We start from the raw sequence: 72,089 nt of genomic DNA, 5'->3' as shown, positions 1-72,089 counted from the left end.
GAATCTCCGGAAAAACAAGCCTATTTTAACCGCAAAATGTACGCTTTTAAATATACAAAAACTGCTATCTCAAACATGGAGAGGCTTCTTCGTGATCTCAACTAACAGATTCTGCAATAAAACGAAAATCACAAATTTCGAAAAAAAAACTTTGTTTCTCATTTTCTCGAAACTTGTGCAGCCGACTTGAGTCCCTGGTTTCCGTGACGGGTCACATATTTAATATCACGTGAAGTGTGTACAAGAGTGTCGTGGGTGAGTTTCACTTATTACTTGGTGCTGTGCCATGCTTGCTGTGTGTCTGCTGTGCTTGTAGCGACCAAACCGCCCGGCCTCGGACGAATCATGAGAGGATTACATCTGTTGTGGCCCGAGTCCTACGGAGAGAGTGAAATTCAGCCTTGGCCCCGGGTGTGTTAGAGAGAGCTTCACTCTTCGATAGAGCGGGCAGTGGTGAAACCCAGTGGCGGATAGGAGTGAGTATTTGTGGAAGTGCACTGTGCGGATTGAGGGTCATAGTTGTGTGTGTGTGTTCGACCTATCCAACAGCAGCTCGTGGTGGCGGAGCCTCAACGAAAGTTCGCCCCAACTCGGGACCCCGGTCGTGGAAACCAGAGGGGGAGTTCGGGAAGCGTTCGACTCCCTGCCACTGGACCCATCCGTCCCTACGACGCCCGAGGAGTTTGAGCGGACGGGTGAAGGAACACGGTGCACCGACGCTGTAGCGAAAGCCCACTGTCTGCGACAACCACTTACCTGTGTCTCAAGGAAAGCTCTGTGTGAACGAAGATCCCCAGTGTTGTGAGCAACTTACCTTTGTGAAGTATTATTGACCTGTGCTTACAGCAACCACTTACCTGTGTCTCAAGGAAAGCTCTGTGTGAACGAAGATCCCCAGTGTTGTGAGTAACTTACCTCCGTGAAGTATTATTGACCTGTGCTTACAGCAACCACTTACCTGTGTCTCAAGGAAAGCTCTGTGTGAACGAAGAACCCCAGTGTTGTGAGTAACTTACCTCTGTGAAGTACTATTGACCTGTGCTTACAGCAACCACTTACCTGTGTCTCAAGGAAAGCTCTGTGTGAACGAAGATCCCCAGTGTTGTGAGTAACTTACCTCTGTGAAGTACTATTGACCTGTGCTTACAGCAACCACTTACCTGTGTCTCAAGGAAAGCTCTGTGTGAACGAAGATCCCCAGTGTTGTGAGTAACTTACCTCTGTGAAGTACTATTGACCTGTGCTTACAGCAACCACTTACCTGTGTCTCAAGGGAAGCTCTGTGTGAACGAAGATCCCCAGTGTTGTGAGTAACTTACCTCTGTGAAGTATTATTGACCTGTGCTTACAGCAACTACTTACCTGTGTCTCAAGGAAAGCTCTGTGTGAACAAAGATCCCCAGTGTTGTGAGTAACTTACCTCTGTGAAGTATTATTGACCTGTGCTTGTAGAAACCACTTACCTGTGTCACAAGGAATGCTCTGTGTGAACGACGACCTCCAGTGTTGTGAGTAACCTACCTCTGTGAAGTGTTATTGACCTGTGTCTACAGCAACCACGTACCTGTGTCTCGACGAATGCCCTTGTGAACGAGGAACCCCAGTGTTGTGAGTTGTTTCCCTGCATGGTCCACTAACGATCTCTGCTTCCAGTAGTGTCTGCAGAACAACGAACCTAAGGCAGAGTAGAGAGAGAGAAGACGGGGAATTAGAGCAACAGTAAAATCGCATCAAAGCACATTGTGATAACATTTCTGTTGTTGATTCTGCCTCCAGGAAGAAGCGGAGTGCGCCACGGGTTCTAGTACCAGTGCCTTAAGGAGCCCCGGTCCCCGGTCCTTGTCACGAGTGGCCCTGGAGGGCAGAAGCAGCCACATTAGTTTTTAAACTTGCCCCCTTCCCTCTTTCCCTTTTTCCTTTTTAAATATTTAAATAAAGTTTATTTTAAACGTAGTATACTCGTCTGTCTGGTCATTGGGGTGGTCTTGGGAAACTCCTCGAGGTGGAAGAGTTGAGAGGGGTGTGACCTTTAGTATATTTTAGACCTTTAGTGGCATATACATTACAATCTCAGACAGCAAAATATTTTTAAGTTCGTGTAAACGCAAATGGCCAGCAGACTCAGAGTTAGTGTGTATTTGCAAAGGGAGGCAACTGACATAGTGATGACCCGCTGCTTGTGGGCAGAACAATGAGGCAAGATATTCTCTAAATATTAATCTGCACCACAAGTACACCATCAGAATGCATTTTTAGCACGACTGGAAACATTATAACCCCAAAAAGATTTATCACTTGAACCAAGTGTAGTTTTACGGATTGAAGTGCTACAGCACGCACATACGCGCTGATCCCGTGGGTGCTCCGGGGCCTCGGCCTCGAGCACCCACTGAAATGGCCAAGCACATGTGTTGGCCATTTTTACATCTAAAACCATGCAGACAATGTGACTGTGCTGCTTTCCTCCTTTTCAAAGCGCGTAGGCGCTCCAGAGCGTCTGTCATTGCTAAGTAACCTAAGAATTGCTTGACTTTGTGATGAGCACCCACCGGCAGTGGAAGAAACCAGTGGCTGTGAACATGCACATTTGTTAAGAAACGTATATCTGATCCTCGTTTACATTTATATATGTTAAAATATATGAATAGCCTATACAGTGTATGCATCAATGCGCACATGCCCATTCGTGCATATATGCGTGTGCGCCCACACACACATTCTATAACCACTGCAGCACCGCGTTGAATTGGTGCATTACCACCACTTATAGCCCAGACTATATTAGGTATATAGTCAGCCGTCATTTTACCGTTTACAGTTTTTGCTTGCTGGGTTTTTATAATGCAAGGACAACTTTAAATGTCTTTATATTAAACAATAAAAAATCCCCGGACAAATATAGCCGGACAAATGTATTTTTCTGTTATGGTAGGTCCTTTACAACAAATACCATATTAGTTTATGATATTTCCTGTCTTCACCCCAACCCTTACATAAACTTTACATCATGTTTACATTTTCATTAAATCATTATTTAGCATTTTTAATATGCCATTACCCTCCACTTTTTGTGATCTAATCACAATTTTTATTAAGAGCTTTGGCCACCATGCACCAACTCAATTGTAGCCAGCTGGCCACATAAAAAAGGGACTTTTACAACCAAGCAGAAACCAGTGCCAACTTGAGTCTGGCTAACTCTCACTTACCTGCCTTTCAGCAAGGACCACTGAGTGTTAAACCATCTCATTAATATTCATGAGCCAAACTGATAAGGCGTGTCCTACACGCCCGCTTGTGAGGACTTCACAATATATTCAGACCTCCAAAAACACACACAAACTTTTAGATTTTTCAGAAATTCCTGGCATAAGCTAGTCAAGGTAAAATACATGGCAATTGCTTAGCATTTCATTGACTTAGAGAAAGGATATTTGGACTGAAGTTCACAGGTGTTTTTGAGTGAGCGTGTGCTCTTGTTCTCATCTGTGCGAGAGCACTCGGACTGATGGATCGAAAATTGCAGGTGAATGGAAATGTCAAAGAACGAAGCCGGCTTTCACAGCTGAAGTGCTTGAAACCCCATTGTGCCGTTGAATAGGTGACTCTAAACATCCTTGAGGTCATTTGCGTTTGTGTTATACTAAATCTTTTAAGGCCAGTCTTGAAGCAATGTTTTACCAGCCCTCTCAAATGCTTGTGCTGGTAAAAAACACTGTGTTTTAGCACCACTTGCTAAGTTCTGATCTCTATAAAATCAAACTACCTATGTTTCTTTCTAAAGATGAGGCTTAATTTTTACCACATTCACATCCTTAAATATTCACAACATATTATAATCTGGCTGATTATGTTTGGGGCTTGATATAGTGTCTGTGTAACTGAGGTTCAACCAAACTTTAAATCAATTAAACTACTTTGTTAACAAATTAAATGGTATTTGGCCACCGGGCAGGTTAAATCTATTGAAAAGAAACCATTTGCACAAAATACCTCAATAAATGTTCAAAGTTTGTGCAATAAAGATGTTTAACTGTTTTCATTAAAGGGCACCTATTATGCAAAATCCACTTTTACAAGATGTTTGGACATAAATGTGCGTTGGCAGTGTGTGAAAACAACCACCATAAAAATAAAAAAATCGGTTACACTTTACTTGAAGGGGTTTTTATAAGACTGACATGACACCCTCATAATAATGACATGACACGTGTCAAAATGCAGCAGACACGTGAAAAGATTATACTTTATGTATGTGCACAATACATAAAAAACAGAAAACTAACAGAACTTGCTCGTCCTCACACAGAGGGTTCGGAAATTTTTCTGACATAGAAGAAAAAACTAACAAAACATTTAATTAATTTAATGTTATGTAATTAACTGTTTTCCAGCAATATGGACCCACCGCTGCATAGCTTAACACATTATTGTACTGTTTTCATTCAATTTTAGGTGAATCGTTTTACAAATTCAATAAAATATTATTTTATCAATTATTATTCGTATTATCATTATTATTGTTGAATGATTGATTTTATACACATCGAGAAATTAAAAAAAAAAAATTATAAACTGAAGAATATTCATGATGTTGTCATAAAACAATTTGACAGAGTATAAACACTTAATGACATTTTAATGACACATTAGATTTGTACCACTGTAGTGAGGTCAAGAAAAATATTCATAACTTATAAAACTATATGACAGAGTATTAACACTAAATTACATTTTATGACAAATTCAATTTGTATCACTGGTAAAAAGTGGTCAGTTATGTTTTCTTGGTAATGTCAAGTTGTCATAACAAAGATATCTTAAACAATGTCATATATGCATTAAAATGACATAATTAAACAAATGACTTAATGACAGTTGTTATAAGCGTGCATAAAATCTCCTTCATGTTCATAGCACATGTCATGATTATGAAGGTGTACGGTCAGTATTATGAACACCAAAGCAGTATCATTAGACATGCCATTTTGATTCTCTTGTTAAGTGACATCACACTGATAAAGTCCCGCCCACAGCCACTGACTGACAGTCCTGCATCACTATAGTTTCCACCCTCAGTAAGTGGTACGCAGTCTGCCATATCTCAATAGTGAGATATTATTGTCCCAGACTGTATTCACAGGAATCCGATCTTTTTTTAATTGAAAACGCTTACTATGTCTTTTTGTAAAGGAGTCTGGAGCTGTGTCTAATTTGCTTTTAAAGGAACACATACAAAATAGCATGTTTTGCTCCCACCCAAACATGCATTTTAGACATTAATGATCTGTAGGGTGTTTTGAGGTGGGCACACCTGAGACTTATATTACAACTTTTATATAGGACTTCTGGGCATTTTATATTGTATGCATAGCATGCTAAGATAATCATCTTTTCAATATAGTACATCCAAACGTAACCCTTACACCAATCCGTTGACATTGACTTTAATCAAAATTAATTTGTAAGTATTTTATATTGCAAGGATAAGTTGAAATGTCTTCATATTACATAAAATAACGTATTACAAAAATGTCAGATATTAAGAGAACCACTATAATAATAGACCATTTGAAATTAAGAATGAATAAGTATGTAGGTGTATGTATGTGTGTGCATGTGCAGGATGTTGCAGGAGAAACAGACTTTGAGACTTTGTCTTGCCTTGTCTCATCTCCTCTCCTCAGTTGTGCTGTCAACACAAGGAAATCCAAACACTGCAGTGGCCCGAGCGTGAAACGAGACGCTCCAGACACAAACAAATATGATCTGTCAAGGTCTCTTGGATAGAGGAAATAGGCGCAGGTGGATCGTCCCTGCGTAAAGCCTTTCTCTCCCCAATGAAATATGTATGGGCTCCATAAAGATGCATCTTATCTCAAGAGCCCCCCTTCCCTTTTTTTCCATTCTCGCACTGCGTGTCCAGCATCACGGCTTCTCTTTCCACTATGTGCCTGCTTTATGATTTGTTATTTTCACTTCCAGTTGCGAGTGTGGCCCTCATTCTGTCTGGCCCGCACAGAGATTCGGCTCCTAATTTCTTATTGACGAACATCGACTTGTAATACGTTGCTCCATTGATTCCTATTCATTTCAGATTCCCAGAACTGTTTATGTGCGGTGTGACGGTTGCCAAGTCAATTAATTGTGGTTATATTAAAACAAAGTCATTAAAAGCATACTGTGTGCTGTTTCGTAATTAAAAATGCAAGTAAAAATAACCTCCATTAGCATCGTGGCCGTTCATTTTTTTGTTTTGTTCTGCTTGGTTGCAGTAAAGTGATGCATTATGGAGTGACGAATAGAGGAACACAACTTAGGTCCAAGGCTTATCTTGGGCAGCACCGTGCAGTATAGCTGATGTTTTACAGGCTGTTCATGACCATGTCTGCTGCACATATTGAACAAGAGCTTTTGTAACAGCTGTAATGTCTTCAGGTTGTTTTGTTGGCGTCGTGATGGGACTGTCATAAAACAAGAAATAGGTGCGACTTCTGCATCAAATAAGTGAAAATCAAAACCATTGCGACGTGTCAGGATTGTAAAACTTAATGGTTTTGACACAAACAGTATAAGGCGATGCTTACAGTACAAGATCGTTTTGTATCCGGTTTTATGTGCGCTGGAAATGAGTGATGCATTATGTATCAGAGGCTAAGATCTATACAGCAATAATGAGCTGAGCCCATTGATTAATGTGTTGCAATAGTGAGCGCTTTTGTATTCAGTGGAAAAGACACAACGCAAGGTTGTTTGGACAGACCCGCTGACTGATGGCATTTTGCAGCGCTGTTTACAGTGCCCTCCACGAATGAGACGAGGGTGTTTGCGTCACTGTGTGGCAATAACAGTGTATTCATGCGGCTGACAGACAAAATGCTACACGTGACTTAATGTCAGCCACGTTTGCACTATGACCTGCTGATCTGGCGTTTACAACTTGTACGTGTAAGAATGTCACTGAAATGGTAATAATGAGTTTGTGAAAATGTCTTGAATAAATGTTTAAAGTTGATGTGTGCGTCAGAGAGTGACAGATTGTGCTTGTTTATGTGTGCATGTTTTACTGAAAGGTGACTGCTTTAGGCAACCTTGTAAGGCTGTAATCTCCCGCTGCCGCTAGCGTAGCTCTGAGTCATATTCTTTGCTTGCTTCGGAATTAAAAGGTCACTGAAATATTTAGCTTGGTGTTTCTTGAGGTCAGATTGGAAAGTGTGCACTTTGTGCACTTGGCATCTGATAATTTTTAATGGGAAAAGCAAAAATTGGTTGGTAAATGAAATTACTTCATGGGAATAGGTCAACGTTAACAGGTTCATGTTCGAGCGCTATAAGATCATGTGTGCATGAGAGGGATTTGACGTAGGCAGGCAAGAAATGCATCTAAAGTATACGTGCATGTTTTTCATCTATTCTGCGTTTGAACTGCCGGCATCCCATGTTGGGCATACGTATTCTTATATAGGGAAGTGAATGTAGATGGAGTCCTCTGTAATGCATTTTGATGGGCAGTCTGATGTTATCCAAGCAGACAAGGTGGTCGACTTTAACTCTAGATAGCTTTTAACCAGATTATGCAGCATCCAAAAGGATCTGCCGTGCTCACGGGGACAGAAAGCTGATAACGGTGAAAACGGAGATCTTGTATAAAGGTGTGACCGTTGAGAACGGTATAAATAAAATAAACATCCAGATGGTGACTGCAGCAAATGTGGATGACAAACACAGCTAAAACTACAAAGAAGTGGTTTAGTTTGATAAGACTCCATATGGATGTTGACACTAATGAAAATCTCTGAGGGAAAAAAGTACAATCTGTTCAATTTGACTTAGCTGGGTGTTGATTATTTACGAATTTCAAATGGACAAAAAACACTGGGTTGTGAAAATTAGGTAATGTGAATGTTGCAATATTGGCTTTTAGTATGTTAGCTCCATAGATGGATGACGCATCTACAAAATAAAACCAAAATCTCAAAAAATGGCTGCTGACATCTTGCACCAATGAGTCTACACAGTAGTGATTGTAGAGTGAGTAAATGTCACCACCAGGGGCTGGCTATTTTAGACTAAAGCCACGCCCCTTTGCAACTCCCACCTCGAGGAGGTCCCCAAAGCCAACCCAATGACCAGACAAACACGGGAACAGGTAAGTAAAATTTAAAACAAGCTTTATTTAGTTTAAATATTTAAAAAGAACTGGGGAATTGGGGAAAGGGAAAATTAAAACTATAGGTTTCTTCTCCTCCCTCCAGGGAGACTGCAGCCACGGGCAGACAGGGCAAGGGCAACAGGGGTGTCAACCACCATAAGCCGGGGGGAGAAGGGGAAACGTCAGGCTCCAGCCTGGACCCTGCTAACCGTGGCGCCCTCCTTCTTCCTTCCTGGAGGCAGAATAATTTCAGTGTGACTGGTAAGGAGATTTGTCCACTGTCTGTGTACCTTTCCTCAGGTCGGCAGGGGGTCCTCGCCCCGCGTGCCTTTGCGTTCCCTGTCGTACGTCCACCCTCTTTCTCCTTGTGCCCCACAGGTGGTCACTGCGACACAAAAGCACTGTTAGCTTGGACTTTGAGTATTTCTCACCGGCTCTGCTGCTTACAGCTCTCTGGGTAGGTATCACGTGACACAGTCTGTTCTCCAATTGTCCACTCTCGTTTTCCTTCCTCTCCACAGGCGGCCACTAGGACACAAAGACACTGTTACTTGGACTTCGGGTATTTCTCACCGGCTCTGCTGCTTACAGCTCTCTGGGTAGGTATCACGTTACACAGTCTGTTCTCCAATTGTTCACTCTCGTTTTCCTTTCTCTCCACAGGCGGCCACTAGGACACAAAGACACTGTTACTTGGACTTCGAGTATCTCTCACCGGCTCTGCTGTTTACAGCTCTCTGGGTAGGTATCACGTTCACAGTCTGCTCTCCAATTGTTCACTCTCGTTTTCCTTTCTCTCCACAGGCGGCCACTAAGACACAAAGACACTGTTACTTGGACTTCGAGTATTTCTCACCGGCTCTGCTGCTTACAGCTCTCTGGGTAGGTATCACGTTACACAGTCTGTTCTCCAATTGTTCACTCTCGTTTTCCTTTCTCTCCACAGGCGGCCACTAGGACACAAAGACACTGTTACTTGGACTTCGAGTATCTCTCACCGGCTCTGCTGTTTACAGCTCTCTGGGTAGGTATCACGTTCACAGTCTGCTCTCCAATTGTTCACTCTCGTTTTCCTTTCTCTCCACAGGCGGCCACTAAGACACAAAGACACTGTTACTTGGACTTCGAGTATTTCTCACCGGCTCTGCTGTTTACAGCTTTCTGGGTAGGTATCACGTTCACGGTCTGTTCTTCAATTATTCACTCTCGTTCTTCTCTCTCTCCACAGGTGGCCGCTAGGACACAAAGACACTGTTACTGAGACTTCGAGTATTTCTCACCGGCTCTGCTGTTTACAGCTTTCTGGGTAGGTATCACGTTCACGGTCTGTTCTTCAATTATTCACTCTCGTTCTTCTCTCTCTCCACAGGTGGCCGCTAGGACACAAAGACACTGTTACTGAGACTTCGAGTATTTCTCACCGGCCCTGCTGTTTACAGCTTTCTGGGTAGGTATGGTTTTCCTCCGTAGGTCAGCAGAGGGGCGAAGGTCACACACCACCTCACCGGGTCGAGCGCTGCCCTATCTCCACTGCCCGTAGGCCGATCGAATCCTGGACAAGGGCGCCCCTTTGTAGAGACCGCGGGGGCGGCGGACCCTTTCGCCTCTGACTCTGCGACAAAACAGACACAGGTAAGTTTACACCACGAATATTTCCAATGTTTTACTCACAGTCACTGACAGCTCTTGGTCTGCGTCCCTTCGTACTCCGAAACAGCACACTATGTATGGTAGCAGTAATTTCTGAGGTCGTTAGCCTCTCCGTCCTCTGCCCAGTAGAAGAAATGGATGATGCGGGGCTTCGTCTAACAAGACACACAGCAACCCACAGCAAATACACAGCACCACTCCAACGTGAAAAGCTTATTAATTGCAAAGTCTCACTCACCACACTATAAGTGCAACACAACAAGGGAAAGCGCCCGGTGTCCTCCACTGCGCTTGGGCTGAGATAGGGCGATGGAAAATACGACCAAAATAAGGTCTCGTTGCTGTGGCTGTTTGGATTTACACTTCTAACGGCTCGCCCACCACACTATTGTAGGGGTAGGGCCGCCCTCCTTCTCCTGGAGGGTTCCAACGGTTACACAGGCTAATTTTTGCAAGTTACTCCACACCAACAGGGTATACTCACAGCGAACAGCCTTTGTTTACGTTGTACAATCAGGTCAATTTCTTCCTGCTTTACTCCTTCAAAAGTACTGGTTAGGCCAAGATTCCTTTTTACCCATAGGATTTTCCGTTTACTCCAACAGGTCCACCGTAAACTACAACGAGAGGGGGAGAGAGAGAGAGAATACAGACAGCCACCACGTCTAACAATGAGCACAGCTCCGTTCCTCAGCACACACTACGACTCCTTAACTGTGATCTAACTGTGCTTTTTATACTCCCCCATGTACTCTAGTTGTCCAATTACCCGGCGATCTCTTTAACTATGCACAGCTGTAAACAATCGGCTGATTACAGCCTTCGCGAAGCTGCCGGATGTCCGGTGTTTCTGTTCTCCGGTCTGGACGGAAACATCCGGGCGGAACCAAACTTCCTCAACTTTTGGTTCCGCCCTGAAAGATCGTCACCCCGTGACATCCTCCCCCACCAATGCATTCTAGTCCCTGGAATGCCTTCGAGTAGTCCACTCACCGTAACGGGAAGGGGGTCGGCCTCGATTCTCCCGTTGGGAGCGCCTCACAGGGGAGTCAGGTTCGGCGGGCTCGGGCACAACCTCAGGTTGTCTTTGGGCGGCCGGGGGTTCGGCTGGCTCTGGTACTGGCTCTGGTTGTCTCTGTGCGGCCGGGGGTCCAACTGGCTCAGGTGCTAGCTCTGGCTCTCCTGGGGCGGCCGGGGGTGGTGCCACCACGGGTAGGCCTGGTACCACAGCCCATCTTTCCATCCAGGGGGCCGTCGGTGCCGGTTCCGCAACTACCTCTTTCGCGACCTCGGGATAATTTGGGCAAGGGCGAATCATGTTTCGGTGTACCACACGTTCAGGGCCGGCCTTTCCTTCCGGCCGGATGGTATACACCGGCTGTCCCGGTCTCTGTTGCCTGCAGACTACGTACGGGGTGGTCTCCCAACGGTCACTCAGCTTTCCTTTGCCTTGCCGCCGATTGTCTCGTACCAAGACTCTCTCTCCTGGTAACAAGGGGGCGTCCCGGGCCGTCCGGTCGTACAACCGCTTGTTCTTTTCCCCTGTGGCCCGTATCTTCTGGGATACCTGTTCGTAAGCAAAGTGCAGCCGTTGGTGGTGGCGCCCCACCCATTCCGTCACGCTCCCTTCCTCCTGGCCAGCGGCCACTCCCAAGACCAAGTCCGTGGGCATCCGCACATGTCTGCCGAACATCAGATAAGTGGGGGCATACCCCGTCGTACTATGAACGCTGTTATTATAAGCTTGTAAAAGGTTCGGTAGAGCACTCACCCAATCGCTCTGCTTCCGTTGATCCAGGGTCCCTAGGAGCCCCAACAGGGTCTGATTAAACCTCTCACAACAGCCGTTTCCTTGAGGGTGATACGACGTCGTATGGGTCTTCGTGCACCCATACAGCTGGCATAATTCTCGGATCACCTTTGATTCGAAATTGGCCCCTTGATCTGAGTGCAGGAACTCCGGACATCCGAACGTTTGGAAGACGTGCCGCCATAGAGCCGTTGCGGTGGTGTTTGCCGTCTGATCAAGGGTGGGAACTGCCCATGCGTATTTTGTAAACAGGTCGGTGATTACTAAGATGTTCGGATAGCGGTCCTGTGGCCGGCCCAGTGTCAGGAAATCCATCGCCATGATGTGGAGGGGGGCTTTGGCATGTATGGGCACCATCGGCGCTCGAGCCTCTCGTCGAGATTTGAACAACATACACCTGGGGCAAGCTTGGACCAAGCTGCGTACTGATGCTTCCAGCCCCGGCCAGTAGAAAAACCTGCGCAGCAGCGATACTGTCCGTTCTTGTCCCTGGTGCCCCAGCTGATCATGGTAGGCGGACACCAAGGCTGCTGCTTGATCGGCGGGCACCACGATCTGGCGCACCTCTTCGTCCAGCTTCGGGTCACTAACCTTTCGGCAAAGCACCCCTTCCTGTAGTTCCAGCTTGTCCCACTGTCCCAGCAGTCTTTTTCCCGTCTCTGTCTGGGTCAGCCTCTCAGACGACGTTGGCCGTCGGCCCTGCTCCACCCACATCTTCACCTGACACACATCCTGATCCTGGGCCTGCCTCGCTCTCCACCGACAGGGGTCCCAGCCCCAATTCCCCGGTACCGCCTCCTGCTGGCCTCCTGGTGCCTCCACGGCCCCTATCAGATAGCCTTCCCTCTGGCTTTCTTCTTCCTGGCCCCCCCGGCAACCGGGGTTGTCCACCTCTGGTAATCGGGACAAGACATCCGCGTTCGTGTGCTCTCGCCCAGGCCGATACTGCAGTTGATAATCGAAGTTGGCAAGTTGTGCCACCCAGCGCTGCTCCACAGCTCCCAACTTCGCTGTCTGTAAATGCACCAAAGGATTATTATCCGTAATCACCGTTACCTTAGCACCCCAGAGGTAGTCCTTAAACTTCTCGCTCAGGGCCCACTTCAGGGCCAGCAGTTCCAGTTTGAATGAGCTGTAGTTTGCATCGTTCCTCTCAGCTGGGTGGAGGCTTCGGCTTGCGTAGGCGATCACCCGTTCTGTCCCCGCTTGTCGTTGGGCCAAGACCGCTCCCAACCCCAGGTTGCTAGCGTCTGTATACAAGAGAAATGGTTGAGTAAAGTCTGCATAGGCCAAGATTGGAGCCTGTAACAATTCCTGTTTCAATCTCTGAAATGCCCCCTCACAGGACTCATCCCAGTCAATAGGGGGTGACCCCCGTCCCCGGTTCCGCCCTGTACCGACCAGCAGCTGGTTAAGCGGCTTAGCAATCTTTGAAAAATCTTTTATGAACCGTCTGTAGTATCCCACAAACCCTAGAAATGACCGTACTTGCCTCACAGTCTTGGGTGCACTCCAATCTCTTACCGCAGAGACCTTCCCAGGGTCTACAGCCACCCCAGCAGCGCTGACCACGTGACCCAGGAACTGGACTTCTCGCCTCAACAGATGGCATTTATCGGGTTGCAACTTCAGCCCATATTTCTCCATCGCCTGGAAAACCTCTTCGAGGTGTCGGAGGTGGGAATCGAAATCTGGGGAGTACACAATTACATCATCTAAATATACCAAGACTGACTCCATTAACTGACCTCCAAGACAGCGCTGCATCAGGCGTTGGAACGTGGCTGGGGCGTTACAGAGCCCGAAGGGCATCCGTTCCCACTCGAACAATCCAAACGGGGTCGTGAAGGCGGTCTTCTCCCTATCGGCCTCGGCCACCGGCACCTGCCAATACCCACTGGCCAGATCCAAAGTGGAGTACCACGCGGACCGCGTGAGACCGGCCAGGGAGTCTTCGATCCGTGGTAGGGGAAAAGCGTCTTTTTTGGTCACCAGGTTGAGCTTACGGTAGTCCACACAAAACCTCCAAGCTCCCGACTTTTTCTGCACAAGCACGATGGGGGCTGCCCATGGGCTACTGCTTTCCCGGACGATGCCCCGCCCCAGCATGCCCTGCAATAGTGAGCGTACCTCTGTATACAAGGTGGGTGGGATCGGCCGGTACCTCTCCCTACTGGGTCCTGCATCTCCAGTCGGAATATGATGTTCCACCACCTTAGTGCATCCGTAATCCTCCTCGTGTCTTGCAAACACATGTTGCCATTTCTGAAGGAGGGCTTGGAGTCTTTGTGTCTGCGCCTGTTCCAACTTTTCCCCTTGCAGGGACTCACCTGCCAGGTGCCTCGGCACGTCCCTCCCCCCGTTGTTCGAAGGGGCTTCCGTCTGTGTCAGGGCCACCTCGATGACAGTGGGGCACACCTGACGGAAACTAACATCTCTCTCCTCCCTCACCTGATGGGGTGCAACCCCCGTTAGTCGGGCCAGCCGCTGGTGTTGGTGTAAGTGTACTGGATAGGGGTGGTTATTTCGAACCTTTACAGGGACCCTCCCCCGGTGGACCGCCGCTAGGCCTCGTGCTACTTCCACTTGGGGGCAATTGGCGTGGGGTTCAACCAATACCCACTCTTCGGGGCCAACTCCTCGGGGGGCCACTCTCACCCACACCATGGCCTCACTCCTAGGGGGGATAGATAAAGCAAAGCGACACATCACTCTTCCTACCTCTTCCCGGCCTCTGCGGACCTGGGTCATCTGGACCCGACGACAGTCGGCGACTACTCGCTCCCATAGGGGCCTCTCGACAGGGGAGATCCTAGGGCCGGGCTTAGCCCGAAATAACTCCTCCCAACACTCGGAGAGGACGTTCATACCTAATAGGGCTCGATGGACACCCAAACACCTGTCTTCCACGATGATCACCCCTTTTTGGGGAACCAACACCCCGTGAACTTCTAAGTCCGTCAGCCGGTAGCCAATGTAAGGAATCTCTAGGCCGTTGGCGCCCCGCAACGTCAGCCAGGGGGCCTCTCCTCCTTGGGTTCTCTGCTTCCCGAATACTTCCTGCGAGAGACTCTCTGCAAACAATGTCACTTGAGAGCCTGTATCTACCAGGCACTGTACGGTCTTGCCACATACCTTTACCTCCGCCATTGGGCTATGCCCAACCATCTGGTCTCTAGAGTTATCACGTCTTCCCGGGTCTTCTCGAGGGGTCCCGGCCACACGACCCACTGTGGCCGGTCGTCCTAAAAACCCCCTTCCGATGCCCTGCGAGGCCCACACTGACGGCTATAATGCCCTGGTTCTCCACAACGATTGCAGATTGGCCGCCCTTGGTCATCCCACTCGAAGCGGGGCCGGTTAAACCGGTTCGGGCGTCCCGGTGGCTCTCGGCCCCTCTCAGAGTAGACTCGCTCTCGGGGTGCCGGCCTCGGTTCCTCTCGCGCCCTACCTTGGCGAAGTTCTCCCAGGAGAGTCTTAGATAGTTCCGACATCTGTTCTCGGACGTCTTTCAACAACTCTACTCTCAGGGCTTGCTTCCAATCTGCGTGTTCAGGCGGTGCTGCTGTGTTTCCACTTACGACTGCACATACAGGGGTTTCACTTACTTCGACCTCATCACCCTCCAAAGCCAGCGCCTCCTTCTTTAGGTCTTCAAAGGTGAGCCCGGAGTCCCTCCGAAACTGGACCCTCAGACTTTGTCTCACGGGGCCCTCTTTCATCCCCAGGAGGAACTGGTCGCGTAACAAGGTCTCTCCGTCTCCTAGCCCATGGTCTCGTCGGGCCTGCAGGCGAGTGAACTGCTCTCGCAGCCTGAGGGCAAAAGCTCTAATAGGTTGTCGGGGGCCTTGCTTACAATTAAAAAATTGTGAACGGAGGACAGCTACGGGGGTATGGTCACCATATTGCTCGGTAAGGAACTGGAACACAGTCTGGGCGGTGGCTCTGATTGCTTCGGGGGCGGCTTGTACCTCTCGCCGTGCTTCTCCCTCTAGGGAGTTCAACACAAACTGGAGCCGCTGGGTGGCGCTAAGGCCCTGTAAGTCGGCCAAGTACTCCAATTGGGCCTTCCATTCAGTCAGTCGTACCTCCGACTCTGCTCCTCCATATTTCTGGATCCATGGGCTTCCCATGATGATAGACGCGGCACGGGGTGGGGCTGCAGGCCCCGCGTTGTCAGTCATTGGGTGACCTTGGTTACTCAACTCGAGGTGGGGCCCTGCCGACTACGCCAAAATCTGTCACCACCAGGGGCTGGCTATTTTAGACTAAAGCCACGCCCCTTTGCAACTCCCACCTCGAGGAGGTCCCCAAAGCCAACCCAATGACCAGACAAACACGGGAACAGGTAAGTAAAATTTAAAACAAGCTTTATTTAGTTTAAATATTTAAAAAGAACTGGGGAATTGGGGAAAGGGAAAATTAAAACTATAGGTTTCTTCTCCTCCCTCCAGGGAGACTGCAGCCACGGGCAGACAGGGCAAGGGCAACAGGGGTGTCAACCACCATAAGCCGGGGGGAGAAGGGGAAACGTCAGGCTCCAGCCTGGACCCTGCTAACCGTGGCGCCCTCCTTCTTCCTTCCTGGAGGCAGAATAATTTCAGTGTGACTGGTAAGGAGATTTGTCCACTGTCTGTGTACCTTTCCTCAGGTCGGCAGGGGGTCCTCGCCCCGCGTGCCTTTACGTTCCCTGTCGTACGTCCACCCTCTTTCTCCTTGTGCCCCACAGGTGGTCACTGCGACACAAAAGCACTGTTAGCTTGGACTTTGAGTATTTCTCACCGGCTCTGCTGCTTACAGCTCTCTGGGTAGGTATCACGTGACACAGTCTGTTCTCCAATTGTCCACTCTCGTTTTCCTTCCTCTCCACAGGCGGCCACTAGGACACAAAGACACTGTTACTTGGACTTCGGGTATTTCTCACCGGCTCTGCTGCTTACAGCTCTCTGGGTAGGTATCACGTTACACAGTCTGTTCTCCAATTGTTCACTCTCGTTTTCCTTTCTCTCCACAGGCGGCCACTAGGACACAAAGACACTGTTACTTGGACTTCGAGTATCTCTCACCGGCTCTGCTGTTTACAGCTCTCTGGGTAGGTATCACGTTCACAGTCTGCTCTCCAATTGTTCACTCTCATTTTCCTTTCTCTCCACAGGCGGCCACTAAGACACAAAGACACTGTTACTTGGACTTCGAGTATTTCTCACCGGCTCTGCTGCTTACAGCTCTCTGGGTAGGTATCACGTTACACAGTCTGTTCTCCAATTGTTCACTCTCGTTTTCCTTTCTCTCCACAGGCGGCCACTAGGACACAAAGACACTGTTACTTGGACTTCGAGTATCTCTCACCGGCTCTGCTGTTTACAGCTCTCTGGGTAGGTATCACGTTCACAGTCTGCTCTCCAATTGTTCACTCTCGTTTTCCTTTCTCTCCACAGGCGGCCACTAAGACACAAAGACACTGTTACTTGGACTTCGAGTATTTCTCACCGGCTCTGCTGTTTACAGATTTCTGGGTAGGTATCACGTTCACGGTCTGTTCTTCAATTATTCACTCTCGTTCTTCTCTCTCTCCACAGGTGGCCGCTAGGACACAAAGACACTGTTACTGAGACTTCGAGTATTTCTCACCGGCTCTGCTGTTTACAGCTTTCTGGGTAGGTATCACGTTCACGGTCTGTTCTTCAATTATTCACTCTCGTTCTTCTCTCTCTCCACAGGTGGCCGCTAGGACACAAAGACACTGTTACTGAGACTTCGAGTATTTCTCACCGGCCCTGCTGTTTACAGCTTTCTGGGTAGGTATGGTTTTCCTCCGTAGGTCAGCAGAGGGGCGAAGGTCACACACCACCTCACCGGGTCGAGCGCTGCCCTATCTCCACTGCCCGTAGGCCGATCGAATCCTGGACAGGGGCGCCCCTTTGTAGAGACCGCGGGGGCGGCGGACCCTTTCGCCTCTGACTCTGCGACAAAACAGACACAGGTAAGTTTACACCACGAATATTTCCAATGTTTTACTCACAGTCACTGACAGCTCTTGGTCTGCGTCCCTTCGTACTCCGAAACAGCACACTATGTATGGTAGCAGTAATTTCTGAGGTCGTTAGCCTCTCCGTCCTCTGCCCAGTAGAAGAAATGGATGATGCGGGGCTTCGTCTAACAAGACACACAGCAACCCACAGCAACCCACAGCAAATACACAGCACCACTCCAACGTGAAAAGCTTATTAATTGCAAAGTCTCACTCACCACACTATAAGTGCAACACAACAAGGGAAAGCGCCCGGTGTCCTCCACTGCGCTTGGGCTGAGATAGGGCGATGGAAAATACGACCAAAATAAGGTCTCGTTGCTGTGGCTGTTTGGATTTACACTTCTAACGGCTCGCCCACCACACTATTGTAGGGGTAGGGCCGCCCTCCTTCTCCTGGAGGGTTCCAACGGTTACACAGGCTAATTTTTGCAAGTTACTCCACACCAACAGGGTATACTCACAGCGAACAGCCTTTGTTTACGTTGTACAATCAGGTCAATTTCTTCCTGCTTTACTCCTTCAAAAGTACTGGTTAGGCCAAGATTCCTTTTTACCCATAGGATTTTCCGTTTACTCCAACAGGTCCACCGTAAACTACAACGAGAGGGGGAGAGAGAGAGAGAATACAGACAGCCACCACGTCTAACAATGAGCACAGCTCCGTTCCTCAGCACACACTACGACTCCTTAACTGTGATCTAACTGTGCTTTTTATACTCCCCCATGTACTCTAGTTGTCCAATTACCCGGCGATCTCTTTAACTATGCACAGCTGTAAACAATCGGCTGATTACAGCCTTCGCGAAGCTGCCGGATGTCCGGTGTTTCTGTTCTCCGGTCTGGACGGAAACATCCGGGCGGAACCAAACTTCCTCAACTTTTGGTTCCGCCCTGAAAGATCGTCACCCCGTGACATCCTCCCCCACCAATGCATTCTAGTCCCTGGAATGCCTTCGAGTAGTCCACTCACCGTAACGGGAAGGGGGTCGGCCTCGATTCTCCCGTTGGGAGCGCCTCACAGGGGAGTCAGGTTCGGCGGGCTCGGGCACAACCTCAGGTTGTCTTTGGGCGGCCGGGGGTTCGGCTGGCTCTGGTACTGGCTCTGGTTGTCTCTGTGCGGCCGGGGGTCCAACTGGCTCAGGTGCTAGCTCTGGCTCTCCTGGGGCGGCCGGGGGTGGTGCCACCACGGGTAGGCCTGGTACCACAGCCCATCCTTCCATCCAGGGGGCCGTCGGTGCCGGTTCCGCAACTACCTCTTTCGCGACCTCGGGATAATTTGGGCAAGGGCGAATCATGTTTCGGTGTACCACACGTTCAGGGCCGGCCTTTCCTTCCGGCCGGATGGTATACACCGGCTGTCCCGGTCTCTGTTGCCTGCAGACTACGTACGGGGTGGTCTCCCAACGGTCACTCAGCTTTCCTTTGCCTTGCCGCCGATTGTCTCGTACCAAGACTCTCTCTCCTGGTAACAAGGGGGCGTCCCGGGCCGTCCGGTCGTACAACCGCTTGTTCTTTTCCCCTGTGGCCCGTATCTTCTGGGATACCTGTTCGTAAGCAAAGTGCAGCCGTTGGTGGTGGCGCCCCACCCATTCCGTCACGCTCCCTTCCTCCTGGCCAGCGGCCACTCCCAAGACCAAGTCCGTGGGCATCCGCACATGTCTGCCGAACATCAGATAAGTGGGGGCATACCCCGTCGTACTATGAACGCTGTTATTATAAGCTTGTAAAAGGTTCGGTAGAGCACTCACCCAATCGCTCTGCTTCCGTTGATCCAGGGTCCCTAGGAGCCCCAACAGGGTCTGATTAAACCTCTCACAACAGCCGTTTCCTTGAGGGTGATACGACGTCGTATGGGTCTTCGTGCACCCATACAGCTGGCATAATTCTCGGATCACCTTTGATTCGAAATTGGCCCCTTGATCTGAGTGCAGGAACTCCGGACATCCGAACGTTTGGAAGACGTGCCGCCATAGAGCCGTTGCGGTGGTGTTTGCCGTCTGATCAAGGGTGGGAACTGCCCATGCGTATTTTGTAAACAGGTCGGTGATTACTAAGATGTTCGGATAGCGGTCCTGTGGCCGGCCCAGTGTCAGGAAATCCATCGCCATGATGTGGAGGGGGGCTTTGGCATGTATGGGCACCATCGGCGCTCGAGCCTCTCGTCGAGATTTGAACAACATACACCTGGGGCAAGCTTGGACCAAGCTGCGTACTGATGCTTCCAGCCCCGGCCAGTAGAAAAACCTGCGCAGCAGCGATACTGTCCGTTCTTGTCCCTGGTGCCCCAGCTGATCATGGTAGGCGGACACCAAGGCTGCTGCTTGATCGGCGGGCACCACGATCTGGCGCACCTCTTCGTCCAGCTTCGGGTCACTAACCTTTCGGCAAAGCACCCCTTCCTGTAGTTCCAGCTTGTCCCACTGTCCCAGCAGTCTTTTTCCCGTCTCTGTCTGGGTCAGCCTCTCAGACGACGTTGGCCGTCGGCCCTGCTCCACCCACATCTTCACCTGACACACATCCTGATCCTGGGCCTGCCTCGCTCTCCACCGACAGGGGTCCCAGCCCCAATTCCCCGGTACCGCCTCCTGCTGGCCTCCTGGTGCCTCCACGGCCCCTATCAGATAGCCTTCCCTCTGGCTTTCTTCTTCCTGGCCCCCCCGGCAACCGGGGTTGTCCACCTCTGGTAATCGGGACAAGACATCCGCGTTCGTGTGCTCTCGCCCAGGCCGATACTGCAGTTGATAATCGAAGTTGGCAAGTTGTGCCACCCAGCGCTGCTCCACAGCTCCCAACTTCGCTGTCTGTAAATGCACCAAAGGATTATTATCCGTAATCACCGTTACCTTAGCACCCCAGAGGTAGTCCTTAAACTTCTCGCTCAGGGCCCACTTCAGGGCCAGCAGTTCCAATTTGAATGAGCTGTAGTTTGCATCGTTCCTCTCAGCTGGGTGGAGGCTTCGGCTTGCGTAGGCGATCACCCGTTCTGTCCCCGCTTGTCGTTGGGCCAAGACCGCTCCCAACCCCAGGTTGCTAGCGTCTGTATACAAGAGAAATGGTTGAGTAAAGTCTGCATAGGCCAAGATTGGAGCCTGTAACAATTCCTGTTTCAATCTCTGAAATGCCCCCTCACAGGACTCATCCCAGTCAATAGGGGGTGACCCCCGTCCCCGGTTCCGCCCTGTACCGACCAGCAGCTGGTTAAGCGGCTTAGCAATCTTTGAAAAATCTTTTATGAACCGTCTGTAGTATCCCACAAACCCTAGAAATGACCGTACTTGCCTCACAGTCTTGGGTGCACTCCAATCTCTTACCGCAGAGACCTTCCCAGGGTCTACAGCCACCCCAGCAGCGCTGACCACGTGACCCAGGAACTGGACTTCTCGCCTCAACAGATGGCATTTATCGGGTTGCAACTTCAGCCCATATTTCTCCATCGCCTGGAAAACCTCTTCGAGGTGTCGGAGGTGGGAATCGAAATCTGGGGAGTACACAATTACATCATCTAAATATACCAAGACTGACTTCATTAACTGACCTCCAAGACAGCGCTGCATCAGGCGTTGGAACGTGGCTGGGGCGTTACAGAGCCCGAAGGGCATCCGTTCCCACTCGAACAATCCAAACGGGGTCGTGAAGGCGGTCTTCTCCCTATCGGCCTCGGCCACCGGCACCTGCCAATACCCACTGGCCAGATCCAAAGTGGAGTACCACGCGGACCGCGTGAGACCGGCCAGGGAGTCTTCGATCCGTGGTAGGGGAAAAGCGTCTTTTTTGGTCACCAGGTTGAGCTTACGGTAGTCCACACAAAACCTCCAAGCTCCCGACTTTTTCTGCACAAGCACGATGGGGGCTGCCCATGGGCTACTGCTTTCCCGGACGATGCCCCGCCCCAGCATGCCCTGCAATAGTGAGCGTACCTCTGTATACAAGGTGGGTGGGATCGGCCGGTACCTCTCCCTACTGGGTCCTGCATCTCCAGTCGGAATATGATGTTCCACCACCTTAGTGCATCCGTAATCCTCCTCGTGTCTTGCAAACACATGTTGCCATTTCTGAAGGAGGGCTTGGAGTCTTTGTGTCTGCGCCTGTTCCAACTTTTCCCCTTGCAGGGACTCACCTGCCAGGTGCCTCGGCACGTCCCTCCCCCCGTTGTTCGAAGGGGCTTCCGTCTGTGTCAGGGCCACCTCGATGACAGTGGGGCACACCTGACGGAAACTAACATCTCTCTCCTCCCTCACCTGATGGGGTGCAACCCCCGTTAGTCGGGCCAGCCGCTGGTGTCGGTGTAAGTGTACTGGATAGGGGTGGTCATTTCGAACCTTTACAGGGACCCTCCCCCGGTGGACCGCCGCTAGGCCTCGTGCTACTTCCACTTGGGGGCAATTGGCGTGGGGTTCAACCAATACCCACTCTTCGGGGCCAACTCCTCGGGGGGCCACTCTCACCCACACCATGGCCTCACTCCTAGGGGGGATAGATAAAGCAAAGCGACACATCACTCTTCCTACCTCTTCCCGGCCTCTGCGGACCTGGGTCATCTGGACCCGACGACAGTCGGCGACTACTCGCTCCCATAGGGGCCTCTCGACAGGGGAGATCCTAGGGCCGGGCTTAGCCCGAAATAACTCCTCCCAACACTCGGAGAGGACGTTCATACCTAATAGGGCTCGATGGACACCCAAACACCTGTCTTCCACGATGATCACCCCTTTTTGGGGAACCAACACCCCGTGAACTTCTAAGTCCGTCAGCCGGTAGCCAATGTAAGGAATCTCTAGGCCGTTGGCGCCCCGCAACGTCAGCCAGGGGGCCTCTCCTCCTTGGGTTCTCTGCTTCCCGAATACTTCCTGCGAGAGACTCTCTGCAAACAATGTCACTTGAGAGCCTGTATCTACCAGGCACTGTACGGTCTTGCCACATACCTTTACCTCCGCCATTGGGCTATGCCCAACCATCTGGTCTCTAGAGTTATCACGTCTTCCCGGGTCTTCTCGAGGGGTCCCGGCCACACGACCCACTGTGGCCGGTCATCCTAAAAACCCCCTTCCGATGCCCTGCGAGGCCCACACTGACGGCTATAATGCCCTGGTTCTCCACAACGATTGCAGATTGGCCGCCCTTGGTCATCCCACTCGAAGCGGGGCCGGTTAAACCGGTTCGGGCGTCCCGGTGGCTCTCGGCCCCTCTCAGAGTAGACTCGCTCTCGGGGTGCCGGCCTCGGTTCCTCTCGCGCCCTACCTTGGCGAAGTTCTCCCAGGAGAGTCTTAGATAGTTCCAACATCTGTTCTCGGACGTCTTTCAACAACTCTACTCTCAGGGCTTGCTTCCAATCTGCGTGTTCAGGCGGTGCTGCTGTGTTTCCACTTACGACTGCACATACAGGGGTTTCACTTACTTCGACCTCATCACCCTCCAAAGCCAGCGCCTCCTTCTTTAGGTCTTCAAAGGTGAGCCCGGAGTCCCTCCGAAACTGGACCCTCAGACTTTGTCTCACGGGGCCCTCTTTCATCCCCAGGAGGAACTGGTCGCGTAACAAGGTCTCTCCGTCTCCTAGCCCATGGTCTCGTCGGGCCTGCAGGCGAGTGAACTGCTCTCGCAGCCTGAGGGCAAAAGCTCTAATAGGTTGTCGGGGGCCTTGCTTACAATTAAAAAATTGTGAACGGAGGACAGCTACGGGGGTATGGTCACCATATTGCTCGGTAAGGAACTGGAACACAGTCTGGGGGGTGGCTCTGATTGCTTCGGGGGCGGCTTGTACCTCTCGCTGTGCTTCTCCCTCTAGGGAGTTCAACACAAACTGGAGCCGCTGGGTGGCGCTAAGGCCCTGTAAGTCGGCCAAGTACTCCAATTGGGCCTTCCATTCAGTCAGTCGTACCTCCGACTCTGCTCCTCCATATTTCTGGATCCATGGGCTTCCCATGATGATAGACGCGGCACGGGGTGGGGCTGCAGGCCCCGCGTTGTCAGTCATTGGGTGACCTTGGTTACTCAACTCGAGGTGGGGCCCTGCCGACTACGCCAAAATCTGTCACCACCAGGGGCTGGCTATTTTAGACTAAAGCCACGCCCCTTTGCAACTCCCACCTCGAGGAGGTCCCCAAAGCCAACCCAATGACCAGACAAACACGGGAACAGGTAAGTAAAATTTAAAACAAGCTTTATTTAGTTTAAATATTTAAAAAGAACTGGGGAATTGGGGAAAGGGAAAATTAAAACTATAGGTTTCTTCTCCTCCCTCCAGGGAGACTGCAGCCACGGGCAGACAGGGCAAGGGCAACAGGGGTGTCAACCACCATAAGCCGGGGGGAGAAGGGGAAACGTCAGGCTCCAGCCTGGACCCTGCTAACCGTGGCGCCCTCCTTCTTCCTTCCTGGAGGCAGAATAATTTCAGTGTGACTGGTAAGGAGATTTGTCCACTGTCTGTGTACCTTTCCTCAGGTCGGCAGGGGGTCCTCGCCCCGCGTGCCTTTACGTTCCCTGTCGTACGTCCACCCTCTTTCTCCTTGTGCCCCACAGGTGGTCACTGCGACACAAAAGCACTGTTAGCTTGGACTTTGAGTATTTCTCACCGGCTCTGCTGCTTACAGCTCTCTGGGTAGGTATCACGTGACACAGTCTGTTCTCCAATTGTCCACTCTCGTTTTCCTTCCTCTCCACAGGCGGCCACTAGGACACAAAGACACTGTTACTTGGACTTCGGGTATTTCTCACCGGCTCTGCTGCTTACAGCTCTCTGGGTAGGTATCACGTTACACAGTCTGTTCTCCAATTGTTCACTCTCGTTTTCCTTTCTCTCCACAGGCGGCCACTAGGACACAAAGACACTGTTACTTGGACTTCGAGTATCTCTCACCGGCTCTGCTGTTTACAGCTCTCTGGGTAGGTATCACGTTCACAGTCTGCTCTCCAATTGTCCACTCTCGTTTTCCTTTCTCTCCACAGGCGGCCACTAAGACACAAAGACACTGTTACTTGGACTTCGAGTATTTCTCACCGGCTCTGCTGCTTACAGCTCTCTGGGTAGGTATCACGTTACACAGTCTGTTCTCCAATTGTTCACTCTCGTTTTCCTTTCTCTCCACAGGCGGCCACTAGGACACAAAGACACTGTTACTTGGACTTCGAGTATCTCTCACCGGCTCTGCTGTTTACAGCTCTCTGGGTAGGTATCACGTTCACAGTCTGCTCTCCAATTGTTCACTCTCGTTTTCCTTTCTCTCCACAGGCGGCCACTAAGACACAAAGACACTGTTACTTGGACTTCGAGTATTTCTCACCGGCTCTGCTGTTTACAGCTTTCTGGGTAGGTATCACGTTCACGGTCTGTTCTTCAATTATTCACTCTCGTTCTTCTCTCTCTCCACAGGTGGCCGCTAGGACACAAAGACACTGTTACTGAGACTTCGAGTATTTCTCACCGGCTCTGCTGTTTACAGCTTTCTGGGTAGGTATCACGTTCACGGTCTGTTCTTCAATTATTCACTCTCGTTCTTCTCTCTCTCCACAGGTGGCCGCTAGGACACAAAGACACTGTTACTGAGACTTCGAGTATTTCTCACCGGCCCTGCTGTTTACAGCTTTCTGGGTAGGTATGGTTTTCCTCCGTAGGTCAGCAGAGGGGCGAAGGTCACACACCACCTCACCGGGTCGAGCGCTGCCCTATCTCCACTGCCCGTAGGCCGATCGAATCCTGGACAGGGGCGCCCCTTTGTAGAGACCGCGGGGGCGGCGGACCCTTTCGCCTCTGACTCTGCGACAAAACAGACACAGGTAAGTTTACACCACGAATATTTCCAATGTTTTACTCACAGTCACTGACAGCTCTTGGTCTGCGTCCCTTCGTACTCCGAAACAGCACACTATGTATGGTAGCAGTAATTTCTGAGGTCGTTAGCCTCTCCGTCCTCTGCCCAGTAGAAGAAATGGATGATGCGGGGCTTCGTCTAACAAGACACACAGCAACCCACAGCAAATACACAGCACCACTCCAACGTGAAAAGCTTATTAATTGCAAAGTCTCACTCACCACACTATAAGTGCAACACAACAAGGGAAAGCGCCCGGTGTCCTCCACTGCGCTTGGGCTGAGATAGGGCGATGGAAAATACGACCAAAATAAGGTCTCGTTGCTGTGGCTGTTTGGATTTACACTTCTAACGGCTCGCCCACCACACTATTGTAGGGGTAGGGCCGCCCTCCTTCTCCTGGAGGGTTCCAACGGTTACACAGGCTAATTTTTGCAAGTTACTCCACACCAACAGGGTATACTCACAGCGAACAGCCTTTGTTTACGTTGTACAATCAGGTCAATTTCTTCCTGCTTTACTCCTTCAAAAGTACTGGTTAGGCCAAGATTCCTTTTTACCCATAGGATTTTCCGTTTACTCCAACAGGTCCACCGTAAACTACAACGAGAGGGGGAGAGAGAGAGAGAATACAGACAGCCACCACGTCTAACAATGAGCACAGCTCCGTTCCTCAGCACACACTACGACTCCTTAACTGTGATCTAACTGTGCTTTTTATACTCCCCCATGTACTCTAGTTGTCCAATTACCCGGCGATCTCTTTAACTATGCACAGCTGTAAACAATCGGCTGATTACAGCCTTCGCGAAGCTGCCGGATGTCCGGTGTTTCTGTTCTCCGGTCTGGACGGAAACATCCGGGCGGAACCAAACTTCCTCAACTTTTGGTTCCGCCCTGAAAGATCGTCACCCCGTGACATAAAGACAGCGTGTCAATGCCCCTCCTCCCATATTCCCTTTTGACTCAATCACAGTCACACAAATCATGTCGCCACACCCCTCTTCAATTACATCTTATAATTAACTACAGTAAAACCAAACTTATTAGAAAAGCGAACACTTAAAGGGATAGTTCCCACAAAATGAAAATTCTGTGATCATTCATGTTGTTTTGAACCTGTATGAGTTTCTTTATTCTGTCGCACACAACAGAAGATATTTTTATAAATGATGGAAAGCACACAGTGGTAGGTATCCACTGATTTCCAAAGTATTTGTTTATTGTACTATGGAAGTCAATGGGTACAAAATATGTTTATTTTTCAAAACATGAGAGTGAGTAAATGACAGAATTCAAAATGTTTTGCCGTCACTTTTTAGGTTGTGTTTGGCACACCTGGTTAGCTCAAGACCTTTGCCAGTGTCCTAAAAGCTGACATTATAAATGTTTGGTAGATCAACTTTTCACTAAAGACTTAGGGGCAGTTTCCCGGACAGGATTAAGATTAGTCCAGGACTAGGCCTTGGTTTTATTAGGATATTTAAGTGGTTTTTACAAATATACTTTACAAAAAACAAAACTGGTGTGCATCTTGAGACAAAACAATGGCACTGATATATGTTAAGATATTTTAGTGCAAGATGTTTTTAAATTAAGGCAACTCACACATGCATTGTAGTCTGGGATAAGCCCTGTCCGAGAAACCGCCCCTTTGACTTTTAAAATGGTTCGGTGAATTGAATGTAAATTTTTGCTCCAGCATGATGAAAGCAGTTGTAAATGCTGTTTGTTTATATCTTTATTTTATACCATGGGGCTGTTGAATGCTTTATTGTGATTGGTTAAGAAATGTTCCATGGTTATGTATAACTTTTTGATAAATGCACACCTGAACTGTCAAATGTCTTAAAATAATCACCAGGGGGCGTATTACAGAAAAGTCCTAACTTTAAAATCATATCTTAACTGTTTGGTAACCATGGTAATTTCAGTTAGGACCTCATTTAAGACAAAAGCTATTACAGAATGATGTTCCTAAATGCATTATCTTATCTTAACTGCAGATAGGAAAGTGGTATTACAGAAGCATCCTAACTTGACAAAACATCCTAAAAACGGTCTTAACTTTAGGGTAACCTCACAGGTGTCCTAACTTAAAACTTTAATGAGAGCCAGCTGAAACAATCACATTATGATAGCGCTGCATTACATTTTTAAACAAGTGGAGGATGAAAAACATCAATGTTTGTTTTTGGATTACTCTTTGAATGTTTTTTTATCTTCACACAATCACATAATCACAATGTTTCTCACTAGTGGAGCGATCTTTCAATTTCTGTCATCCCTCATTATTAAAAAACAGTTATCTTATCCGTGAACACTTAATGGGATTATAGTGAATACAGTACACACTTGACTCAGCATCTATTTCTTGTCATGTCTCCATCAAATGTTGAAATGTACAGTAGTATCCTAGCACTTAGGAAGAATAATTTTTTTAATTTTTGTAAGTCACATTTGCTAAATGTTTAAATTGAATGGTAACTGATAGATGATGTGCTAAAACACTAATACAAAAAACACAGACTATGAATTTAATAAAATGTATTTTTCTGGTCCATTGAAATTAAAAGGACAATTCTTTTGTTTACTGTAGCAGCAGCTCACGCATTGCTGGTTGCTTGGAAACAGACATGACAGTTGATAGCCGAACATGATTAAGTGATTTGGGATTTCCTAACTAGAGATGAGATAAGATTTGGTGAGATAAGATGAGAATCCTAAATCAATTTAAGATTTGCTTCTGTAATATGAGTTTGTGAAAAATCTTAACTTAACACATCATATCTTAAGTTAAGACCTAAGATAGAAAGTTTCTGTAATACGCCCCCAGAGCAATGTCTGTGGTAACGTGGTATAAGAGGAATAATTGACTCTGGTCCTTTGAATTATTTGAAAATAATGCACACCCACAGTGCATTTCCACCTTGGGTGTGCATTATTTTTGTATAATTCAACAACCCTTCGTCAATTATTCCTTACTTATACCACGGGTCTGTTGAATGCTGTATTCTGACTGGCTGAGAAATGGTCCGTGGGTATGTAATTTCTGATAACCGCACACCTAACTTGTCAAATGTCTTAAAAAAAGGCACCAGAGCAATGTTTGTGATAACCGTGGTATAAGAGGAATAATTGCCTCTGGTCCTTTGAATTATTTGAAAATAATGCACACCCGCAGTGTAACAGCACTCCGCTTCGCATCGTGCCGCAATGCACCTTGGGTGTGCATGATTTTCTTATAATTCAACGACCCGTTGTCAATTATTCCTTACATATTTAGAAGCTTAAAATGCGTGACTGTGTTCCTCTTCTGCACATTCATCCTAATGCAGATACAGAGTCTCTGATACTCTTGAGTTTTCAGATATAATAGATTTTTGCTTGCTGTCTCTGTTTTTCCTCTTAAGACAAGCGCATCTCTTCGGGCGTCAGCGCTGTGTCTACAGTCTAACAGCTTTGTGTCAGGTCAATTAACAGCACTGCTATTACATTTTTCACCTGACTCTTCCCATTAGTGCAGTCTAGGTACATGAGCAAAGACCCCGGAGCGGCATCTCCTCCGTGTCTTTCCTTCCCACTTTTCCTCCTTTTTTCTGTCAGTCAGGGTGTTGTTTTTCTAACTTCAGTATCACACCTCAGCTGTCTTTCTCTGTCTCTGGGGTTTAAAATGCTGCAGTGCAACGAATAAGCCACCTGCCATAACGCACCTCTGTTGTCATATTTTCTAATTATTAAGTAACGGGAAACAGCAGTTTGGGTTGAGGTATATCATACAAACACCATTTTAACCATTTACACACAGCGAGTACGTTTTGGTGGTGACTGGCCGTGATTCGGTCACCCAGAAGCTAAATTGAAAACAAAATAAAAATCCTGCGGCTTAAAAAAATTTGAAAAACCAAGAAAATGATAAGATGATGTAAGGTTTTGTCTTGTGTTTATCTTGTATTCTGTGTATTTTTGTATTTTGGACTTTTATTTTGACATCCTGTTCTGTTCTGGCTTTTATTTTGATATACATCCTGCCATGTTTCACTTCACACTTCCTGTTTGTTCTTGTATATAAGTCACATCCTGTTCACCTGCTCCTGGCTGATTATTACATCGCCAAATCCTGTCTGTTTATCCTGCCTGTATTCTGTTCTGTTTAATCTGTTTATCTGTTACCTGGATCTGCCTGTGTTTTTGACTTCTGCCTGTGTTTTGGATTTAATGCCTGATTGCCGCCTGCCCTGATATTGTGCCTGTCTTTGGATTTTGATTTGGATTTACCTTTGGATTTGTTTGCTGGCCCTTATTGGGATTTTACAATAAACACCTTTTGCATATGAGTAGTTATAACGGGGCAGCATTCGTCAAACTTTTATGACCCCCTCCCCCACCCGGTGACAGTTGCTATCTGACAGGTCGTTTTTATGACCCTTTGACAGGGGGGCGGGACCATCAATCAAAATCTGTACAAGTTGTCAACTTTAGACAGAAAGTATTTAATGGTTTTATTGCCGGTCATTTAGAGTGATTGTTTTTCCTGAGTGTGTTTTATGTCAAGCGTATGGTGTCATGTTTAATGACGGCTCGTGTTTCGACATTTACTGTTTATTGACATTTGATGTCAGATCTCAACCATCCTCCCACCTTTGCTCGCCCCGTGCGCTTCTCAATACTGACTTTCACACCGCGGGTGTGTTGTTGAATCTAAAGTTTTGCAACAGCATAAGTTTATTTAAAGGCAATCACTAATCATATATATATATATATATATATATATATTAGATGTACATGGCTACGCTTAAAGCCGATGTATTCTATCGAGCTATAGTTTCTGATCAGACACAAAGTCTTAACTAAATAAAATTTTAAACGGTTCACGAAGTCCGGGAATCTTTTCATGACCTGGTCTACAGTTTCACGCGTATTAAAGATCCGGCGGTGTCTGACAAAGCGTCAGGTGATTGTTCATATCTGTCATTTAAAATAAAGTTAATAAATGTAATTCTGTCCACTATGGCAAAATAGGAATTTATTTTAGATTTAGACAAATCATGAACAATGCTACGATTAAAACATTTGTTTGTAACATCACAAGTTATTTAATGAAATATTCCGTATACGTGTATAGTTTAAGCAATGATCTGAGCCATAACCTTCGGAGCCGGCAATACTATAATCTTTAGACAAAAGTCTAAACTAAATACAATTTTAAACGATTCATGAGTTCCGTGAATCTTTTCATGACCTGCTCTATAGTTTCACGCGTATTAAAGATCCGGCGGTGCCTGACAAAGCGCAGGGTGAGTGTTCATATATGCCGTTTTAAATTAAAGTTAATAAATGTAATTCTGTCCACTATGGCAAAATAGGAGTTTTATTTTAGATTTAGAGGATTCTTTAATCATGTCTATGATTAAGACATGTGTATACGTGCACCGATGGTGACAGAGACCTTATATCTGACGTTAAGAAACTTTTAAAAGATTAAAGACGTGTTCATCCATCTTAGGAGGTTTTTATTTTTAATTAAATGATTCTTAAAACCATGTGTGAAAAGGTGTATATTATACAAAGAGTCTTACATTGTCTGCTCTGACAAAAATAAAATATTATTTTAGATTTTATGTCAATTGACTGCGTGTATGACAAATATAGTTTGATATATACGATTGTATTGGCAAGAGACTTCTGTAAAGTCACGCAAGAATAAATATTTTAGTTGTAACTGGTTAACCTTAAATGTACTATTATCTATTTAACTATAAGCTATATTTTACTGAACAGCCTCAAAGTTTCTGATGCTGAACTTATGACCGTATGTGATAGATATTTCACAGCAGGGTCAGTTTGTAATCTAGGTAGAGTCTTTTAAAACTGTAATGGTAAAATGTAATATGGACACTCTGTCAAAAATAAAGCATTTGTTTGTAACAAATTATTTAATGAAATATTCAGCAGTGGTATAGCGATGAACAGTGCCAAAACCACCGGGGACACCAATAACACATTCTTTAGACTAAAGGCTATTTATTTTAAACTAAATAAAAGTTTAATCTTTTCAGACATAGTATTCTGATCACACCATTAGATCGCGCTCTGGCGTTTATAATAGAGAACATACGCGGATGAGTGTTCATATCCACAGTTAAGAAACTTTTAAACGATTAAAAACACTTTCATATCATTTTCTGAGTTTGTTTTAAATTAATGACATCTTAAAATCAACTGTGAATATGTGTTTATTACACAATAAAATGTAATTCAATTCTGTCCGCTCCGGTATAATAGGGGTTTTATTTTAGATTGGGTCTTTCTTTAACCAAAGTCTCTGATTAAAACATGTGAATGCGTGTACCAACGTTGCCAGAAAACGTACGCTGATGCGCTCATATATCTGGCGTTAAGAGCCTTTTAAACGTTTTAAGACATTTCACCCTATTCTGAGTTTAATTCATTAATGTCATCTAATATCCAAGTGTACATGTCTATTTACGATAAATGTAACACGGTACACATTTGTCAAAATAAAAGGGTTCTTGAACATGTTATTCCAGTGGGTGTTTCTTGTTTTGCGAGTGTTCGACATATTTATTGATGTGGAAAAAGTTTGTTGTATGGACGAACAGTTTCAGTCTCTCTCTCTCTCTCTCTCTCTCTCTCTCTCTCTCTCTCTCTCTCTCTCTATCACCAGTCCGCTATCAACCAACAGACAACCCCCCCAGATGTCTGGACAGAGGGAGTGTTGGTAAAATAAAAGAAACTCAGCCCCCATTGACAAAAAGTAATAGGTTTATTTTAGATTTTCAGGCTTCATTACTCAGATACAGATTAAAGCATGTTATTTCTTATTCGTAATTTAAAGAAACTTAGAAGTTTTAAGACATTTTATCACACATCCTATGATGACATAAACCCTTGTGTTAGCCCTTAGAGGACAACAAAACGGGTGCAAATATTATTTATCAACGTTTGATGTTGTTATAAACCAGGTTGTCACATACGTGACAACAATCATTGCTTTAAAGACAAAACATTTAACAAATTTGACATTTTGTTAAACATGGTTGTGTGCGTCCATAAACACAACAACAGCTAGGACATGGTTCTACATAATATTAAAATCACGGGCGTACGTTAAATAGGTAAACCTTAATTTTTACTAAATAAAATAAAAATAAACTATTTGAACATATTATCTGATATTAGGTTAGGTTTAAGATCGTAACATCGTAAAACCCCCAGCGGATATCGTGCGTGCGTGTATGTGTGTGTGTGTGTGTGTGTGTGTGTGTGTGTGTGTGTGTGTGTGTGTGTGTGTGTGCGCAATGGCAGTTATCACGTGGTGCGGACCAAACGACCAACGCTGCGGGGGTTGTGAAGCGAAGAATGTTCTGTATAGATGAGAAGTTTTTCCTTCTGAACACAGAACCTTTACCAAAAACGTAACCCCGGATTAACACATCACAGAACAATTTGAACAACCGTGTCGGATTCGTACACACCAGAGGTCTGTTTTATGTTTTGCAGAAACTGTGGAAACTTTTGATGCTGCCAAGGTGTCCGAATTCGCAAACAAACTATCAAACGCAACGCGGCGGAAACAGTGGACACGAGCCTTTTGTTGCTGAGAAGGCGATTGAACTCAGAAACAAACAAGCAAGCAAAGTTGTCTACGAAACTACAGATTTTTGAAAAAGATGGCACAAAGATCATTCGAACGACTACGCAATGGCCAGATGGGGTATGTGTACGGGACCGACCTTTTTAAAGATATGCTTAAAAAGAACTACAAGCGCGAGATGTCCAATCTACTATGTACTGTGATATACAAAGAGGCCAATGTGTGCATGCCTCCAAACTATTGCGAATCTAACGCCGGTCGTGTAACCAGACTCAAGGAAAAAACAGATGGTGTGAAAATTATAGACGGCTCTTTCAATAACATTGTACAGACAGTTGTACAGGCCCAAGAGGAACCCCGTGTGATTATTAGAAAGGCCCTAGAGATATTTTATGAATGTGACGAGGCCGCGTTCTACATCATCAATATCATACTTATGTCGGCCTTTGTAATTGACGTATGCATTGATATCCTTGTAAAGAAACGAGAAATTAATGTGTGTGAAATCATAGAAAATGCCGTAGATTTCATGTTTGAAAAGGGTCTTGGATCATGCATGCACTATCTATGGTATCTAGATAATATCATAACGGTTAATGATGACTAAAAAACCAAACCTGTGAGCCAATGGTATATTTTATGCAAGTTTTTACAGTTGTTTTTTAGTTTTCCAAAAGTTTCATTCTGTTTTATTTTTACTCAACATTATGATGGCAACCCATGTCCGTCAACAATTGTATACTTTAACAAAAACTACGTTCTAGTAGCTTCAATGTATGGTCACTGTTGTTTTTCATCACTGATTTTGTTTACTGCTTATGTTTTTTGTATGTTTTGATGTACCGATTTCATAAAAACAAAAAATATACAAGGATTTTTGGTCTTAATGTCTGTGTTGTTACCATTAGAACATTTAGACATCTTGTTCAGACAACGTGTGACATTGCTCATTCTTCATATGTTTTTGCAAATCCACACAGAGAAATGCGAAAGATTAATAGAAATTACATGTGGCTACATCACATGTTTTTTCAGAGGCGTAAAAATAAAAGTCAACAGTGTTAGTATGGGGATCTAAAATATCACATGCACGATATGATCCTAATTTTGTTACCTGACGTCTGTCACATAGCCAAAGATCATCTACTTCATGTCTCTACGAATCCTGACAGAGCTTTAGTTTCATATACACAACACATCAAATGTAAACCACGGTAAACTAAATACATTTGACAGTCAAGATCTCTAATTTTCTGACAAGTCCAAAAAAGATGATGAGGTCATCATCAAACATCGCTCACTTTTAAGGTACCGAAAGGTTTTTTGTTTATTTTAGTATAACTCAACACTGAAATTTTAGTTAAGTACACAGAAATGCACAGATTTTACGTTTTCAGTATACATGTGTACATCACACAGTGATTTCAGTCTCAACTAGATCGATGATCTATCAATATTAGCCACAAATGTTGTTTGTATGCGTGCTCTGATTTCACAAAACATCCATTTACATTCAAAACCTTTTGGATTCAACACCTTAAAGTCATCAATGTTATTTCGTTCACATCAAACGCACCAAAATTTTGAATGTGCAAACTGTTTTACTTCGTTTTAAACATGTTTGTGCGGTTTCGGTCTAGATTTTTATAGAAAACTTCAGAACATGACACCATTTTAACATTTACAAAAGGATGAAACATTTTACTTTTAACTGGATCCCATGAGTATGTGTTGCTGTGACAAATACCTTTGATTGTTTGGAAATTATATGAATGCAGAGAAACAACGCAAAAGTTTTGAACTTTAACATAATTTATATGCGTCCTGATTTTTAAAAACAGTAAGCTGTAATGTTTCTTACACACAGATCTAAACACATCACAAGTCTCAATGTTTAATAACATAAAAACCTGTATGCAAAGGTTTGTTGGCGTATTTTTTAGACACAAGCTGTTTATTTTCATCTTTAAACAAATGTGTATGACAAAAGTTGTTCTGCCTGAACTGACACTAAGGATCGATGCCGAAATGTTAAATCTAAGTATTTGCAAAACAACCTTCACCGTCATATAGATGTTTTCAATCTAATGGTACCTGTTTAAATGTGACCATACTGTTTCAAACATTACCAAGTTGTAGATGGTTGTGACTCAAGTTACAAAGGTTTTAACAAACATTACTGTTTGTCACGGTGTGTTTCATCGCATTGCTGTTGTATGCAACAGACTCTCAAGTTTTATGTTAAAAGGATTACTAAAAATAAAAAACTAAGCATTCTGTATTATGTTGGTGCTGATGATTTTACAAGTTTACAGTTTCAAACATTTTTTGCTATATTCGCTGTGAAAGATTTAGTAAATAAATCTAAAACATAAACAGTGTTGAAGAGTTACCGCAATCTTCTAGCAACAATTTTCAAGAGATTACCAACATGTATGATGTACTAACTGTCAGGGGATCTGTGATATTATTTTCTGAAGTAATTAGCTATCTAATGGCTACTGCACAATAACTTAAGCGATAAAGAGTTTGACAAATGTTACATAAACTATAGAAACGAAACAAGATAAATTACAAAGTCACTGGCATGAGGTTTACACTTAAATAAATCACGCAGATGTTTAAAGTGGTACATTGGAACATCTGCGTGATTTATTTAAGTGTAAACCTCATGCCAGTGACTTTGTAATTTATCTTGTTTCGTTTCTATAGTTTATGTAACATTTGTCAAACTCTTTATCGCTTAAGTTATTGTGCAGTAGCCATTAGATAGCTAATTACTTCAGAAAATAATATCACAGATCCCCTGACAGTTAGTACATCATACATGTTGGTAATCTCTTGAAAATTGTTGCTAGAAGATTGCGGTAACTCTTCAACACTGTTTATGTTTTAGATTTATTTACTAAATCTTTCACAGCGAATATAGCAAAAAATGTTTGAAACTGTAAACTTGTAAAATCATCAGCACCAACATAATACAGAATGCTTAGTTTTTTATTTTTAGTAATCCTTTTAACATAAAACTTGAGAGTCTGTTGCATACAACAGCAATGCGATGAAACACACCGTGACAAACAGTAATGTTTGTTAAAACCTTTGTAACTTGAGTCACAACCATCTACAACTTGGTAATGTTTGAAACAGTATGGTCACATTTAAACAGGTACCATTAGATTGAAAACATCTATATGACGGTGAAGGTTGTTTTGCAAATACTTAGATTTAACATTTCGGCATCGATCCTTAGTGTCAGTTCAGGCAGAACAACTTTTGTCATACACATTTGTTTAAAGATGAAAATAAACAGCTTGTGTCTAAAAAATACGCCAACAAACCTTTGCATACAGGTTTTTATGTTATTAAACATTGAGACTTGTGATGTGTTTAGATCTGTGTGTAAGAAACATTACAGCTTACTGTTTTTAAAAATCAGGACGCATATAAATTATGTTAAAGTTCAAAACTTTTGCGTTGTTTCTCTGCATTCATATAATTTCCAAACAATCAAAGGTATTTGTCACAGCAACACATACTCATGGGATCCAGTTAAAAGTAAAATGTTTCATCCTTTTGTAAATGTTAAAATGGTGTCATGTTCTGAAGTTTTCTATAAAAATCTAGACCGAAACCGCACAAACATGTTTAAAACGAAGTAAAACAGTTTGCACATTCAAAATTTTGGTGCGTTTGATGTGAACGAAATAACATTGATGACTTTAAGGTGTTGAATCCAAAAGGTTTTGAATGTAAATGGATGTTTTGTGAAATCAGAGCACGCATACAAACAACATTTGTGGCTAATATTGATAGATCATCGATCTAGTTGAGACTGAAATCACTGTGTGATGTACACATGTATACTGAAAACGTAAAATCTGTGCATTTCTGTGTACTTAACTAAAATTTCAGTGTTGAGTTATACTAAAATAAACAAAAAACCTTTCGGTACCTTAAAAGTGAGCGATGTTTGATGATGACCTCATCATCTTTTTTGGACTTGTCAGAAAATTAGAGATCTTGACTGTCAAATGTATTTAGTTTACCGTGGTTTACATTTGATGTGTTGTGTATATGAAACTAAAGCTCTGTCAGGATTCGTAGAGACATGAAGTAGATGATCTTTGGCTATGTGACAGACGTCAGGTAACAAAATTAGGATCATATCGTGCATGTGATATTTTAGATCCCCATACTAACACTGTTGACTTTTATTTTTACGCCTCTGAAAAAACATGTGATGTAGCCACATGTAATTTCTATTAATCTTTCGCATTTCTCTGTGTGGATTTGCAAAAACATATGAAGAATGAGCAATGTCACACGTTGTCTGAACAAGATGTCTAAATGTTCTAATGGTAACAACACAGACATTAAGACCAAAAATCCTTGTATATTTTTTGTTTTTATGAAATCGGTACATCAAAACATACAAAAAACATAAGCAGTAAACAAAATCAGTGATGAAAAACAACAGTGACCATACATTGAAGCTACTAGAACGTAGTTTTTGTTAAAGTATACAATTGTTGACGGACATGGGTTGCCATCATAATGTTGAGTAAAAATAAAACAGAATGAAACTTTTGGAAAACTAAAAAACAACTGTAAAAACTTGCATAAAATATACCATTGGCTCACAGGTTTGGTTTTTTAGTCATCATTAACCGTTATGATATTATCTAGATACCATAGATAGTGCATGCATGATCCAAGACCCTTTTCAAACATGAAATCTACGGCATTTTCTATGATTTCACACACATTAATTTCTCGTTTCTTTACAAGGATATCAATGCATACGTCAATTACAAAGGCCGACATAAGTATGATATTGATGATGTAGAACGCGGCCTCGTCACATTCATAAAATATCTCTAGGGCCTTTCTAATAATCACACGGGGTTCCTCTTGGGCCTGTACAACTGTCTGTACAATGTTATTGAAAGAGCCGTCTATAATTTTCACACCATCTGTTTTTTCCTTGAGTCTGGTTACACGACCGGCGTTAGATTCGCAATAGTTTGGAGGCATGCACACATTGGCCTCTTTGTATATCACAGTACATAGTAGATTGGACATCTCGCGCTTGTAGTTCTTTTTAAGCATATCTTTAAAAAGGTCGGTCCCGTACACATACCCCATCTGGCCATTGCGTAGTCGTTCGAATGATCTTTGTGCCATCTTTTTCAAAAATCTGTAGTTTCGTAGACAACTTTGCTTGCTTGTTTGTTTCTGAGTTCAATCGCCTTCTCAGCAACAAAAGGCTCGTGTCCACTGTTTCCGCCGCGTTGCGTTTGATAGTTTGTTTGCGAATTCGGACACCTTGGCAGCATCAAAAGTTTCCACAGTTTCTGCAAAACATAAAACAGACCTCTGGTGTGTACGAATCCGACACGGTTGTTCAAATTGTTCTGTGATGTGTTAATCCGGGGTTACGTTTTTGGTAAAGGTTCTGTGTTCAGAAGGAAAAACTTCTCATCTATACAGAACATTCTTCGCTTCACAACCCCCGCAGCGTTGGTCGTTTGGTCCGCACCACGTGATAACTGCCATTGCGCACACACACACACACACACACACACACACACACACACACACACACACACACACACACACACACACATACACGCACGCACGATATCCGCTGGGGGTTTTACGATGTTACGATCTTAAACCTAACCTAATATCAGATAATATGTTCAAATAGTTTATTTTTATTTTATTTAGTAAAAATTAAGGTTTACCTATTTAACGTACGCCCGTGATTTTAATATTATGTAGAACCATGTCCTAGCTGTTGTTGTGTTTATGGACGCACACAACCATGTTTAACAAAATGTCAAATTTGTTAAATGTTTTGTCTTTAAAGCAATGATTGTTGTCACGTATGTGACAACCTGGTTTATAACAACATCAAACGTTGATAAATAATATTTGCACCCGTTTTGTTGTCCTCTAAGGGCTAACACAAGGGTTTATGTCATCATAGGATGTGTGATAAAATGTCTTAAAACTTCTAAGTTTCTTTAAATTACGAATAAGAAATAACATGCTTTAATCTGTATCTGAGTAATGAAGCCTGAAAATCTAAAATAAACCTATTACTTTTTGTCAATGGGGGCTGAGTTTCTTTTATTTTACCAACACTCCCTCTGTCCAGACATCTGGGGGGGTTGTCTGTTGGTTGATAGCGGACTGGTGATAGAGAGAGAGAGAGAGAGAGAGAGAGAGAGAGAGAGAGAGAGAGAGAGAGAGACTGAAACTGTTCGTCCATACAACAAACTTTTTCCACATCAATAAATATGTCGAACACTCGCAAAACAAGAAACACCCACTGGAATAACATGTTCAAGAACCCTTTTATTTTGACAAATGTGTACCGTGTTACATTTATCGTAAATAGACATGTACACTTGGATATTAGATGACATTAATGAATTAAACTCAGAATAGGGTGAAATGTCTTAAAACGTTTAAAAGGCTCTTAACGCCAGATATATGAGCGCATCAGCGTACGTTTTCTGGCAACGTTGGTACACGCATTCACATGTTTTAATCAGAGACTTTGGTTAAAGAAAGACCCAATCTAAAATAAAACCCCTATTATACCGGAGCGGACAGAATTGAATTACATTTTATTGTGTAATAAACACATATTCACAGTTGATTTTAAGATGTCATTAATTTAAAACAAACTCAGAAAATGATATGAAAGTGTTTTTAATCGTTTAAAAGTTTCTTAACTGTGGATATGAACACTCATCCGCGTATGTTCTCTATTATAAACGCCAGAGCGCGATCTAATGGTGTGATCAGAATACTATGTCTGAAAAGATTAAACTTTTATTTAGTTTAAAATAAATAGCCTTTAGTCTAAAGAATGTGTTATTGGTGTCCCCGGTGGTTTTGGCACTGTTCATCGCTATACCACTGCTGAATATTTCATTAAATAATTTGTTACAAACAAATGCTTTATTTTTGACAGAGTGTCCATATTACATTTTACCATTACAGTTTTAAAAGACTCTACCTAGATTACAAACTGACCCTGCTGTGAAATATCTATCACATACGGTCATAAGTTCAGCATCAGAAACTTTGAGGCTGTTCAGTAAAATATAGCTTATAGTTAAATAGATAATAGTACATTTAAGGTTAACCAGTTACAACTAAAATATTTATTCTTGCGTGACTTTACAGAAGTCTCTTGCCAATACAATCGTATATATCAAACTATATTTGTCATACACGCAGTCAATTGACATAAAATCTAAAATAATATTTTATTTTTGTCAGAGCAGACAATGTAAGACTCTTTGTATAATATACACCTTTTCACACATGGTTTTAAGAATCATTTAATTAAAAATAAAAACCTCCTAAGATGGATGAACACGTCTTTAATCTTTTAAAAGTTTCTTAACGTCAGATATAAGGTCTCTGTCACCATCGGTGCACGTATACACATGTCTTAATCATAGACATGATTAAAGAATCCTCTAAATCTAAAATAAAACTCCTATTTTGCCATAGTGGACAGAATTACATTTATTAACTTTAATTTAAAACGGCATATATGAACACTCACCCTGCGCTTTGTCAGGCACCGCCGGATCTTTAATACGCGTGAAACTATAGAGCAGGTCATGAAAAGATTCACGGAACTCATGAATCGTTTAAAATTGTATTTAGTTTAGACTTTTGTCTAAAGATTATAGTATTGCCGGCTCCGAAGGTTATGGCTCAGATCATTGCTTAAACTATACACGTATACGGAATATTTCATTAAATAACTTGTGATGTTACAAACAAATGTTTTAATCGTAGCATTGTTCATGATTTGTCTAAATCTAAAATAAATTCCTATTTTGCCATAGTGGACAGAATTACATTTATTAACTTTATTTTAAATGACAGATATGAACAATCACCTGACGCTTTGTCAGACACCGCCGGATCTTTAATACGCGTGAAACTGTAGACCAGGTCATGAAAAGATTCCCGGACTTCGTGAACCGTTTAAAATTTTATTTAGTTAAGACTTTGTGTCTGATCAGAAACTATAGCTCGATAGAATACATCGGCTTTAAGCGTAGCCATGTACATCTAATATATATATATATATATATATATATATGATTAGTGATTGCCTTTAAATAAACTTATGCTGTTGCAAAACTTTAGATTCAACAACACACCCGCGGTGTGAAAGTCAGTATTGAGAAGCGCACGGGGCGAGCAAAGGTGGGAGGATGGTTGAGATCTGACATCAAATGTCAATAAACAGTAAATGTCGAAACACGAGCCGTCATTAAACATGACACCATACGCTTGACATAAAACACACTCAGGAAAAACAATCACTCTAAATGACCGGCAATAAAACCATTAAATACTTTCTGTCTAAAGTTGACAACTTGTACAGATTTTGATTGATGGTCCCGCCCCCCTGTCAAAGGGTCATAAAAACGACCTGTCAGATAGCAACTGTCACCGGGTGGGGGAGGGGGTCATAAAAGTTTGACGAATGCTGCCCCGTTATAACTACTCATATGGATTCCCCTTCTCTTCGCTTTCATTAAAGGCAATCCGTTACAGAATAATCAGCCATAACCCGGAATCCAGCGAAGGTCAGTAACTTCCCACCAGCAACATGAAACCTGTTTTTGCACTACTTGCACTCCGCCAAAACCACCGTGCCATCAAGGATTACGTGAGTGACTTTCTGGAATTGTCTAATCGAGTGCATTATGATGAGGACACTTTGAAACCGATTTTTTATAATGCCTTAGATGAATGGTTGCGCTTGTGTATGCCACGTGATATGTCTGTCTGGTCACTGGAGCAATATATTGACTTTGCGTTGCTGTTGTGTGGTTCCCCCTTCACTGTGGGTGTTGCGGATACACCTTCAGAGGCTATTCCCAACACGCCACGCCATGTCCTGCCTGTTATGCCCACACCTGTACCAGTTATGCCTGTTCTGTCCACGCCTGTTCACAAAATGGCCGCCACCCTGCCTGTTCCCAAGATGGCCGCCATCCTGCCTGTCCCTAAAATGGCCGCCACCCTGCCTGTTCCCAAAATGGCCGCCATCCTGCCTGTCTCTGCACCTGCACCTGTCTTCAAGAAAACCACCACCATCCTGCCTGTCCCGAAAACTGCCACCATCTTGCCTGTTTCTGCACCTGTTCTCGAGAGAGCTACCATCATTCCTGCACCTGTATTTCAGAGGGCCATCGTCACCACCACACCTGCACTCATGAGGGCTACTACCCACCCAGCACCTGACGTCCAGATGGCCACCCTGCCTGAACCGACGACCACAGAGGTATGTCTCATGGACTCTGTTATTTCTGAATTTGCCATAGCCCTGTGGTGCGTCTGGTCTGCCTGCTGCTCGTTTGTCCCGTGTTTCTCAAGGCCCTGAACTCGAACCCCTGGACTCATTTGATCTGCTTGATTCATCCGACCCATCTGATTCATCCGATCCATCTGATTCATTCGATTCATCCGACTGCTCTGATTTCATCGACTCCTATGATTCATCTGATCTGCCCGTCTCATCTGATCTGCCCGTCTCATCTGATCTGCCCGTCTCATCTGATCTGCCCGACTCATCTGATCTGCCCGACTCATCTGATCTGCCCGACTCATCTGATCTGCCCGACTCATCTGATCTGCCCGACTCATCTGATCTGCCCGACTCATCTGATCTGCCCGACTCATCTGATCTGCCCGACTCATCTGATCTGCCCGACTCATCTGATCTGCCCGACTCATCTGATCTGCCCGACTCATCTGATTCGTCTGTCCTGCCTGATTCGTCTGTCCCGTCTGGTTCGTCTGGCTTACCTGGCTCACCTGTCCCGTCTGATTCACTTGGCTCACCTGGCTCGTCTGATTCGTCGGCTCCACCATCTGGAATATCGTCACCCTGGTCTGTGGAAGCTCTTCCAAGTTTTTTTTGGGGGGGGGTAGTACCCGGACACAGGAGGGAGGCAGAGGACACCGAGGCGGAGGCCGAAGTGTACTCTGATCCTCCCTTTCCTTGTGATCTGGGTCTATTCCTACCCCATGACCCAGGTCCCAGCCTGCCCCATGACCCAGGTCCCAGCCTGCCCCATGACCCAGGTCCCAGCCTGCCCCATGACCCAGGTCCCAGCCTGCCCCATGACCCGGGCCCACACCTGCCCCATGACCCGGGCCCACACCTGCCCCATGACCCGGGCCCACACCTGCCCCATGACCCGGGCCCACACCTGCCCCATGACCCGGGCCCACACCTGCCCCATGACCCGGGCCCACGCTGCCCCATGACCCGGGCCCACGCTGCCCCATGACCCGGGCCCACGCTGCCCCATGACCCGGGCCCACGCTGCCCCATGACCCGGGCCCACGCTGCCCCATGACCCGGGCCCACGCTGCCCCATGACCCGGGCCCACGCTGCCCCATGACCCGGGCCCACGCTGCCCCATGACCCGGGCCCACGCTGCCCCATGACCCGGGCCCACGCTGCCCCATGACCCGGGCCCACGCTGCCCCATGACCCGGGCCCACGCTGCCCCATGACCCGGGCCCACGCTGCCCCATGACCCGGGCCCACGCTGCCCCATGACCCGGGCCCACGCTGCCCCATGACCCGGGCCCACGCTGCCCCATGACCCGGGCCCACGCTGCCCCATGACCCGGGCCCACGCTGCCCCATGACCCGGGCCCACGCTGCCCCATGACCCGGGCCCACGCTGCCCCATGACCCGGGCCCACGCTGCCCCATGACCCGGGCCCACGCTGCCCCATGACCCGGGCCCACGCTGCCCCATGACCCGGGCCCACGCTGCCCCATGACCCGGGCCCACGCTGCCCCATGACCCGGGCCCACGCTGCCCCATGACCCGGGCCCACGCTGCCCCATGACCCGGGCCCACGCTGCCCCATGACCCGGGCCCACGCTGCCCCATGACCCGGGCCCACGCTGCCCCATGACCCGGGCCCACGCTGCCCCATGACCCGGGCCCACGCTGCCCCATGACCCGGGCCCACGCTGCCCCATGACCCGGGCCCACGCTGCCCCATGACCCGGGCCCACGCTGCCCCATGACCCGGGCCCACGCTGCCCCATGACCCGGGCCCACGCTGCCCCATGACCCGGGCCCACGCTGCCCCATGACCCGGGCCCACGCTGCCCCATGACCCGGGCCCACGCTGCCCCATGACCCGGGCCCACGCTGCCCCATGACCCGGGCCCACGCTGCCCCATGACCCGGGCCCACGCTGCCCCATGACCCGGGCCCACGCTGCCCCATGACCCGGGCCCACGCTGCCCCATGACCCGGGACCACGCTGGCCCCACGACCCTGGACCATCCTGGCCTCATGACCCAGGACCTCCCCTGAACTGCCCTGCCTTGCCAAGAGGTCCTGGCCCGCCCGCCCGCCCTCTATTTGGACTTTGTTATTTGTATGTTGGGCTCCGGGAGTCGCCCTTTAGAGGGGGGATTCTGTAAGGTTTTGTCTTGTGTTTATCTTGTATTCTGTGTATTTTTGTATTTTGGACTTTTATTTTGACATCCTGTTCTGTTCTGGCTTTTATTTTGATATACATCCTGCCATGTTTCACTTCACACTTCCTGTTTGTTCTTGTATATAAGTCACATCCTGTTCACCTGCTCCTGGCTGATTATTACATCGCCAAATCCTGTCTGTTTATCCTGCCTGTATTCTGTTCTGTTTAATCTGTTTATCTGTTACCTGGATCTGCCTGTGTTTTTGACTTCTGCCTGTGTTTTGGATTTAATGCCTGATTGCCGCCTGCCCTGATATTGTGCCTGTCTTTGGATTTTGATTTGGATTTACCTTTGGATTTGTTTGCTGGCCCTTATTGGGATTTTACAATAAACACCTTTTGCATATGGATTCCCCTTCTCTTCGCTTTCATTAAAGCACCACGTTACAGATGAAAACTATTATTTTCTGTTACACACTTTCTCATAGCATCTTTAGATTATAATAACATAAAAAAATTATTTCCAAAGATTTATAATAAAAACAGATTATTTTTTTCACAAAATGCAAAAAATACATAAAAAGGTTTTTTTAAATACTTTACAATCAAAAAAATATGCATTCATTTAGTTTACCAGTGGTATACACTGATTAAAAAAATAAACATTAATGGCAGTCGCGGTGACAGAATAACATGGCGGATATCAGATTTTGCATAAATTGAAGAATTTTTTTTAACACTGACCTGATACAATACTGATTTTGGTGGTAACAAATTAAAAAAATTACGTTTATCGCATTTTGGAACCAAACTCTAAATACTTGAATCATGTGTCCCAAATTATAGTACTCTATGTGGCGTGAACACCAAATGCGAATTTAATGATTTTTACAAGTAGATTACATACAAATTCAATGCAAAGACAATAATAGACGTGAATTCGTGCAGGAATATGCGAATGACGCGAATTGCGCGGCGCATTTGTCCGGAAAACATGCGGTATTCACCTCAAATGCGTCTTTGTGCAAGTTGATAATATTCAACTCAAGAGAAAAATTTGCATGACACAAAGTTAAATCCCACAAATAATCGGTGATAATGAATTTGAAAATAATGCATTTGAACTATCTGCCAATAACATCTTACTAACCATGACATAAAACAAGGTTAAATCTTAGGTTTTTGTGTCAGATCTGAGGGCGAAGATCTCTCACTTTAAGTTTTACAAATCATTATCAAGAACAAATGAATTTACTGAAAAACTACTAAAAAAGCCAGGTAACAAAAGGTGTATGTACCTCACAAAATCTCTTTCTCAAAGAAAACATAAAAATCAAACTGATTTATGAACTCATATTAACACAAACTTAGCCCTATGTCATTACAGTTCTGACACTGATGTGTGCTGTTAGACCGCTGCACTAAGTGACTGTGTGCTTGGAAGGAGGCAACAATGACCGAGGTGAGTTACAAGTGGGTCCAGAGAAAAAACAAAGTATTATATTCGTTATTTTTACAAAAGAGAAGTTTTTATTTTATAATGAATATATACTAAATAAGTTACATTGTGGTAGCAAGTTGCAATTTGAAGTATTCAATTCAACATAGGGGCGGCAGTGGTTCTGTGGTTCATGTAGATTCAATCCTCGGTTCCACCTGACCAAATGTCGAGGTGTCCTTGAGCAAGACACCTAACCCCAGCTGCTCCCGACGAGCTGGATGGCGCCTTGCATGGCTGACACTGCTGTCGGTGTGTGAGTGAATGGGTGAATGTGAGGCAATATGTAAAGCACTTTGGATGGCCATTGGTCTATGAAAGTGCTTTATAAATGCAGTTCATTTAACATGCTTCCAATTCTAAAATATGCTTGTTTTATAAGCATAATATTCTCCCTGTCTTAATAAGCTTTATTTCCTGTATTTTTTGTGTATTTGTTCGCAAACATTAGTCAATGTCACCTTAATGTTAGCAAGCAAAATGGTCTGGAAATTGAGGTTGAGAATGTTGTTTTTGCATTATGGGAAACATTACTACAGAGTAGCCATTTATCCATGTTTTATAGGCATTTACATGGATTGGTTGTTTGTCTCTGTGTGTCGCAAACATCATAATACAGAATTTTTCTCAACAGAATAGTGATTGTAATGTATGAGAGACCCAGTAATGCCCCTTCTGGTTTCGCAGTGGCAGGTGGGACGTTAAGATCTATGGCCATCACGCCCCTGTTGTTCCACAGCAATGCGTGGATGACTTAGCCAACAACAAATAAATTGCCCTTTCTCCCTTCAAATGGGGGGGACGTCGCAATCCCTCTCATCCGATGGCAGCAGTTTTCACCTGCACGTATTTATGTTCCTTTACAGCTTGTACAGTCTCGGTTGAATAAAAGAATAAATGGAAGACCGGAGAGGAGAGAAGCAGGAACGGACGGCTGAGGATGAGGAGTAATGATCTGGAATGGTGAGGAAGAATGCGATGGCCTCCAGTCGGGTAGGCATCCATCTCTCTCTCTCTCTCTCTCCATCCTGTTCTCCGTCATTCCTTGGCATCCTAAATGGTGGGTTGTTAATGGTTGCCAGGTTGGGGCACAGTGAGGTGTGCCAGAAAACGGCAATGATAGATGTGCTGGTTAGAGATGAGGGGTCGAGCGCTGTGCCCGTTTCCTCCTTCAGCGCTTTATTTTCAACAGTGTTAAACTTGATCGAGCAGCAATGAGCAACATTTCCCCCCCACGGTCAGCAAGTAAGGGGATTTGGGACTTGTGGACACAAGAGATCTAGAAGAGTGTTAAAGAGGTTTAGTCTTCAAAAAGGATTATATTCCCAAATTTACCTCAGCATTTATTATTGGAATTAACTTTATTTCATGTGGTGAAACCAGTTACACAGACTCTGTATAACTGCAGTACTTATTAAAATATTATTTTATTGTTATTAAATGCTTGAATACTTGACAAGTAGCCAATCAGAAATGTCATCCATCTGTGAATTAATTGTGATTGGATCAGGTTGGTTGTAATATAACAGCTGTATCATTTGCGCATGTAAACTAAACCATTCAAAGCTTTAATACTTGAGTGCGATTCACTTCATTTGCCTGAATCAACTCTCACTGTCTTCAATAAAAAAAAGGCTATTTGGCTTCTTGAGTACAGGGAAAGATAATTGAATAGCATTCTGACTGATTTTTCATGTTGCCATAAAGGAGCTGTAAAACACTTTACAGAGGTCTCGCTCATTGTACTGTAGTGCAACGTTTATGCATTAAAGCGAGGTGAGAACATGTATTGGCGTTGCAGGGTTGCCTACCCATTATTTGCAATTGCCTTTAGTTGTACTGTAGCCATTTGTGTACAGTATATGGGGAAAATAATGGTTTTACCCATTCTTAAGTTGAGATGTGCTAAATTTTTGATGGTAGTTTGCATTTTTGGCATGAGGTTGGATAAATAATTAATGTTGCTTCCCACTGCAGGGCCATAAAATGTGCAAATGAGGTAAATCCCCAGGATTTAACAAATATTTATGTAGATAATTGTACAGTAATGGGGAATTGGGGCTGGGCTATTTTGACTTGGGTCAGTATTTATCTTTAGCGGTACAATAGCAGTCATATAATGTAACGTATTAAAAAATGGAAAAAATGGACAGAATGGTACTGTTGAGGACCAAAAATGGTTCTTCTATGGCATCGCTGTGAAGATCCTTTTGCAGCACCTTTAAACTTAAGAGTTTTTTTCTGGCATCTTCCTAAGGAACCCTGGTTATTTAGTTGGCTTTGCATTTTGCAGTTCTGTTTCAGTTAACTTTCATCAATACTTTAATCACAAGGGAAAAACAAATCTTGTTGTTCCCTTTCAGTCGGTCACTACGACGTCACGTCGTGACCGACGAATTGGGAACCACTCCGCGGGTGACCTATCTACTTCGAGAAACTATAAAAACGCCAATGAACTTGGCATGCAGGTATTTGCATAATGCCGGCGCCGCCCCGCCAGGTGCGTATATAAGCCGCAGGTGCACAATACCAAATTAGCTTTTTGCTTCGAAGCCGGTAGACATCTGCTCTCGAGAAGCGTATACTGATCTTCGTAGATCCCTGTTCTTGGAGGAAAAAGATCTCAGCTTGCTGAAGTTGGTTGGGCAAAGACACCTCAGCGGAGGCTCGCAGTGTTTTCTCCACCCTTTTCTCTCTCTCTCTCTCTCTGTCTCTTTTAGGACTTGAGTTGAGTGAGTGCGTTTGCCTCTCCCTGTGTGTTTCACCAGCTCGCACAAAAAGAGTGATTTCCCTAAAAGAGCAGCACGTTTGAGCTTTGTGTCTTTTTAAAGACAGTCACTCATTCGTGTCACGGTCGGGTGCGTCTTTTTAAAGATGGCATTCCGCCCGTGTTCCGTTTCTGGATGCGGTGTGTTCATCGCTCCCCGGGATGGCCACGAGCGCTGTGTTTCGTGTCTGGGGCTCCAGCACGCAGAGGCAGCGTTGCGTGATAGTTCATGCTCCACTTGTGAGGGCATGACTATGGCGGATTTGCGGAGACGGGTGTCGTTTCTCCGGGAACGGCGCCCGCCTTCCAAGTCTGGTGCTGCTAAGGGCGCAGCTACCAAACTTGCGAAGGATGACCTCCGTATAACGGTGCTGGGTCGGTCTGCTGGTTCGTCCAGCAGCTCCCAGCGCCCTGATCCGTTGCCAGCGGAGGTCCCGATGGAGACGAGCGGCCCGTGTTCTACGGTGTCCTCGCGCTCTGTCGAGCCTCCACCTGACGCGATGTCTACCGTAACGTCGGAGGGGGGGTGGTCAGCCTCGGACGTCGATCCAGATCCGCTCCCGCCTTCGGGTCGGTTTGCGGGTCCTGCGTTCGACCCCGAGATGGCAGCCATGCTCGCTCGGGCGGCGGCGGCGGTCGGCTTGGAGTGGACTGAACCTCCCCCACCTGAACCGTCCCGCCTCGATGATTGGTACTTCGGGGGTGCCAGGGCTTCTCAGTCCTCGCCCCCGGTGCCCTTCTTCCCCGAGGTACATGAAGAGCTGACGCGGTCGTGGAAAACCCCGTTTTCCGCCCGGAACCGGCCGTTTCAGCCTTCACCCCTCACCTCTCTCGAGGGTGGAGATGCCAGGGGGTATACTGGTATCCCGTCAGTGGAGCGGCCGGTCGCGATGCAGTTGTGTCCGGCCGGTGTCGCTTCCTCCTGGCGGGACCAGCCTACTCTCCCCTCACGGGCTTGTAAGCAGTCTTCGGCGCTGACCGGTGCTGCTTACAAAGCTTGTGGGGAGGCAGCCTCTGCCCTGCATGCCATGGCATTGCTGCAGGTTCATCAGGCTAAGGCTCTGAGGGACCTGCACGCGGGAGGTCACGACTCGGCGGAGTTCTCTGAACTGCGTGCGGCCACTGATCTGGCGCTTCGTGCGACCAAGGTCACCGCACGCGCCGTCGGGCGTGCGATGTCTACCCTGGTAGTCCAGGAACACCATCTCTGGCTGTGTCTGGCGGACATGAAGGATGCTGATAAAACCCGGCTCCTGAATGCTCCGGTTTCCCAGACCGGCCTGTTCGGCGAGACGGTCGAGGAGTTTGCGCAGCAATTCTCCGCGGCCAAGAAGCAGACTGAGGCCATAGCTCAAATCATGCCACGTCGGAAGCGTCCTGCGCCTGCCCCATCCACGTCGGCGCCTCAGCCTGCTCCTCGCCGAGGGCGTCCTGCGGCGGCCGCCTCCGTTCCTCCCCGGGGCTCTTCTAAGAAGCGAGGAACCGGTCGTCAGCAGCCCGCCCCGCCCGCTCAGCCCGCTCCGAAGGGTGGAAAGAGGAGATCGAAGCGGCCCTGAGACGGGCGACCTAGAGATGGAGGGGATCGCTCTTCGGGAGATGGTGAAGGCACCACTCCCCCCACCGGAGGAGGGCCGGTTGGGGAATCTTTTGTTTCATTTTTCTGTTCCGCCGACTTTTCAGTCGGCACCCACAAATTCACAAAAAGAGCGAATTCCACTTCCATCTCTAGGTCTTCAGATGAGCGCCGGAGATACGAGCGGGCTCATAACCCCCCCTCGTTCTCCGACTCATCAGAGGAGAACGAGAGCGGCGCTCGGGCTCATAACCCCTCCGCGCTCTCCAACTTCTCAGGCGGTAGGAGACAGCTACGGGCTCATAACCCATCGTCTCCCTCCTCCTTCGCCAGAGGGTGCATCGAGTGGCGAGAGGTGTCTTCAGCAGAGCCTCCCTTACTCAACCACCCAGCAACGGACTCAGGTGAGTGTTATCACACACAACACTGCTGTCGGTGCGGCCGTTACGCACACACCGGCGATCACCTCCGTTGCGCCCGCCGCGGGTACACCGATCGTGCCTTTAGTCCCCCTCGCACGGTGTCTGGGGGCGTGGAAACAGCTTCCCAGCCCGTCGCGTTGGCTTTTACGCACGATTCGTCTCGGCTATGCGATCCAATTTGCCCGGCGTCCCCCCAAATTCTCCGGCGTTCGTTTCACTACGGTGAGAGCTGCCGATGCGCACGTCCTCCGTGCGGAGATCGCTGTCTTATTGGCGAAAGACGCGATCCAGCCGGTCCCTCCAGCCGAGATGAGGTCGGGGTTTTACAGCCCTTACTTTATTGTACCCAAGAAAAGCGGCGGCTTGCGACCGATCCTGGACCTGCGTTCGCTGAACCGTGCACTTCACAGAATGCCGTTCAAGATGCTGACGCCCAAACGCATATTTCCATGCATTCGTCCAAACGATTGGTTCGCATCTATCGACCTGAAGGACGCGTACTTCCACGTATCGATTCTCCCCCGGCACAGGCCGTTTCTCCGCTTTGCGTTCGAGGGGCGAGCATACCAGTACAAAGTCCTCCCATTCGGGCTCTCTCTGTCGCCCCGTGTATTCACCAAAGTAGTGGAGGGGGCTTTAAAACCCCTGAGAGAGAGAGGTGTGCGCATTCTCGCGTATCTGGACGATTGGCTAATAATAGCTCAAACACGTCAGACGCTGTGCGATCACAGAGATTTAACTTTAAAACACCTCGCTCGTTTGGGTCTTCGGGTCAACTGGGAAAAGAGCAAGCTTTGCCTCGTGCAGAGAATCTCTTTTCTCGGTATGGAACTGGACTCGATCGATTTGACAGCTCGTCTAACAGAAGCGCGTGTACAGTCGATTCTGACTTGCCTGAATACATTCAAGAGCAAGAGCGCGGTCCCGCTGAAACAATTTCAGAAGCTTTTGGGGCATATGGCAGCAGCCGCAGCTGTAACTCCGCTCGGACTGCTCCATATGCGACCGCTTCAGCATTGGCTTCACGATCGAGTCCCGAGGAGAGCGTGGCTGTGCGGCATTCACCGTGTTATCATTACACCTGCGTGTCGTCGCACTTTCACTCCGTGGTCAGACCGTGCGTTTCTCCGAGCCGGTGTGCCTCTGAGACAGGTCTCCAGGCATGCAATAGTATGCACAGATGCTTCGGACACGGGGTGGGGGGCCACGTACGATGGGCTTGCGGCTTCGGGGGTCTGGACGGCACCCCAGCTGCATTGGCACATAAATTGCCGAGAAATGTGGGCTTTATATCTTGCGCTCGTCCGTTTCAGCAACGAGTTACAGGGCAAAGATGTATTAGTTCGCACAGACAACACTGCGACCGTGGCGTACATCAATCGTCAAGGCGGTTTACGCTCGCGTCACCTGTCGCATCTCGCCCGTCATCTCCTCACTTGGAGTCAGAAGAATTTGAGGTCTCTTCGTGCCATTTACATCCCGGGCACGCTCAATGTAGAGGCGGATGCGCTCTCTCGGGCTGCGCGTCCCGGCGAATGGCGACTCCACCCCATTGCGGTTCAGCAGATTTGGAGACGTTTCGGCAAAGCGCAGATAGATCTGTTTGCTTCCCCAGAGACGACCCATTGTCGCCTGTTCTATTCACTAGCCGACGACTCGCTCGGCGTGGATGCATTGGCACACAGCTGGCCGCGAAACATGCGCAAATACGCGTTCCCTCCGGTGAGCCTCATTGCGCAAACCCTATGCAAAATCCGGGAGGACGAGGAGAGCGTGCTGTTGGTGGCACCGTATTGGACAACCAGGAGTTGGTTTCCAGAACTCTCTCTCCTCGCGACAGCCCCTCCGTGGAAGATTCCCCTGAGGAAGGACCTTCTTTCTCAACAAGAGGGCACATTATGGCACCCGCGCCCCGACCTGTGGAACCTCCATGTGTGGTCTCTGGACGGGGCACGGAGGATTTGAGTGATTTACCGCAAGAGGTATCTAACACTATTGCTGCAGCGCGAGCGCCGTCTACGAGACAGGCTTACGCGCTTAAATGGAACCTGTTTGTCGACTGGTGTTCTTCCCAAAGTGAAAACCCCCGAGAATGCCCGATTAGTGTTGTGCTTTTATATCTCCAGCGTCGTTTGGAGAATAGGCTGTCACCATCCACTATTAAGGTCGATATCGCTGCGATATCAGCTCACCATTCACCCGTAAACGGTAGAACAGTGGGTCAGCACGACCTGGTCATTAGATTTCTCAGAGGCGCTCGAAGACTGAATCCTTCGCGTCCTCCCTCTATTCCTCCGTGGGACCTGTCCTTGGTGCTGAAATCACTCCAGGAAGCCCCATTTGAGCCTCTGCATAGTGTGAGTGTTAAATTTCTTACAATGAAAACATTAACTCTCCTTGCTTTGGCTTCTGTTAAGAGGATAGGGGATATTCATGCATTTTCGGTCGACGAATCGTGCCTTCAGTTCGGGCCGGCTGCATCCAGCGTAACACTGAGACCCCGGCCCGGCTTTGTGCCCAAAGTTCCCACCACTCCTTTCAGAGATCAAGTGGTGAACCTCCAAGCGCTGCCTTTGGAGGAGGCAGACCCAGCCACGGCTTTGTTATGCCCTGTTCGTGCACTACGTGTGTATATAGACAGGACGCAAAGCTTTAGGACCTCAGACCAGCTCTTTATTTGTTTCGGTGGTCAGCAGAAAGGGAAAGCTGTCACCAAGCAGAGGATGTCCCATTGGATTGTGGATACTATAGCCCTTGCATATCAAAAGCAGAATGTGCCTTGTCCGTTTAATTTACGTGCCCACTCTACACGCAGTGTGGCATCATCTTGGGCACTGGCTCGCGGTTCCTCGCTAACAGATATTTGTAGAGCTGCAGGCTGGGCGACACCTAATACGTTCACAAGATTCTATAGTGTTCGTGTCGAACCGGTTTCCACTCGGGTTCTTTCTACTAACTAGTTAAGAATGCCGGGGGTCGGCTCGTGTGTCGGCTTGGAGCCTCTATTTTGGTGCTGCACATCTGCACCAATATGGAAGGCCATCGGGGCAAAAACGTCTAAAAAACTGTTTTTGCCTCTCCTCCACCGCCCTGATAGCTGGTGTTGCGGAGCATCCGCTGTCAACCTATCACTGCTGTATTTTCTGTAAACCTGTGTAGGCTAGGCGTCCACATTTGTCCCCTACGTGGGGTTCATTTGTGTGTATACTCCGTGGGGTACTAATCCTCCACGTTTTCCTTAGCAGAGCCTGCTTTGCATCTCTCTGCATACTATGTTTTGTTCAGAGACTTTTATGAGCAACCTATCGGTTGTTTCATATTTTTATGTCATCCATTCAACCTTCTTAGGGGATGGCTTCCGCAGTGTTCTAGCTCCGCTCAGTTTAGACGCTTCCCCAGTTCGCTGCTTCACTATCGTGGGTTAAGGAACAGGTAGTGACCGGCCTTCTGCATTTCGCCTTAGGTTCCGCCCCCTATGTGGAGGGCGGAGGGCTTTTACAGACACTGGAAGGGTTCAGCTGCAGTGGCGTTTTGGTAGGGATTCCCAATTCGTCGGTCACGACGTGACGTCGTAGTGACCGACTGAAAGGGAACGTCTCGGTTACGTATGTAACCCTCGTTCCCTGAAGGAAGGGAACGGAGACGTCACGTCCCGTCGCCACAGTTTGCTGTTCCATTGCTGTTTTCAGGCCGGGCACTGCTGCTCGGCTTCTCAGCAATAATATAGCTAATTTGGTATTGTGCACCTGCGGCTTATATACGCACCTGGCGGGGCGGCGCCGGCATTATGCAAATACCTGCATGCCAAGTTCATTGGCGTTTTTATAGTTTCTCGAAGTAGATGGGTCACCCGCGGAGCGGTTCCCAATTCGTCGGTCACGACGTGACGTCTCCGTTCCCTTCCTTCAGGGAACGAGGGTTACATACGTAACCGAGACGTTTTCAATGCATCCTCATGTCCAAAAGTCACATAGAATTTGAATATTTCATTAATTTCTGTATTCTGTATTTTTATTGGAAAGGGATGTTTCTCATAATACAAATGTTCTAAGTTTTTTCTGACATTTTTCTGACATTTGTACTTCCTGTGATGCGTGCAGTAATATTCATAGCTTTTATGGCTCTTCATTTAGTCGTGATATTTCAGGCTGTCAGAAAACTGACTGATGATTCCCAGAACAAGTTCATCTTCGACTCCCTCTGGCCTTTCCTGTCAATCAAATGAGTCTTATTTTTCAAGTTTGTCATAACATTTCCAGACCAATGCAACCATGTGCAAAGCATAAATACCAAACAGACAGACCAGGGCTGGTTGTAATATTTTACTGCTGTGCATATTTTTTATATAGAGTTTTTAATTTATTCAGAAACCGTAGAATTTTGGCATGATTGAATAAATCCATCTTTACTAAAATAATCAAATAATTGTTTTTAGTTAAATCATCTTTGTTATATATTTAACCCTCAGCTGAATGTGTGCCAGTGTGCTATTACTAGTCGACCCAAAAGCTTAAATAGCAAAAAAAAATGATGATACTGAAATTTTAAAGTATTTTAAGGACTTTAAAGATTTGTTTTTGATACAGTGTAGAGATGAATGGACATTATATGGGGTGAGATAAATGGTAGCAGGAGCAGAGAAAGGACCACGAGCGGCCACACAGTCCCCTTAAAGGATTACCCCACTTTTATATAATTAACCCCAATGTCATCTAAGATGTTTCTTTCTTTCTTTCTTTCTTTCGAAAAGCAAAATTTTTTTTGTATAACAATCCAGGATTTTTCTCCATATAGTGGACTTAATGGAGCTCAACAGTTTACAGTTTCAATGCAGCTTCAAAGGGCTTTAAACCAGGGGTAGGCAATGTCGGTCCTGGAGTGGTGATGTCCTGCAGAGTTTAGCTCCAGCTCAAATCAAGCACACCTGAACAACTTATCAAGGTCTAAAGCCCGGTATACATTGTGCAATTTTAAATAGTCCTTTAGGATTGTTGCTTGCCACACTGTGCGATCAAGGTCGAAGTTAACTCCATGATCTCAGTTTCCATCAATGTTAGACTGTACGAGTTTAAAAACTTAAAAAATTTGGATGCACGCAAACAAACACGTCTGCAGTTTTACGTCATCGATCGACGACGGCTGGGCGAATACAAGCTAAAGCGAAGGCTAGCAAACCAAAACAACATCTACCGTTCATTTTAATCATGTCTTAAAAATAAAAAGAAGAAAAAACCAAGGAGACGAGTACCTGGCATTTGTATTTCCAGCGCGATTTCTCTCCAGGCTGCTTCATTTTTTTTTACCTATCATGGACAGTGGCGATGACACATTGTACAAACACTCCTTTATCTTTCCATAACTCCACAAGTGTCTCCTCCTGCTGTACAGTCTACCTGGCTCTTTTTGACATTTTTCTGCGTTGATTTGTTGTTGTCGCCGCACTAATTGTGTCATCGGGTTCTGTGCTTCTATTGGTTATTGAGCTGCCGGTTGTCGTAGGGAGATGTCACACAGCAGGATTGTCTCACAAAATTTCTAACACTGCCAGAATTTTGTTGGAGGATAATTTTGATTGCAACAGTCATAAATCGGCTTTCTGTGAACATGTCAAACTAGCGATCAAAGATGGCAGATTTTAGCTTAGGGTTTTAGAAATCTTTTAGGATCTCAAAATTTGTCCCAGACAGCAAATCGTGGCTAAAATCTCACAGTGTGCACGAGGATTAAAGCAGGGGTTACCTATCCTTCTCTGGAGAGTTTAGCTCCAACCCATATCAAGCACACCTAAAGCACCTTAATTTCTTGATTGGGGTTGGAGCTAAACTACGCAGAGACACCGGTCCTCCAGGGGCAGGATAGGTGACCCCTGGTATAAAGAGTTACCTGAAAACTACAGGTAGGCAAGGTTTTATCAGGGTTGGAGCTAAAATCTGCAGGATGTCGGTACTCCATTGCCTACCCCTGTTCCAAACGATCACACCGAGACATAAGGGTCTTATCTAATGAAACGATTGTCATTTTTGCAACAAAAAAAAAAAACTTTTTAACCATAACCTTTTGCTTTAGCCATGTGATGCGCCAGCAAGGCCTACGTATTACAAATCACATGGAAAGGTTGCGTGTTACATATGTGAATCGCACACTTGTGGACCATTTTAAACAATAAACTGAGACAGAGGCATTAATAGTAGCATTCCACATACAACAATGTTTGAACCAGTGTTGGGGGTAACGCATTACAAGTATCATGCATTACGTAATAGTATTACTTTTCTGAAGTAACGAGTAAAGTAACGCATTACTTTTTAAATGTACAATTTATATTTGAGTTACTTTTTAAAAAAAGTAATGCAAGTTACTTTTTTGTTTAATTAATTCGATAAAAAAATTACTAAATTAAACTAAACATAGTCACATTATGCACTCTATGCGTACACGCCTGTGTGGGAACAGTTTGAGTCAGAAACTGAGATGACAGGCCAGAGCCCGACATTTTTGTGATGAAGTATGCAATTTATGAACGCAGAACTTTTCAGTCATAAAACACCTGCAAGGCCTGAAAGAGATCAAGCCTCAGCCAAGAAAAAGTAATGCAAAAGTAACTCAAAAGTAACGTAAGCATTACTTTCCATGAAAAGTAACTAAGTAACGCAATTAGTTACTTTTTTGGGAGTAACTTAATGTTGTAATGCATTACTTTTAAAAGTAACTTTGCCCAACACTGGTCTGAACAATCCTCTTTCTCCACACTTTTAAACACTGGAGCATTAGTTGTGCATACATCATGCTGGTGCATCATAGATCAAGACGAGGAGTTGTGGTAAAAAAGTACTTTTTTTTAAAAATGACGATTGTTTGGCTAGGTAAGACCCTTATGCCTTGGTTGGGATTGTTTAGAGCCCTTTGAAGCTGCATTGAAACGTAAAACTGTTGAAGTCCACTAAAGTCCACTAAATGGAGAAAAATCCTGGAATGTTTTTCTCAAAAAAACTTAATTTCTTCTTGAATAAACAAAGAAAGACATAAACATCTTAGATGACATGGGGGTGAGTAAATTATTACGTTTTTTTTTTTCTTTACGATGCCATAGAAGAACCATTTTGTGCTGGATGGTTCCATAAAGAACCTTTAACATGCCTTAACAAACCTTTCTGTTTTAAAAAACGGTTTCTCGTAGTGAAAAAAATGTCTTCCGATTATTAAAACTTCTAGGAACTTTTGACTAAATGTTTTTTAAGTAACCAAAACATTTTCTTCTATGGCATCGATGTGGATATTTTATAAGCGTTTTTAATTGCAGTTATTAAAATGTAGCCAGATTCCCGGTGTGACAACTAGCCCAAGCCTTAATTTTAAACTAAATTTGTACCATTTTAATTCATTAAATAACTTTGTCTATATTAGTGAGAACAACATGACCTTGTCTTTTAGCATCAGGAGTAATAATGCACTCGCTGTGCAACAAAGACTAAATTGGTTTATTTCATACAAACCCAGTAAAGTAGCAAAGTGCTCACAGGCGCTATAGCTGATTGACTTGACAGTGTATTACTTCAGCCCAGGCACTGAATCATTCAACTCTCAGTCATTACAGCAGACCATGAGTGCTTTGCCTGTCAGCAGTAATCACAATTGGCTTCATGACACTTCATTATAAAGCCTATAATCCAAATTTCTTACCGTTCGTGTTCTCCGGAAAGACAGATGTCACCTTGCGAGTTCAGTTTGAGCCTGTCCAGCTTTGTGAATTAGCTTTTTTCTGGTTCAGCTCAGATTTCCACAGACTGCTGATCGTCGACATTTATTACACGATACCGGGTGTTGCTGGGTAATGTGCCCCCCCCCCATATTTCCCATCATTCATAGTTGCACTTGCTTTTTAAAGAGGGCTCTCATACGTGACCTTGACTTACATCCATCACGCTGACATTTTCAGTTCACGGCTGGACCTCACAAAGTAAAATGCTTTTTGGCTCTCGGTCGGGTGTGAATTGCTGGCAGGCTTTTTTTAATTACTTCAATCTCATTTACACCCACAAGCCCTATAAAAAAGGCATGGCTGCAGCGAATGCATGCAAGCTGTAATTATCTATAAAAGCTTTTCACGATTGATAGGAGCGCAATGGACGTTCTTTTTCTTGTATTCTCTTGATAAGCCACTGTGAATTGACTGTGGTTAGACCGTGACACTCTGAGAAAAGAGAAGACATGAGCCTGTGCCAAACAGGGAGAGAAAAGCTAGTTTAATGATAATCTGTGGCATAAATGAGGTCGAGGTTAGGTTAATAGAGATCCTAATGAGGTTCAGTTTTTATGGTGGTCATGGCATTCTGGTTTGTGTTATGAATCATCTCGGTGGATGAGCAACGCATGGGTCACTGCATGAGTTTCCAAACAAGTAACATAAAAACAATGCAAAATCTAGGTCGGAAAGCAGGCGATTTGTGTGTCTGTAATGAGGGCATCTGTCGACGGGTGGCTGATCTGAACCAAGGACAAAAGTCATTTGCCAATGTTCGTATAGGAAATGCCTTCTTAAGACTCTGTGAATGACACCTCACAAATATATTTCAAGGAAAAGATAATCCAAAAAGGGCACAACACTACAACAATGTAGAGGTAATTGGAAAAGTATTTCCTTTTTGTTTATTACATACAAACAAAAGATAAATGTCTACATAATGCTTGAAATGTCTTCTTTTTTTAAATGATGTAAGTAAAATAAAAATAAAAATATTCTGATTTGGTGTAAACTGTATGAGAAGGAGGAGAGGAACCGTCTTTCTCCTTTTACCTCATTATCTGTAATGAGCTGAGATCGCCACACCCACGCGCCTTTGAAGTGAATGAGCAGATATGCATAACTCTGGCCTCCTGCAGTCAATGACACACAATCTCTGATCCACTCTCTCCTTTCGTTGCTGTGTTGATTTTTATATGAGTGCAGGAAACATGACATCTAAATCCTTATTTACTCGCGCCGGTCTCCTCACTAAAAGTTCTCTATATACACGAGTGTTTTCTTTGTGCTTCTGTCAGACAGTGTGAGCAACGGCCAAACGCACACACAAACACAAGATGTATCGTATTTGATGTGCTTTGTGGTATTTTTTATAAAAGACGCAATTGCAAGCAGGACATCTAAAATCTTGCTTATCCATGTCTGTCTCTGCACAGCAAGTTTATTAGAAGCACGACCACAAGCCTGACGAGGCATTTCTTTGTGCTGTTTCAAACAACACGCGGCTAATGGCGTCTATAAACAAACACAAAGTATTGATAAGTTGACCATGCTCATTCTTTATTGTGTTTGTACTATAATGATTACAAAAACCCAAATAAGAGTTGGGACAATGCTCTTGAAGCTACCCAGACACAAACACAGTCCTGTCCGCCAATGTTGTTTTGGTTAGACTCGCTCACGCCCACAGACTAAATTAAAGGTCACATTCCTCCTGATCCCATTTTTTAAACCCTAGTTAGTGTGTACAGGTAATGTTGATATAACTGCATAAATAATAATACCTTGTGATAAAACTCAAAGTTCCCTTTCCAGGCGATATATTTTCTTTAATAGAATTCCTCTTTCAAAGCCTACAGCGAACGGCTGGTTTGGACTACAGCCCTCTATTTCCTGCTTTAATGACGTCAGTAAAAGTTTTTTTTGACTAAACTCCGCCCACAGGAATACATCAGTCACCAGCTTTGGCTCAAGGCTCTGCTAAACTAAGCTGCTATCGAATCACAACACACTAAACAAACTACAAAATCAGAGCTTGTTACGTATTTCTGAAGGAGGGACATCATAGAACAAGGAAAACATCAGCCTGTTTTGAGGACAGTGAAAACAGCGCTACACAGATAAGTAAATTGTGTAAAAAATACTGTGTTTTTTTTACACGTGAAACATGAATACATGTTATATTGCAAAATATAAACACAATCAAAGCTTCAAAATCACAGAAAGAACGGAAGCTTTAACACATGCACATGACATCACTATTATCACTCATAGTTTACGCAGACAGCAATACGTCATTATCAAAGACATGCACTTTGAAGTCAGTATTAAAAAGTTTACGTTTTCAGGATACCAAAACACAGCCCAATTGCATAAAATGTTTCTGTTTTCAGACGGTTGATATCATTACCGTCTAACCCCCCCCCCCTTCAGTACTGAACATGTGATCCCTAAGAATCCAACCTGCAACATTTTACACTACTAATAAAATGCTCTAACAGCTGAGCTACAGGAACACATACAGTATAACCATAGATATGCTGTTAAAATAAAGACAGATTTTAGCTAGTAATAAATTTGGACAGTTTGTTAGAAGTAATTGAACAATTAAAAAGACAAAAGACAAGTGAAATTAATTTTGTGACAACGTCATTCTGTTTAATTAGACAACCTGCTGTTTTATGAATATACAAATGAATATACAAATCAAAACATTGTTTCAAGGGTCTAAAATATCTATGCTAAATTGTAATATTATCAAAATGTGTCCAAAACCTTTCACTCCTTAACTATTTCCTTTGTAGTGAATGACATTTGAGTCCATTATATGGGAAAGACATTGTAAGGGTCAGAATTATCGTTTTTTTTTTTTCTTTTATGCCAAAAATCATTAGGATATTAAGTAAAGATCATGTTCCCTAAAGATATTTTGTAAATTTCCTATTGTAAGTATATCAAATGTATTTATCCATATGTGTTGATAGGGACGTAAGGTGATTTTCTTAATATTTAGATTTTTTTCACTCTCAGATTACAGATTTTAAAATAATATCTGACAAATATTGCCCTAGCCCAACAAACCATACATTCCTCATGATGTGGTGTAGGAAATTAAGTTGTTGACTCAGGTTTCAGACACAACTACAAAATGGCAGAAGTCTAATATAGTGCGCTCATGGCCTTAACCAGGGTTTGAAAATTACCCTGCCTTCCAGTTCGTTTTTTATGACCTTCCCTCGCTAACTTCCCTCAGTCTTGTTCACTCGGATGTACGTCATTGCTTACGTTGTATGAGTGCCCACTACTGCTGGAACACTTGAAGTAGGTTCAAATGGATCACTCTAAGCCCTTGATCACATGGAAAGTGGAGAAAGTGGAAGTGATGTCACAATCGTGTTGCATTGTGGGAAATGAAGCTGCATGAAGTGTACATATGAAGTAGACTCGCTCCCTCAGTCAAAATCGAGGGAGCGAGGGTCTGTCCATATAAACTTCCCTCCCTTCCCTGCACTCAGTCCCTGTCCGGTCTCATCACTAGAATGCTAGACTCACCTGCTACACTTTAGCCTTTGTACTCGTCATCTCTGAACCGACCACTCTGATTATCATCCACTCCTGCAAACAAAGACACGATTACCATCAGCTAAGTGCTCTATCATCAACCATATCTGAATACTCACCTGTCTGCTCCATATATCCGTGTGTGTTACAATAAAGATAATTTCTACTTACATTCAGTCTGCTTCCTGGTTCACAGCGTGACAGGTCCAGGGTGGGGTGTTTAAAGTTAACAAATGCTATCCCAAGTGAAAAAGTCCACTGAAATACACTCTTTTTAAGTACACTTGGTAAACTTCTGCATGCTAATTTTTTAGCTTATATACCAAATTTGTCTTTAGTACTTCTTAAGATTAAGTTAAGAACATCTAACACTGTCAGAAATAAGGGGTACAGTAGGGGTCCATTTCTGTCCCCCAAGGTACAATCTGCACAAATGTACCCCATAGGGCTATTTATTGGACCTCCAGGTAAATATGTACCTTTTTGAGGGTGAAAAGGTACATATTTGTTCCCAAGCATTAAAAGGTACATATTTGTACCATTTCTTTTAAAGGATACACTCTCAGAAAAGAAAGTACATACTTGTACCTTTAGGGGTACAATGGCTTGTCACTGGGGCTGTACCCTCAAGGGTACAGTTTTTGTACCCTTGGCAGAGGGTACAAAATTGTACCCTTGTGATTTGTACCTTAAGGGACCAGTTTTGTACCTCTGGTGACAATTTTGTACCTTTATTTAACAGTACAAATATGGACCCTTCAAAAAGGGTACAAAATTGGCTTTGACAGGGTACACTCATGGTTTTAAAACTTATACATATATCTCAATCTAAATATTGTAAACTTTAAATTATAAGTGCATATGACTCAGTATATGAAAAATGATAACAGAAAAGATAAAATACACAGTGAGTTTATTGAACAATCATTTATTTTACAAAAGGTTCAGATATAAAACAGAAGTGTGCTGTTCAGTCCCAATCATTCACAACATTGTGTTCAGTCACAACATTAAAAACTAATATTACATTTACACTTTACTTATGAAATATATCAAGTATTTCTTTATGGCTTTAACAGACTGTCCAAACAGGAATATTTTAAAACAAAATCAGTGTGCTGTTCCTTAAACCAAACAACATTTAAACATTTTTAACAGGGCCACATCTGTCCTTGCCAAGCAATGAGAAAACACACAAATATAATTTTTTTTCACTGATAAAACTGTGGTGTACTCACAGCATAATGAGTAAATGAATAGGTCCATATGGAGTAACATTTCTTTAGTTTTTGTTGTGTTAATGACGGGTGGTAGACGATAGTCAGTCAGCCTCCTTAATGGTAAAGATCGAAAACTGCTCTGAGCACGTTCATACTTATCTGTGAGAAAACACAAAAATATGAATAAATTTTCCAATGACAGAACTGTGGTATACTCACAACATAAATAAATGTGGTATCTTTACAGTGTTTGCGTGTGAATGATGGTTGGTCGAGAAAAGTCAGCCACCCTCAATGGTAAAGATCCAAACTTGTGCTGGAAACTTTTGTGCTAAACTGAGAAAAAACACATGAATATAAATTAATTTTCCACTTACAGAACTGTGGTGTACTCACACAACATAAAAATACATTAATAAATGTGGTAACGTTACCTTTGAAAGGTCTTGAATGACTGTTTGGTTGAGAGCAGACAGACAGACAGACAGTCAGTTAACGTTAGTCCTTACTGAGAGAGAAACACATAAATATGAATTATTTTTCATTTACAGAACTGTGGTGTACTCACTTAACTAAGGGTGTCACCATTTCGATTTTAAATCGAAATCGATCAAAATTAAATCCCATCCTCGAACTTCGAATTAAAAAATGGTATCGTCGATGCTGCCACGCCCCCATGTCACGTCCGGTCGGCTTACCAAGCGGGGGGAAAACCTCTCAGATATTTATATTTTAAACACGAGGGATGTATTAATACTTGAAATTCATATCATAAACAGGATTACTGCCTTCGGACAGAGCGCAGCTCTCTGCACAGAGCGCAGCTCTCTGCACATGCGTGAGAATGAGGCGCCAAGACGCAGCAGATTATATTTCAAACAAAAGGGATAGTTTGCCACAGCTCGCATGAAACGCATAAAATTGAACAAATACTTGTTCAGTTCAGGATTACTACTACTTTAGTTTATGTTTAGACTTCGGATAGATGCGAGAGCGCGTGCCGTGCACGTCAGACAGAGAGAAGCGCAGCTGCTTGACGCGCTGGATTTATTTCAGATGCTTGTCCAAGACGTGCGCATTAAGTCCATCTGCGTGCAAGAAGGAATCCTCTACAAGTTCTCTCGTGTAAAGTGAAGCCCAAAAACACCCATGCGAGGAAAAGCACGCAATGTGTATGTTAATCTGTAACTATAACAATAATAATAATAAATATTAATGGCATAGCATTTTTTTGTCTTTCAAAAAAATGTAAAAATCGAGAATTGAATCGAATCGTGACCCTAGAATCGAAAATGTAATCGAATCGCGGACTTGGACAATCGTGACACCCCTACACTTAACATAATAAATACATTAATAAATGTGGTAATGTTACCTTTAACAGGTCTTGAATGACTTTGGTTGAACAGACAGACAGGCAGTCAGTCAGTCAGTCAGTTTACGTTAGTCCTTACTGAGAGAGAAAACACATAAATATAAATTATTTTTCACTTACAGAACTGTGGTGTACTCACTTAACATAATAAATACATTAATAAATGTGGTAATGTTACCTTTAACAGGTCTTGAATGACTTTGGTTGAGAACAGACAGACAGACAGACAGACAGACAGACAGTCAGTCAGTCAGTCAGTTTACGTTAGTCGTTACTGAGAGAGAAAACACACAAATATAAATTATTTTTCACTTACAGAACTATGGTGTACTCAAACAACATAAAAAATTAAGGAATAAATGTGGTAAAGTTACCTTTAAAAGGTTTCTGTGTAAATTACTGTTTGGTGGCGAGTAACGTTATACAGTCAGTCAGTCAATCAATCTCCCCCTGACTGAGAGAGATTCAAACTTGCGCAGGAAACGTTTGCGCTAAACTGTGAGAAAACACACAAAAATATGAATTATTTTTCACTAACAGAACTATGGTGTACTCAAACAACATAAAAATACATTAATAAATGTGGTAATGTTACCTTTAACAGGTCTTGAATGACTTTGGTTGAGAACAGACAGAGTGACAGACAGTCAGTTAATGTTAGTCCTTACTGAGAGAAAAACACAAATATGAATTATTTCTTCACTTACAGAACTGTGGTGTACTTAATGCACATTAACCTGCTCATAAAAATGAGTCTGAGGCAATAGTGCTGTGTCAATGTCGCGTTGTCACGTCGTATACAACTTTACACAAATTACCGTAACCGAATCAGTATTAAAATGAAGAGTCACGACAAACAACAAATTTTTAAAGTTTAAAAATGCTTTAAATGTGATGAAGGAAGAAGTTTTCAGTGTTTACCTGTTAATGCTCTTTATAACTGTCGTGTGGTCCTCCTGATGCGTTGCTCTGTGAAACTCGACTCCAGTCGGACCGTGAGATGTGGGGGGGATGGGCGCGTATCAAAATAAAAGCGCGTTTTTTCCATTGTGTGTGAGGGATTTAGTTATTCAGTATTTATTCAGTTTGTAAGTAATGGTTAATCAATTGCAGTTTTTGAGTTCACAGCACAGTTTTTATGAATTGAAATTAACTTTTTTTCATTCAAATTTAAAATTTAAATTTAAAATTAAACACATTGTCAATGAACAGAAGAAAACTAACACTACTTCAAGACCCATGTGCCCAACTAAAGGAAACAAAATTGACACAATGGTTACTTACTTTATTGACCAGATTACAGCAGTTGTCTAGAACAACTAATAAAAAAATGGCAAGAGGCTATCTCTTAGCATTGTACCTTATCCTTTAAAAGAAATGGTACAAAAATGTACCTTTTAATGCTTGGGAACAAATATGTACCTTTTTGACCCTCAAAAAGGTACATACATGTACCTTGAGGTCCAATAATGGGCCCTATGGGGTACTTATGGGGTAGATTGTACCTTGGGGGACAGAAATGGACCCCTACTGTACCCCTATTTCTGACAGTGTAAGGTACAATGTTAAGAGACAGCCTCTTGCCATTTTTTTATTTGTTGTTCTAGACAACTGCTGTAAATCTGGTCAGTAAAGTAAGTCACCATTGTGTCAATTTTTGTTTCCTTTAGTTGGGCACATGGGTCTTGAAGTAGTGTTAGTTCCCTTTCAGTCGGTCACTACGACGTCACGTCGTGACCGACGAATTGGGAACTCGCTTAGAGAGACCAATCTGCTTCGAATACTACTAAAACGCCAATGAACTTGGCATTGAGATATTTGCATAATGCTGGCGCCGCCCCGCCAGGTGCGTATATAAGCAGCAGGTGCAAATAGGGAAATTAGCTTTTATTCGCTTCGAAAGCCTGCAGTATCTGCTACTGAGAAGCTACTCTACTCTGTTGGGATCTGATTGCTGAAGTTGGTTGTACTAGCAGTACCACAGCGGACGCTTCGCTTATTCCACGGCTCTACATCTGTTTGTTGTTTTTGAGTTTAGTGTGTGCGTTGCCTTTCCCTGTGCGCTCATCAACTAAGCATCTGAGTGAATTTCCCTAAAAGAGTGATACGAGAGAGCTTTGTGCCTTGTTAAAGGCAGCCACTCTCTCGTATATCCGGACATCAGCGTCCTTTTCAGGATGGCTTTTCGTCCGTGCGATCTTGGGTGCGGCAAATACATGGGTCCGAAGGACGGTCACGAGCGTTGTCTTTCGTGTTTGGGCATCGAGCACGCAGAGGCAGCGTTCGCTGGGGGTAAGTGTTCTCACTGCGAGAGCATGTCCCTTGTGGATTTGCGCAGACGGTTGTCTTTCCTCCGGGAAAAGCGCAACCCTCGTCATGCGAGTGCTGAACGCCGCCACGGTGCGGCTGTGAAGCTCTCAAAGGACGACCTGCGCATCACTGTGCTGAGCCGAGCGGGGGATTCGTCCTCAGGCTCTCAGCCTCCTCATCCACAGCCGGTTGATGTGCCGATGGAGACTTCAGCGTCGTGTTCTACGATGTCTCTAGAATCCATCGTGCCGCCCTCCGGGTCCACCGACGCCGCAGCATCCGAGGGTGGGCCTCCTCCCCCTGACGTGGACCCCGACGCCCTTCCTCCCTCTGGTCGGGTTGGGACGCCGGAGTTCGATCCAGAGATGGTGGCCGTGCTCGCTCGAGCGGCGGAGACCGTAGGGTTAGAGTGGGTCCCCCCCCTCAGCCCGAACCGTCCCGCCTGGATGATTGGTTCTTTGGAGCTGCCCGGGTTTCACAACCCTCTCCACCGGTGCCTTTCTTCCCCGAGGTGCACGAGGAGCTGACTAGAACCTGGAAGTCGCCGTTTTCCACGAGATTACGGCCGTTTCAGCCCTCCCCCCTCACCTCCCTCACCAGCGGAGCCGCTAAGGGTTATACGGGGATCCCTCCCGTGGAGCGTGCTGTCGCGATGCAACTGTGTCCGGCACACGCTCCCTCTTGGAAGGACCGCCCAACCCTCCCCTCTCGTGCCTGCAGACAGTCCTCCGGTTAACGGGCGCTGCCCACCAGGCATGTGGAGAGGCGGCTTCAGCCCTGCACGCAATGGCGTTGCTGCAGGTTCATCAAGCGAAGGCCTTGAGGGATCTGCACGAGGGAGGACACGACTCGCCTGTCCTTTCGGAGCTCCGGGCTGCCACTGATCTGGCTCTTCGTGCTACGAAGGTGACAGCGCAGGCGATTGGTCGTGCCATGTCCACGATGGTGGTCCAGGAACGCCACTTATGGCTATGTCTGGCGGACATGTCGGATGCGGAGAAGAACAAGTTCTTAGACGCTCCCGTGTCCCAGGCTGGTCTCTTCGGTGAGTCGGTGGAGTCTTTTGCCCAGCAGTTCTCCGCCGCCCAGAAGCAGACGGAGGCGATCGCTCAGATCATGCCCCGGCGCAAGCGACCTGCATCTCGCCCTCCAGCGCCGGCGGCCCCGTCTGCTCCTCGCCGAGGGCGCCCTGCGGCGGCTGCCTCCACCCCCCCCACTAGAACATCTTCCAGGCCACGGAGGGGGAACAGCCGTCGGCAGCCCGCCCCGCCCGCCCCACCCGCTTCCCGTGGTAAACGGAAATCGAAGCGGCCCTGAGACGGGCGACCTGGATACGGATGGGATCACTCTACGGGAGACGGTGATGGCATCGCTCCCTCCACCGGTAGAGGGCCGGGTGGAGAATCTTTGGTTTCGTTTTGCTGTTCCGCCGGCTTCTCAGCCGGCACCCACAAAACCACAAAAAGAGTGCATTCCTATTCCTTCTCCAGGTCTCCAGAGGATCGAGAGAGATGTGAGCGGGCATTTACGTGCTCTTCCTCCCTCTCCTCTATCGCCAGCGGGTGTCCTGAGGAGTTCCAGCTCTCCGCTGAGGAGACGGGACCACCAGCACCCTCTTCGGAGTCTGTGCTCTCCGCTGAGGAGACCAGACGACCGTCACCCTCAGCGGGCTCAGGTCAGTGTCACACACACATACTGTAGATGCTTATGCTGTCACAGCAGACGCACCGGCAGTCCCACCTGTCTCGCTTCGCTGCCCCACCGCGGGTACTCCGGTAGTGTCTTTATTTCTCCTCGTACGGTGCCTGGGTGCTTGGCTTCAGTTCCCAGCCCGTTTCGTTGGGTTTTACGCACAATCCGCCTCGGTTACGAATCCGGCACACCCAAAATTCGGGCTTTCGTTTCACTGTAGTGAAAGCGTCCGATGCACATGTACTGCGTGCAAAAATCGATATCCTGTTGGCGAAGGATGTTCGAGCCGGTCCCTCTTACCGAGATGATGATGATGATAGGGTTTTTCCAGCCTTTATCTCATAGTACCCAAAATACGCGGCGGGTTACGATCGATTTGATTTACGCACCGGCTCTACGAAGGGGCTCTTTTGGACGATAACGCCGAGGCTCGTATTTCAATATTCAGATCGTTTGCAGCCTAGACCTGTAGACGTGTACTTTATGTGTCCATCTCCCCTCGCTTTAGACCGTTTTTCGCTCTGCGTCGTGGGGTGGGCATATTAATACGAAGTACACCATTCGAGCTGTCTCTCTCTCTCTGTGTCTCCATGTGCTAGTCACGGCATTAAAATGTCAGAGAGAGAGCGTTGTTCGCATTCTGCTTTTTTCTACGTCGACTTATAATAGCCCGTTCTTGGCAGACGTGTGCGAACACAGAGAGTTAATGCTTTGGCATCTCGCTCGTTTAAGTCTTCAGGTCGACTGGGAAAGAGCAACTTTGCCCCGTGCAGAGGATCCTTTTTCTCAGTATGGAAATAAGACTCGATCGACTAATTGGCGTGTTTAACAAGAGCGCGCAACCAGTCAGTTCTGACTTGCCTCGGTTTAATTCGAGGGAAGTACGCGGTCCCTCTGAAACAATTTCAGAAGCTCCTGGACATATGACAGCATGCTGCGACTGTGACGCCGCCCGAGCTGCTTCATATGAGACCGCTTCAGCGCTGGCTTACGATCGAGTCTCGAGGAGAGCGTGGCACACCGACATACACCGTGTAAACATTGCACCTGCGTGTCATTTAAATTTTTCCCCGTGGTAGACCCGGCATTTCCGATAGAAGATATGCCCCTGAGGGGTCTCCTGGCATTCTGTATATTGCAATGCCCTCAGCACGGGATGATCAGCCACGTATGACGGGCTTGCAGTCTCAGGGGTGTGCATAGCACCCCAACTGCCGCGAGCGGTGCGCTGTATATCTGGGACTTGTACGCTCCGCTATGGAGATGCGAGGGAAGGATGTATTAGCCGACACCAATAACATTGCGACTGTTGCGTTATTTACCGTTAAGGCGGTTTTGCGCTCTCGTCCTGTCGCATCTCGCTCGTCATCTCCTCCTTTGGAGTCAGAAGCATCTGAGGTCCCTTCGTGCCATTTACATCCCGGGTTCGCTCAATACAGCGGCAGACGCGCTTCCCGAGCTGCGCCCCCGGCGAATGGCGACTCCACCTCCAGACGGTCCAGCTAATTTGGAAGAAGTTCGGTTGTGCGTAGATAGATCTGTTTGCGTCGCCGGACGATACCCACTGTAGCCTATTTTATTCACTAACCGAGGGCAGCCTCGGCGTGGATGCGTTGGCACACAGCTGGCCGCGGGGGGTGCGTAAATACGCATTCCTTCCAGTGAGCTTTATTGCGCAGACACTGTGCAAAGTCAGGCAGGACGAGGAGAGCCTTTTATTAGCGTACTGGATTGGTTTTCAGAGTTAATGCTCCTCGCGACAGCCCCTCCCTGACGATTTCCCCTGAGGAAAGACTTTCTTTCTCAAGGAAGGGGCACATTATGGCACCCGCGCCCCGACCTGTGGGATTTCCATGTATGGTCGTTGAGCGCGCGCAAGGTTTAGGTGATTTATCGCAAGCGGTATCTAACACCATCGACGCGGTTCGAGCACCGTCCACAAGACGGGCTTACGCGCTTAAAGAAACCTTTTTCGTCACCCGGTGCTCTTCGCAACGCGAGGACCCCAGAGAATGCCTATTAACATTGTGCTTTATATCTTTTACATAGGTTAGATGGTAGGCTGTCCCTCCGCCATTAAAGTTGATATCGCCGCTATTTCTGCTCATCACTCTCTTATCAACGGCAGATCAGTTGGCCAGCATGATTTAATTATTACATTTTAAGAGGCGCTCGCAGGCTAAACCCCTCGCGCCCTCCCTCTTTCCTCCTGAGACCTGTCCATGGTGCTGAAGCCTTCAGGTCTCCCTTTTGAGCCTTTGCAGTCACGAGTCTGATGTTTTTATCAATGAAAACTCTGACCCTGATAGCATTGGCCTCCATGAAGAGAGTAGGGGATTTACATGCATTCTCTGTTGACGATTCGTGCTTTAGTTTGGTCCTGCTGTCTCACTGAGACCCAGACCAGGCTACGTGCCCAAAGTTCCCACCACTCACTTCAGAGATAAGGTGGTGAGCTTGCAAGCGCTGCCCCCGGAGGACGCAGACCCAACCATGGCTTTGCTGTGCCCCGTACGCGCACTGCGACTCTACGTGGTTTGCACGCAAAGCCTCAGGACCTCAGACCAGCTCTTTGTTTGTTATGGTGGCCAGCAGAAAGGGAAAGCTGTCACTAAGCAGAGGATGTCTCATTGGATAGTTGATACTATCGCCCTGGCTTATAATCTTCAGGGTATTCCTTGCCCCTTTAATTTGAGAGCGCACTCCACACGGAGTGTTGCCTCATCTTGGGCTCTAGCTCGTGGTTCCTCGCTAACAGACATCTGTAGAGCTGCTGGTTGGGCGACACCTAATACGTTCATTAGATTTTACAGTGTTCGTATTGAGCCTGTATCCTCTCGTGTTCTTTCCTCACCAGGGGGAGCACGGAGAACAGTCTCACAGGTCGGCTTGCAGCCTCCATCTGATGCTTCATAACTGTGTCAGTATGGAAGGCCTTCAGAACAAAAATGCGTAATGGTTTGAATTGTTCTTCCTCCGCTGCCTTGGCAGCCTTTGTTGCGGAGCATTGGCTGTCAGCCTTCACTAGCTGCATCCTCGCGAACCTACGTGTTGGCTCGGGCTCCACATTGTGTCCCACCGGGTTCCTTTGTGAGTATTTTTCCGTGGGGTTAATCCTACTAGCCCACGTTTCCCTTAGCAGAGCACTGCTTTGCTTACACAGCCACGGCTGTCATTTTACCTCAACTACGGTTGACTTTCGCCCACCATTAACCCTTAAGACGGGTGGTGGCTTCCGCAGCGTTCCTATCCCGCTCAGGTAGGGCGCTTCCCAGTCGCTGGCACTTCTGTGGGGTTAAAGGAACATCTAGTGCCCGGCCTTCTGCCTTAAAACCTAATTCTCCTTATCCTT

This window comes from Paramisgurnus dabryanus, chromosome 1 (assembly GCF_030506205.2).
Source record: "Paramisgurnus dabryanus chromosome 1, PD_genome_1.1, whole genome shotgun sequence".
Classification (NCBI taxonomy): domain Eukaryota; kingdom Metazoa; phylum Chordata; class Actinopteri; order Cypriniformes; family Cobitidae; genus Paramisgurnus; species Paramisgurnus dabryanus.
The sequence above is the reverse complement of the archived record's forward strand: the minus strand, read 5'-3'. Positions refer to the sequence as shown.